Source organism: Coptis chinensis, chromosome 8, assembly GCF_015680905.1.
Source record: "Coptis chinensis isolate HL-2020 chromosome 8, ASM1568090v1, whole genome shotgun sequence".
NCBI classification, from domain to species: Eukaryota; Viridiplantae; Streptophyta; class Magnoliopsida; order Ranunculales; family Ranunculaceae; genus Coptis; species Coptis chinensis.
Genome location: NC_141463.1, coordinates 10,111,347 through 10,183,435, shown reverse-complemented (window position 1 = coordinate 10,183,435; position 72,089 = coordinate 10,111,347). Strand labels below are relative to the sequence as shown.

General features: G+C 36.3%; 2 protein-coding genes, 1 long non-coding RNA gene and 1 other non-coding gene across 11 annotated transcripts; 2 read left to right on the top strand and 2 right to left on the bottom strand.

Annotated features, from left to right (window-relative positions):
- Positions 1–12,741: 12,741 nt before the first annotated feature.
- Positions 12,742–13,077, top strand: LOC147479858 (uncharacterized). The gene has a single exon (XM_086578504.1). The coding sequence runs from the start codon at positions 12,742–12,744 to the stop codon at positions 13,075–13,077; it is 336 nt and encodes a 111-aa protein (XP_086434630.1).
- A 1,403-nt stretch (positions 13,078–14,480) lies between these two features.
- LOC147479857 (U5 spliceosomal RNA) lies at positions 14,481–14,595 on the top strand. The gene has a single exon (XR_015207067.1). It is a non-coding gene; the product is annotated as a U5 spliceosomal RNA (small nuclear RNA).
- Positions 14,596–43,700: 29,105 nt separating this feature from the next.
- LOC147479856 (uncharacterized) lies at positions 43,701–46,287 on the bottom strand. The gene is made up of 5 exons (XR_015205598.1): positions 45,724–46,287; positions 45,293–45,356; positions 45,090–45,192; positions 44,527–44,658; positions 43,701–44,019 (listed from the first exon to the last, which is right to left on the bottom strand). It is a non-coding gene; the product is annotated as an uncharacterized LOC147479856 (long non-coding RNA).
- A 1,649-nt stretch (positions 46,288–47,936) lies between these two features.
- On the bottom strand, positions 47,937–53,346 carry LOC147479855 (uncharacterized). 8 transcript variants are annotated; one of them, XR_015205593.1, is made up of 7 exons: positions 52,932–53,346; positions 52,309–52,653; positions 51,738–51,920; positions 51,139–51,474; positions 50,812–51,042; positions 48,327–50,482; positions 47,937–48,234 (listed from the first exon to the last, which is right to left on the bottom strand). XR_015205593.1 is itself a non-coding variant. In XM_086579876.1 (6 exons), the coding sequence occupies exons 4-6, from the start codon at positions 51,203–51,205 to the stop codon at positions 50,457–50,459; spliced, it is 324 nt and encodes a 107-aa protein (XP_086436002.1). In that variant the 5' UTR covers positions 51,206–51,481; positions 51,738–51,920; positions 52,309–52,653; positions 52,932–53,333; the 3' UTR covers positions 47,937–50,456. The 8 variants fall into 8 exon arrangements, 1 of the variants encoding a protein (XP_086436002.1); XR_015205592.1 differs by having other exon boundaries at positions 47,937–49,357; positions 50,387–50,482; XR_015205595.1 differs by having other exon boundaries at positions 47,937–49,357; positions 50,387–50,482; positions 50,926–51,042.
- Between the last annotated feature and the right edge of the window lie 18,743 nt (positions 53,347–72,089).

The window sequence follows — 72,089 nt, the reverse complement described above, 5'->3', positions numbered from 1 at the left end:
TACTCACTCTTCCACCCGGCAGAGGTAAAACTTCTAATAGTAGGTTTTAAATAAAGTTATTATGCCTACTTTATCGCTTTGCTTAAGAATAAACCGATTAAAAGCAGTTTTCACTCTTTTGCTTTTATTGTCCAAATTGAAGCTCATGGGGAACTTCTTTTCTACAAAATACATGAAGAATACTGTTGGTTCCTCAAGTTTGCCGGAGCAAATGAAAGTCCAATTTTATCCAATGGATGAACTTCCATGCTACACGGGTGACCTGGATGAACTGGAAGATAATAATTTGGATGATGTAGATGAAGATACTGAAAATGGAGGTCCCAACAGACTTGTAGGAGCAGCTGATATATCAGTGGGCAGCATACCAGGTTATAATCATAATAGTGTAAAGATGGTACATGACACACTGAATTTGGACAAAAATGATGCAGTAAGACAGACAAGAGATCCGTTCTCCCTAGATGGAGATCAGGCAGATGCTTGGGTTCAAAATAGAGACATCCTTGGGTTGACTTACAGAAGTAGGTTGTCCACCAGTGGACTTCATTATACTGAAATCAGCTCTACCAAATGACTTATCTACTGGTAGTCATGTCGATGGTAGACTCTACTATTCTCTTATTGATACCCCTGTGAAGACACCGTTATCCAGTAACTCAGGCTTCGTTAAGACAGTTGAGCCAGATAAAGTCGTAGATGTGCTATCACCAAATAAGTGTCAACAGACTCCATTATTTGCTGACAAAAATCAACCACCACCTGCTACGAGTCTTCTCACTACACCTAAGGTTGAGGTTATAGATATTCGGACACCATCTTCTGACTACATGATTAATTCATTCCATAGAAAGAAGAAAAGAAACGATTGGGTCAGTCAAAAGATCATTGACTTGACCAAGTCACCCGATTTTGTTCAATTATAGAATTTTGCGTGTGTACTACTATACTATTTCAATAATGGAAAGATGCTACTGGGAGTGATGACTGTAAGGACTTCCACTCAGTTTTTTCTTTTGTTATGATAATGTAAACTCCTTTTTCATATGTTAAATAATAATCATAATAATCCTTTTCTTGGTTTCAGTTGATGCACGTTGTAAGTTGAAACCTGCATGAAAGCTTTTGGTTTTTACTCTAAACATTTTTAAAGGAGGATGTCAGGATGACTACTGGGTTTGATCCACATTAATGGGAATGTTAAGCAAAATTTCTGTTGAGATGGACGCATGAGTTTCTCCATTTCCTCTTAAATTTATGGTTTTGTACTTCTTGCTACCCAACACAGTATTTAATTTGCACATTATTCCGCCTTTGTGAACCCCAGACTTGCTTGCTTCAAGGTGCCCATACGAACCTAGCACACATAAATTGTCATCTGCACCTCAAGGCTTGGTGTTCAAGGCAGAAGAAGAGTAAGTTTTTCTTTGGATTTCAAGTATGTCTACTTACAGTAACTGTACCAATTCAATTATTTTTTATAAATTCCAATTGTTGTATATGTTGGTTTTGATTTGTTCCACTGAGAAACACAAAGCCTACTTAAAGAGGCAAACCTGGGGAAATTTGATGGTTCAATCCCCTGCATTTGTTGCTTTGATCCACCTTTCGTAAGTGTTCGCAGCACTGTTGACTATTGTGTTTGAATGGGAGACAATTGATTGTAGTGGGGTATTCTAATTGATTTAGCCCCTTAAGATAATATTGGTAGGGTATTACTATTGTTTCTTCGTATAGATTTGTAGGGTACGTGAATTCACATTGTTAAAATGGTATGAATTTTGATTTAAATAGTTTAAATAGTATGCATGATTGTAGTTTTGATAAGATTCAATTCCGTCAGTTTTTCTTTGCTATGCTATTAATTTAGATTGGGCTATTTACATCAAATTTCGAATAATTTGCATATAATTATGTGAATGTATCTAATAGAGCTTTTTAATTAGGGTAGTTTGTTCTGATTTTGATTTGTTTTAGGGTTCATGGGTTACTTAGGAGTTAGTGTTTTGAAGTATACTGATGTACGTGGTTCATTGCTTTTTAATGCTGCTATTTATATATGTGATATTAGGAACCATGCACTTGAACAAAATTATTGTCTTCGCACAAATAAACACGTGTAAGTTGTATGAGGTAGGTAGCAGGCTATCGTTTATACATAGGCGTTTGTTGTTTTGAATGTTTTTATTCTAATTTGTAGTCACCATGGACCAAACTTCTCCCATGCATTTGATAAATGTGTTCATACTATTTTCTTTCTTTGGTCCTGATTTATTCATTTGTTTTATCAAGCATGTGAAGACTTTTATCTTGCAAATGGCGTGTCATCAAACACAGAGTCACTTCTTAGTGTTTTGTTGAAAATTTAATATTTAAACCACAATGTAGAGGCAAGAGACTTAATTGATCTCGATCTCATAATCAAATGGAAAACAAGTTCAGTTTTCAAGAAATAATAGGCTCGGTTATGTGGAGATCATGTGCCTGAGCAAGATTTGATTACATCTACATGTATTCCCAATAGGTTATAGTTTGGTTTCATCCTGTAATGATGATCCATGTGTCTTTATGGAACCTGGTTGAATTGGCGACTCCGTATAATTTGTACTTTGCCTTAAGTTATGTCCATGGATGTGTCAGTGAGTGGAGCTATATTTCAATGCTTTCATCAAATTTACTTATTTATGCTGTCGTTGGTTTCACCTTGGTAGATACGGATGGTAGAAACTTAAGCCAATCATGGTGGAGGTAGTTCTTATTAACTTTTTATACATGCTTACCTCCCAGGCAAGTAGACCCCCTTAATGTGGATATTGGTAATCAAAATCTCATACTGTTACGTCTCATGAAACACTGGCTATTAAAATCTAAATGTTCTTAATAATAGTACTTGATCGCCATGAATGTTTTATTGTCATATTGGTAATTACTAGATTTCTTAATAGCTTCCACAGGTTGACATGGGCTGGAGTTGGCTGGAAAAATAGATGGCAACTCGCCCACCATAAACAATATTAGTGGAAGATCAACTGCATGGGTATGAGGACCAAACTCTAGCCAGGCCAGGTACTAAAAAAAAATCATGTGATTTGGTGTTAATCTACTTTAATTTTAATTTTTATGTGTCTGGAAGGGTGTAGATTAAATGTTGATTCTTGGTTATCTCAACCTGCTTCATACAAGCATTTCTACTTGACTTGGCTGTATATTCTTTCAGTAGCGTATCTGATTAATACCCAAATTGAAAACATTGTTCATACAAGCATTTCTACAAGCATTTTATGTGTCTGAAAGGGTGTAGATTAAATGTTGATTCTTGGTTATCTCAACCTGCTTCATACAAGCATTTCTACTTGACTTGGCTGTATATTCTTTCAGTAGCGTATCTGATTAATACCCAAATTGAAAACATTGTTCCTGAATTTTATTACTAGAGCAATTCTAAGTAGGTGAGAGGACTATTCTCTATTAAACAGTCATAGGAAGAAGTTGAATAGAGAGTGCACCACATTTGGTCTATCATTACCTTTTTTTTGGATGGTTAATTACTGTTAAGTGACCCCTTTTTTCTCAAATCTGGACACATAAGCTTTTTTGGCCAAAAACAATCATTCGGCAAAAAAAACTAAATCCACACTTCTTTCTAAAAAAAAATGGGGTTTATTCAAGATGTCCCAAACAATGCATGGGTTTTATATGAGCCAGGCTTTACTGAATTATGGAATTGAAGATTTATATATTTCTCTCAACGTGCACGGTAAATCATTTTTTTTTGTATGCTGTTGAAAAACTATATGTACCATTTCTTTTAAAGCAAACAAAGGAATTGGTTTTACATGTTCTTAACCATATTGTGTATTTCAAAGGACATTCGTATGAGCCGTGATTCATGATAAGTTTTTGATTGGGTTGTTTTTTGAGCTACCAAGTAGAAGAATTGGAACACAGTGCCAACGTACATTAACTAGTGTGGTTGTTAGAATTTTTATATCAGTATATGGTCCCTGTGTTATCAACTCAAAAATAGTTTTGTTTGTGCTATTGTAGATTTGTAAATATTTATATTGATCTCTTATTGCTTTAGCTACATAGAACTATGGGAGGGTTGGTTCTGTTAGTACATACATAGTATATGGTCCCTGTGTTATCAACTCAAAAATAGTTTTGTTTGTGCTATTGTAGATTTGTAAATATTTATATTGATCTCTTATTGCTTTAGCTACATAGAACTATGGGAGGGTTGGTTCTGTTAGTACGTACATAGTAATGTTAGTCATTTATAGGATTAGAATATATTGGAGCACATTTTTTTAGTTTAAGTGCATAAATTTTCGAGCAATGTACAAAGGAGGTTATAGGATTTTGTTTATAGATATCGTGCTTTTACATCAATTTGTTGTTTATGAAACTTTAGGGTGTTTTATGTATTACCTTCGATATCGTTTTCTTTCATTCTAAGATAGTACCAACTTCTCCAAATTTTAACTAATTTATAATATGAAACTTGCAACAGGTCAGCCTTTCTGCGATGGCATGGGTTCACTTCAAGAGTAGAAAACTTGTTCGAGGGTAACCTTTACTTAAAGGTATGTTTTCCAATCTCTTTAATACTTTGTTACATAGAGATGATTAGATGGTTAAGGCTCAACTGAACTTCTTAAGATAGTAAATAGACCATTACCACTTGAAATCCACCAAAGGTTAGCTTGGAGGAGCTTTACAATGGAACATCCAAGAAGCTAACACTCTCACGAAATGTCATCTGCTCCAAGTGCAAGGGGTGAGTCCACGGTTCCATATGTAGCAAGGAAAGAATTCTATTCTTTATTATTATTTAACCTTTTGGTGTTAGTTGGGTGCATTCCTTAAATTATGCTTTTTTAGTTTTTTGATAGTGCAATGATGTGATGCATCCACCAAAGGTTAGCTTGGAGGAGCTTTACAATGGAACATCCAAGAAGCTAACACTCTCACGAAATGTCATCTGCTCCTAATGGTAGCCTACATCTACTCTTACATGGAAGCACCTTTTCAATAATTTTATGCTCCTTAATGTACATCCTTTAGCTGTTAGATATACTGACCAATCCTCCATAATAATGCCAGACTGCTATTATGATGATTAAATAGTATCACTTGATGGTAACATTGCCCAGTCTGTTATTTAACAATCTCAAGCCTGTACATGTTTGGAGCTATATTGTGATATTAGAACTTGGTTTGCGAGGAGTAGGCATAATTAGCAAAATTGAAACTCAGGCTAGCATGACAAATAAGCTATAATGTACGAATTTTTTGTTTAAAGAAATCGAAACTTATTCCTTTCAAATTTAGTGTAATGTTATGGAAGAAATTTAATTGCAATGTTGGAACGACTCATAGAGCAAGGTTGCAACTCTATTCAATCTGTTTGCACTAATACTTTGTGGTATACGTATTAATTAGTAAATTTCAAGCATTTTATGCTTCCTTCATTTCAGGAATGCTGTTTTTTATTTCAGGATATGATCTTTCATATAAAGCATTTGACACAATTGTGGAAGCAAATGGAAGAGTCACCCGCTGTTCATTCAAGCTACGAAAAAATGTACAAATCATCCAAATTTACCTAAAGCTAGCACTTTGTTGTAGAATTTGTTTTAATGAAGATCATTTAAATTGGCTGTTTTGGCAGATTCACGACTAATGATAGCAGAGGAATTCACATTAGCTTTATGCACTTGAGATTGTTGCTAAGGTTAGTTCCTTAATTGTAATTCCTTGCCTCTATTCAGTTCAACCATGCCATTTTTCTTTAAGAAAATTATATCTTTTTCCGTCTATTTCATTCACCTTTATGTTGATGTAAGATTAGAAGTAGCTTTTCCACGGTTCCATTCACAACATATTTTAAGTATTGATTAAAACTATCTATAATAGCAGTCCCTTTTCGAGCTCTATGAGGTTGTCCACGTCAGCAGGGGTATTACGTATTACGAAAAAAGTGGAGAAAAAAACTGCAACAGAAAAAGAAAGCTCTCCCAAAGGAAGCTTAGCCTCCGAAATTATCAAAATAACCCTTCGTACTAAAAACCACATCTCTTCCAAACCCTCTCTCTTCATCTTCCGAAATTCAACAAAAAACTCACATGTTTTAAACAATTTAATTCAATTACACCCATATTCTTCAAGGGAAGGAGAATCCTCAATTTTGCCAATGAGCTTCGCCCGAGAAGAAATCGAATCAAGGATTCGTCATTCTCTTTGAACTGTTTATTTTTGTAAGTTTAGCTCATCGATTGCTTTATTTTACTATTTTTTATTATTGTTTAAAGAATAATATCTCGAAACCTCACCAAAATAAAATAGTTAATCGTTTTTTTTTTTTTTTTTTTTTGTTTCTCCATTCTCTTTGAATTATTTTTTTGCGTTAGTTTGTCAATTGATTTTATCGTATTATTCTGTTCCAGTTGAGTACAAGGTCATGATGGTGGTAGACCAACATATCACTGATATTGTAGCTCAATCATGGTTCTGATTCCGAATCAAGGTACGACTATTTATTTCCTATGATAATCATTCACTTTTATTATATCTTTCCAATAGTTCGTCTATTCAATGTTACATGGTGGATTAAGTATGATAAATATACATGTATACGTGAATTAATACATGTTGTATTGTTGTTGGTGAAATTGGAATTGCGTGACAAACTGACAATGCTTTAATGGGGACCATGTTTTGGGCGAATGGGAGTGACATTACTTAAAGTAACTCAAGTGATATAGTGCTCCCCTTTTTGCCGCTTTAGGAAAAAATTTGGTTTGAAGAAATAAACTTATCTTTTCATCTTCATCTTCCACTCCATTTTGGGTAAAACCCTCCGCTGCTCACAGTGAGAGTTCCGAAATTGGAGTGATTATTTCCTTCTCTCGAGTGTGTTCTCAGCTGCCGTATAGAGTGACGTCTGAAGCCTTACCTCGCCAATATCGTTTTTTTCTCTGGTTCCAATTTCATATAAAATCCTTCACTGATCAACAGTGCAAGTTCTGAAATTTGGGGAGCTTTAACCTACTTCTAGGGTAAAATCCTACACTGATTCACGGTGTTAGTTCCAGGAAGTAAGGGTTTTAAAGCATTGGACTTCTATCCTCAAAACTCCCATGTTTCATTCCTTTATTGGGTAAAATCCTACATTGATCTACAGTGTAAGTTCCAAAAAGGTTTTAACATGGATCTCTATGAGTTTGAGAACCCAAGAAATCATAGCAAGGAAACACCACACCAAGATGAGCAACCAACAAAATATGACAAAGGTGATGATGACTCCGGAAAAGATGCTGCTGCTGACTCCGGGAATAATGCTGCTGATTCACAAGAAGGTATCACGAAAATCTCTTATGTGGAGGCTGCAAAACAAAATGTGAGACAACAGGTTGAATTTCAAGAACTCCCTGCTCCAGAAAAAATGGGAGAGTACCCAGCCATAACTATACCTGAAAAAGCCTATGAAAAAGGATTGCTTTATTGTAAGCATTGTCTGGTGGGAAGAATTGATCTTCAAAAAGTATCTTTGGATAGAGTTCGGGCAATTGCATCACAATCTTGGAATCCAACAGGGGAATGGCTCATTACGCCTATTGGAAAAGGTTTTCTCTTCTTAAGATTTTCGAATGATGAGGATCTTAACAGGGTCTGGACAAAAGGGTCTTGGGAGTTTGATAAAATTCCTATGAGAATCAGCCAATGGACTCCAAATTTCAATCCGGATAGCCAAAGACAATCTCATGGATTGGTGTGGATTAGATTGCCTGGCCTTGGCCAGGAATACTGGGAACCTGAAGCTCTGATGTCCATTGCTCGTGGAGTAGGATACCATATGCAAATCGATGAGAAAACACTCAACAGAGAGTATGGATATTACACAAATATTTTGGTGGATGTGGACCTTTCGGAACCGATACCAGATCAAATTTTTGTCAAAGCAAAGAATATCTCATTCTGGCAAACAGTGGAAGTGGGTAAGCTCCCGAAAATGTGCACGCACTGTAACATTATGGGGCACTTGGTTACGGAATGCAGAAAACTCAAAAGCGATATGCAGAATAACAAGGTCAAGAACAAAGAAAAGGAGGTAGTAGTGGACGCAACCCCTTCCCGGGATGACTTGGGGGAAATTTTTTTTAGAAGACAGGGAAGGAGAAGAAACACAGGTGAAACAAGTAAACAAAGGGAAACCATTTGGAGAGCAAAAGTCACAGAAACAACTAATGATGTCCGCATCCAGAATCGATTTGTTGGGCTGGAAGTTGATGAGGTCCACAATATTGAGGACCAGGATCATCAAGTAGCTGGCCAGGATGACCAGGATCATCAAGTAGCTGGCCAGGATGATATTCAGAAAGTTTATGATGGGAATGAGAGTCTGACTCAACAAAAAGACTTGGATGTAAACTCAGATAAGAGACTAGAAGCTCCAGTCCATGACGCTGTTACAGTCTATGACGCAGCTCCAGTTCATGATACTACCCTGAACTTGCTGGACAAAGGAACCGAAAGAAATGAAACTGACAAGTTTGTTGAGGTAGAGGAGGGTTTGCAACAAGAACATATAGAAGTGATGGACACACCAACATATTCAAGAGAGGAGAATTGCTTATCTCTAACCGGGGAATGACAATATCTCGAATCCATACTACTCCAGTTGGAATAGTTATTATGGACTCGAAGCGAAACAAGTTCTTCATCTATTAGTGAAAAAGAAGCAGGTGAGAGACTTGGAGGATAAACCTCCAGATGACTCTTCTCCTCAGTCCTCGAGATGGGCAGATGAAGCTGAGGATGAAACTGACGACCAAGTCATCTCAAAAAAAGGCAACTCCAAACCACAATGGCAGCTGCAGACCAGAGATTTACCCTCCACCGTGTCCGATCCGATCCCGATCTAGGACCGAAGTCGGCGAGAATAAGGTGATATTCACCATCTCCAAGAATAAACTCCCTCTGTTCATAATGAGGTGCTTTTTTTGGAACATAAGAGGTATAGCCAATGAACAATCTCAGATCAGGCTATCCAAACTCATCAAAAAATGGGATCCAGATATCGTGGGTATAGCAAAACCAAAGATACATCCCAAAGATATCCCCATCAGTTTTCTCCATACTTTGGGAATGAGTACAGTTTTTTTCTCAAATCCTGGAACTGATCCCAATCGAGTTCCCAATATCTGGCTCATATGGAAATCATCACGCCCAAATTTAACATGATTTATTTTTCAAATCAAAGACATCACGAAGGAGATTGAAAATGTTCTCATTTCTATTGTTCATGCGACCGCATGCGACTATTCATAGAAGGCAGCTATGGTTAGAACTATCCAATATTAATCCGCTTTATTCTTCCGTGGATGATAATGGGAGACTTTAATGCCTACTTGAGCATCTCGAAAAAGAAAGGAGGTAATAATCCATCTTCATCACCATGATGGATTTCGTGAACTTCATAAGTAACAATCAGTTGATGGAAGTCCAATGCAAAAGGATATCACTCACTTGGTGGAATAGACAAGTCGAGGTTTAAAATTCTGGCAAGCTCGATAGAATGTTATGCAATGCAGTCGGGGTTTCAATTTCTGGTGGAAATACCAAGTTCATAGCCCGAATCTGCTCACCATTCTCCGTTCGGGGAAATCTTATCATTCTGCAGCCCAAGAACAGGCCCTTTAAGTTCTTTAATATGTGGTGTACTCACCCTACCTTCAGGGATACTGTTTCAGAAAGTTGGCAGATACCAATTCAGGGAAATTCCATCTTTATTCTCACGCAGAAATTGAAAAGGTTGAAGGGTGTTTTGAAGGAGTGGAATAAAGACATTTTTTGCAATATCAAAGTCAAAGTGGAGGAGGAAACAAAGAAACTGGAACAGATGCAAGACCAATTTGAGAAGGGAAATGTGACAGAGGAATTCACTATGCACATGGTAGACCAAGAAAACCAAGTGGAGCTTCTGTTACAGCAGGAGCAAATGTTCTGGAAGCAGAAATCAAGAACAAAATGGGACAATGTCATTTTCATGCTATGGCAAATAGAAACAGAAGTAAGGATTTGATTACAGAAATGAAGAATGATGAGGGCATCACTCTAGATACGCAAGATGAAATTGGGAAGCATATAGTCAAGCATTATTCTGACAAATTCGGGAAGGTGGACCATATCATCGACTGGGAACTCATTCACAATATGCCTCAAGAGATGGCATCGGAGGATAATGATTTTCTTACCACTATCCCTTCAGCAGAAGAAGTGAAAGCGGCAGTATTTCACCTGAACCCAGACAGCTCTCCGGGACCGGATGGATTCTCAGGGTATTTCTTTCATCATTGTTGGGACATTGTAGGGTATGATCTAGCGCGAGCGATCAGATACTTTTTCATTAAATCTAGATTGCCCCTTGGCTTCAATGCCAACTTCATAGTTCTTATACAGAAAGAGAAAAACGCCAACCATCTGGGGAAATTTCGCCCTATATGCCTCTCAAACTTCATCTTCAAGGTAATCACCAAGATCCTTGCTACAAGGCTGAGTCCTATTGCAGAAAGAATTATCAGCAAGGAACAATATGGCTTCATTCCCAATAGAAATTCCTAACAAGCCATTGGACTAGCTTCGGAGCTAGTGAATGAACTACAAACTCCCAGGTATGGTGGAAGTATGGCTATCAAACTAGACATTTCTCAAGCCTTTGACACTATGGACTGGGACTTCCTTTGGGCAGTAATGCAGCATGTGGGATTCAAGGAGAGTTGGATCAGATGGTTACAAGCAATCTTTCATAGTAATACCATGTCCATCATGCTAAACGGAGGTCCGCAGGGATATTTCTCAGCAGAGAGAGGACTGAAGCAAGGCGATCCTCTTTCCCCTATTTTATTTGCTCTGGTGGAAGACTGTCTAAGCCGAAGCATCAGTAGATTGGTTCTTAATAAGAAAATTCAACACATGGTGATCAACTCCAAATATTGTAGTCCTTCCCATCTAATGTTCGCAGATGATATCTTCCTTTTCTGCAATGCAAGCATGTGGAGCATTAAGCAGCTTGTCAATCTTCTCCAGAGATACCAGGACACTTCAGGGCAACTCATAAACAAGGAAAAGTGTAAACTTTTTCTTAGTCCAATGAATACCAGGAGAAAGCTCTCGATTCAGGAGGTTATGGGCATAAAAGAGGGCATGCTACCAGAAAAATATCTCGGGGTTCCTTTAGTTATGGGCAGAGTGACTAAAGCTGCGCTAGCGCCATTAGTTGACAAGATCAGAAACAGAGCTGCTGGATGGGCGGGCAAAATGTTATCTTTCCAAGGGAGAGTTGTTTTGGCGCGACATGTTCTTAATAGCATTCCAGTCCACAACATGGCGATCTACAAATGGCCAACATCAGTGATCAAAGAATGCGAGACCATTATCAGAAATTTTATCTGGAGTGGCAACCCTGCGGATAGGAAATCTTTTACGGTATCCTGGGACAAATCATGTAAACCTCTGGAGGAAGGAGGACTGGGTCTGAGGAGGCTTAAAGACATCAATCTCTCAATGCTTATGAAGCAAGCATGGGGTGTGTTAACGGAGGAGAGTGACTGGGCTATTTTTATGAGAGGAAAATATACCAACAGATCAGGAACATGGACGGATTATAAGACTTCGACAGTTTGGAAGGGAATAAGCTGGGCTCTCAAAGAAATGACTAACCTACATGGATGGGTGGTAGGAAATGGTTTATCAGTAAACATTTGGAGAGAGAACTGGCTACATCACCAACCGATTTGCGATTTTTTTCAAGAGGAGAGGAGAGACATCAGGAAATACCAAGGCAGACTTCATGAGTTCATCCAAGGTAATTGGTGGGTGTTTTCCAGCAACTTTTCACAGGTGTTACATCTTCTTGGTATCGATCTCAACTTGCTGCAACAACCGGATTCTTCAAAAGAGGATGAGCGAATTTTGTTATCAGATGGCAAAGGTAAATTTTCGGTAACAGCAGCTCATGAGGATATCAGAAGAAAAGCGACTAAGCATAAGGGATGCCAATTCATATGGAGCTCGAAAATTTTACCCAAGACACAGGGCATAGCTTGGAAATTACTTCGGGGGGCATCGAGAACTGATGACAGGTTGAAAAAAAGGAAGACGCAGTTGGCCTCTAGATGTTGTGTGTGTAGGAAGGAAGAAGAAAGTCTCGATCATATCCTATATCATTGTGATTTGGCCAAGAGAGTCTGGAACCATGCTAGACATATTTTTAGCATCCAATCAAATTTGATTCCTTCAATGATATAATGCAACAGGGGAAGCACCACAGCTCTTTGATTTTAGACATGTGGAAAGCTTGCTCTATAACAAGTCTGGTAAGCTTATGGAAGAACAGGAATAAAGTTCTCTATGATCAGAAGACATCTAGTTTCTCTACCATTTGTTTCCGACCCGGAAGAGCCATCATCGAGCATACCATAAATCATCAGGTTCCATGAACAATTCGATGACAGATGTGAAAATCCTTCACATATTTAATCTCCAGCATAAACTTAGAAGGGCTCCCAAAATTTTGGAATGCTACTAGCTTCTCCCACCGCCGGGCACTATAAAAATAAATGTTGACGGAAGTTCCAGGGGAAACCCAGGCATGGCTGGTTGGGGTGTGATTCTCCGGGATCATACGGGGCATTTATTGGGAGCCGCAGAGGAGGTCTTGGGATAACAACAAACTATATGGCAGAAACCATTGCTATTATAGAAGGAATTCAGAGAGCACTGGATCGAGACTGGAGATATATATGGGTGGAATCAGATTCAACCTCAGTGGTTCATGCATTCCAGCAGGATAAAGTGCATTGGAGAGTAAGATCAAAATGGAAGCAACAAAGAGAGAAAGCAGCATGGATCAATATATCAGCTACATGGAGAGAAACAAATTTAGGAGCGGATAGTTATGCGAGGCATGGTGCTGCTTTACAAAATGGAGAATGTAAATGGTGGGATGATAAGCCTCCATTTGTGAGGAACTTAGAAAACCATTTTACTACTTATTTCCGGTTCATAAGCTAGCTTTTGGATGTAATAGGTGGGTTCACATATGATGAAACCCATACTATACAGGTCTCACACTTCATATTCTTTTTTCTTGTAACCTCATATTTTTTTGAATCAATTACCTTTTAGCAAAAAAAGACAATGCTTTAATAAGCCAAACCCCTGTGCTGAAAGTAGAATTACGTTACATGAAAAATGTATTGATTGCACAGGTGAGATCATGGAGCATACCACACTGTCGTGATAACAAATGTTTTATTTTCTTTGGTACTTTTTTCATTGATTATTCTCTTAGGATAGTACAGAAGAGGAGGTTTAACACTATACGTATCAGGGAGGGAATCAGGCCAGGGACTAAGGAGGCCCTAGAATTGAGGGACCATGATCTTAGCCATAAGCCTAGGTTCAAGAGAGCTCTAGAAGTACATAAACACTACTCGAAAGAGAATGCAGATGTACGGTTTTGTAGGAGACTTTTACTTCTTTTGTAAACACGTCATCAGGGGTATTACAAAAACTTAGGAGAAAAATCCTACGATAACTCAAAATGGAAATCCTTAAACCCAAAAAAACCCATGACTAAAAAGTAAAAACCCTACTTATTCAAATCCCACTCAGAAATCTATTACATCAAATCAAAACCCCACGCTAAGATTCCCCATCTCTACTTATTCATTGTTGATTAACACAAGATGTTTCTATTCGAGTTCAAATTGGACCAATGATTTTTATGAAGGTAATACAAAACTTAATGCCACCGTATCTAGCCTACTCGATTTTTGGTTTTGTAAGTCAAATTTTTACAGTTGAGAGTATTAAAATTCCTTTAATTTCAGAGCTAACGCTACATCTCCAATTGTTCCTACTCTTTTATTTCACACATAAAAGCTAGGATGCTACACATATAAACACAATTACACAAATAGTTAGTGAAGATGATGACATTTAAAAAACAAAATCAACAATATCTTTTGCAGGGAACTCCGAGGATTTAATTTCAATTAAATCTCAAGTAATTAAACTCTTGTGTGCGAATTTGTTTTATCAAACTCTGACCAAACAATCAGCCACTCTACCTCAATAACCCAACCATGTGTAGGAAAATTTGATGCAACTTTCAAGTCCAGTGCACTCTAGACTTGGATATTTCATTGGGGGGCAGTGTTTTGTGAATAGTCCACCGACACCTAAACCTATTGGGCTCCCACGACGACCCAAGCTTATTATGAGAACTTCATTTCAGGGTCTAAGACCAGGGTTGGGTCAGGTTATAGATTTCAACTCAACCTCACTGCTGCAAAATCAGGTACACGTTAAAGCTTTTAGTCCCATGCATATCAAGCAAATGAAACTATGAAAGGTTTGAGCCAAGAACCACTTATGTAAAGTTGCAGTCAAGAAAGGTCTAAACACAGGCAGTTGGCCGATGAGCATAGAGCAAACTATTCTTTCACCTTTTACTAAAGAATACCATGTGCTCATTGTATAAAGCAGAATACTCCTATTTTTTAAGGGATTTCCTTTCAGAATCCCACCAACTCAAGCTAAAATGTTGCTAATGGAGAAGTGTTTATATGCAACTTTCAGTACTTTGATGCTGCTAGTGTGTGATATCAATAGAATTACTTTGCAATTGTTTTATGAAAACTCATAAACTGCAGATAATGTGATAAACATGTGCGGGTACACAAACATTGTCTCACTGATAGTCGATCACCCCTCTTTGGGTCATGGACATTTTGGTTGTAATCAACTAAGTCGAATTAACCTCTCCTTAGTCCTTTTCTCACTTCATGAATTAGTCATGATCAACTAAGAGTCATGATCAATTGTATTGAGCAAAAAGAAAAAATTACAATTCATTTCTTGCATCATCCCCATGGATACGACATACAAAAAAGAAGTCCGTTGATAATAATGATTCTATCCATGGAGGAACCAACATTGAGTACGCCTAGATGAACCAAATAAACACACAAAAATACATGAATTGAGACAATGTGGACTAACAGTACAAACTAAGAAAAAAATTGTATAAGTAGGCCAACAACACTTACCATTATCAAAGACCAAGTGTGTGGTTAAGCTAAGTTCTTGAAGCAATGTTGATGATCAATTGACACTGGTTGAAGACATGAGAGAAAGAGAGATTTGTAGACCTTTCTAAGTCTACAAACCCATAAATCCATAATAAATAGTCAGAAACAACAACAGAGTGCTTAAGAAGGTACGACTTACGAGAATTCCATGAAATACAACAGACTTTATCTAGTATGTTCAATATTTACCTGAGTAAACCACTTATGAAATCTTGTAGCATTATCTGTCGGCTCACCATCGCCATATCTAAAATTTTAGGCAAAATCGTGTATGTGCACCTCAATTAGTAAATTAAAAATGACATTTGGAACGTTAAAAAAAAAGAGAATACAGTTTCATCAAAAAATTAGCACAATAAGGATTTAAGCTTACGTGGCCACCATGAAAAATGCCAACGTCTCTTTCTTTAATTTCTCCTCATATATATCATCATTAGCTGCATAATCATCCTAACGAAAATACGCATAATTAAAGAATGACACGGCAAACTTTTAACAGATTTGACATCCCATAGAGATAGACAAAATACATGTAAGACATACCAGGTCAACTACTTAGACAATTGTTTTTTCGTACCTAGCCTTAATCTCTTCTGCCAATGCCTGTCACAAAAAGTGATTCAACAACATATACATAGTATTATTCTTATTTTTTATGAGCAAACTTGGAAGTGATTGGTAATAGAGAATGAAGATGGTTGTGAACCTAAATCAAATATATCATTCTACTAACAATCATAACCTATACTAACATTCGCCATTGCCACCTCCATATTTTTGAAGAAAATAATAGGTCAAACAAAATTTTCAATTTGAGTCCACTATACAATATACTACTACGCCAGTAATAAAACATCCGAATTCCAAATTCAATTTACATACCAATTCAAATGTCATAAAATTCAACTACAACTGAATTATCAGATAACAAATGTAAACTGATAATTTAAAGCTTTATATACAACAATTGGGGTTTCCCTATTGTTGCTCAACAATCAAAGATTCCTATAAAAATTTACTACAATTCATTCTGGATTGCGAAATGAACATAACAAAATCCTCAAACTAATAATTCACAAAATAATAATAATAAAAAATATATAGCAATCCCCCATCATTCATTCAATCAAAATAGACACTAATTCTTCCAAATTTTCATCAAAATATAACTAAAATTGCATAAAAATCCAAACTTTATTCACAGTTAGACCAAAAACCCTTGACGACCAAAATTAATGGAGTGGTGTAGGTACAGACATATCCATTCTGCATCAATTCAGTAATGATAAACCAAGGGAAAGAATATTTGGATGGCAAACTTTACTGAATAAGTCAACATCATTCTGTAATTCCAGTTCAAAATTCAAAGGAAATTACATAAAGCAAATAAGCATTATGATAGATGCAAATGAGAAAAAAAAATTAAGTTTACCTCAGATTCCGTTGCTACATCCTGCCCACCACCATTCATTTTCAATTTGAATCCTATATCCAAAAAGCATTATTAAACAATTTCAATGGAAGTCTGACGTACTGAAGTCTCATCAAAATAGTGAAGTAGGCAAAAAATGAGATAAGTATATTTAAACCAAACAAGAGCTTACCCTGATCAATGGTATTGACGCTTTCACCAATTATGCTGATAATTCTTCGTTCACCACACCTCTTGAATTTAGTCCACGATAAAGGTTTTCCTTCTTTCTCTATGAAACATGTAGGGAGGATGGTCACTCTGCCAAGGGTGCATCTCAGTGACATGCTACGGAAACTCCATCATTGTTTAAACATGTCTAAATTACTCTGACAAATGATTAGAAGAATCTTATCCTTTTTTTGCTATAAATCATTGAGCTCAGTAATGGAGATTGTGTATACAATCTAATCATTGAGCTAGAGAGTGTGTGTTCCCTATTTTAATCTACAAATATTAGTATTCCCGTCCACAATAATGAATGGTTATTGGAACTATTTTTAATTCATTATTGTATTAAATTGTAATATCAGCACAATAATTGTTTTCATTAGCGTTCTATGTAGAGTAACTACACTAATAACAATCTACTAATAATAATGTATTTACAATATAATGAAAATCGTTTTCTGTGGAAACTATTGTTTTTAGCAATTTAGTTTTTTGTCTCATATTTTTTCGTAATTAGCTATAGGTGTTTATGAAAAGTTGGAAAATTTGTGAAACTCTAGATGGGATTGTTTCCTTCTTCATATCATATTTTTTTTTCGTAATTAGTAATAGAGTTTAGAAAAAACTGGAGTCTCTATGAGTGCTCCAATTGTCTGATCTTTCTATATTGGTCAAAGAGATTTACAAATATTGGAGACTCTGTGAAAGCTCAAACGTCCACTGGGTTGAGAAATATCCACCCTCAATATTGTAACTTACGATTATTTAGTAATTACTTTTTATTATTGTGTCGTCTAATTACACACTTCAATCTCCAAGCACAACTAATCTAATCATTTGCCGGAACGTAGATTAGTGTAGGGGTTACTGGAAATACCTGTAATTGAAATTGTAATTACAAATATTTTACGGATATTAGAAATATAAACGTATTAGAAATTGTAATATCGGCTTTCTAATAGTTTATAGAGTTTATTGTAGTAGGGTAATAGTGGTTATTAGATATATCCACAGTTCTTGAATGTAAAATAGCTAATATAATTAACGGGAACCCGTTAGTTTGATGCAGTTGCATCCACTTTCCAATTTTCTGTTAACTTTTCTTTGGGGTTAGTTTGATGCAGTTTGATGTTGTTTTCGATTACCTGTTAATTATTCTTTGAGGTTAGTTTGATGCATTTGTATCCAGTTTCCGAGTTCCCGTTAATTATTCTTTAAGGTTTGTTGAATGCATTTGCATCCAGTTTCCGATTGTCTGTCAATTATTCTTTGAGGTTAATTAGTTCAATGCACTTGTATCCAGTTCCTGGTTTCCCGTTAATTATTCTTTGAGGTTAGTTCATTGTAGTGTTACATCCAGTTTTCGATTTCCCGTTAATTATTCTATGAGGTTAGTTCATTGCAGTGTTGCATCCAGTTTTTGATTTACCATTAATTATTCTTTGAGGTTAGTTCATTACATTTGCATCCAATTTTCAATTTTCATCCCACTAATTATTTTTTGAGATTAGCTCAATGCATTTGTATCAAGTTTCTGATTTCCCGTTAATTATTCTTTGAGGTTAGTTCATTAGATTTGCATCCAATTTTCAATTTTCATCCCATTAATTATTTTTTGAGAATTGCTCAATGCATTTGTATCAAGTTTCTGATTTCCCGTTAATTATTCTTTGAGGTTAGTCGATGCATTTGCATCCAGTTTCCGATTTCCCATTAATTATCCTTCGAGGTTAGTTAGCTGGATTTGCATCCAGTTTCCGATATCATGTTAATTATTCTTTGGTTCAGTGCAGTTGCATCCAGCTTCTAATTTCCCGTTAATTATTCTTTGAGGTTAGTTAAATTAATTTGGATCCAATTTCCAATTTCACGTCAATTATTCTTTGAGGATAGTTTGATGCATTTGCATCCAATTTTTTATTTCCCGTTAATTATTTCTTTGAGGTTAGTTTATGCAGTTGCATCTAGTTTTTGATTTCCCGTTAATTATTCTTTGAGGTTAGTTTAATGCATTTTTATCTAGTTTTTGATTTCTCGTTAACTTTTCTTTGGCGTTAGTTCAATACAGGTGCATCTAGTTTCCAATTTTCCACTAATTATTCTTTGAGGTTAGCTCGATGCATTTGCATCAAATTTTCGATTTCCCATTAATTATTCTTTTAGGTTAGTTCAATGCAATGTTGCATCCAATTTCCGATTTCCAGTTAACTATTCTTTAAGGTTTCTTCAATGCATTTGCATCAAGTTTCCGATTTTCCATTAATATTCTTTGACGTTGGCTGGTTCAATGCATTTGCATCCAATTTTCCGATTTTACATTAATAACTCTTTGAGATTAGTTCGATGCATTTACATCCAGTCTCCTATTTTTAGTTACCCTTTAATTATTTTTTGAGGTTAGTTTATTGCAGTGTTGCATCCAGTCTCCGATTTCCCGTTAATTATTCTTTAAGGTTAGTTCGATGCACTCACATCCATTTCCCGGCTACCCATTAATTTTTCTTTGAGGTTTGTTCAATGCATGCAGTGTTGCATCCATTTTCCTATTTCCCGTTAATTATTCTGAGTTAGTTCAATGCAGTGTTGCATCCATTTTCTGATTTCTCTTTAATTATTCTTTGAGGTTAGTTCAATATTGTTGCATCGAACTTGCGATTTCTCATTATTATCCTATTTCCCGTTAATTATTCTTTGGGGTTGGTTCAATGCATTTGTGTTCAGTTTCTGATTTCCTGATAATTATCAAAGTTGCAGGTGTGTAATACCAACTTCTATTTATCATTATGTACAATCTTCAAAGTAGATAATAAGAATGTTCATCATTTGCTAATTCATGTTAGCACGTAAAGAGCATGAGCACTAATATGTTTATTGATTAAATGAACCTTTTTCAAAAAAAACTCAGATACTCCTCTTCATGGTTTAATATTTGAAAACCATCGGAGACAAATGTGGGATGTGGTCCGTGATAGAAGGCAAATAAATACTTAATTTACTAATAGTGCAATTACAAAAAAAGTCACTCTTAAAAACATGAAAATTTCAAAACAAACCTGTGATAAAAATTTCAATTTTGTTATACGAAAGAAATCTATTATTTAGAACCCCATCACAAATTAAAGTGAAGTAAAGCATAAGAAAGAGTCGAATTAACACTGAATCACAACATCACTCTATATTAGAAATGAATTCAGACTGCAACACTAACAAAAACAAAAAGTTGGATAAGTTGCCTCTAAATATATATTAGCTGCTCTGTATAGTCCATCATCAATAACTCGGGCATAGTCAAGCAAGATTGCAATGATAGCAATGAATTTCTGTAGATCTAGATATGGATCAGGTGCAATTTCCACTAGATAAGCATCAATTAGTCGTCCAACCTTCAGGACTGAGCCATGACTTGGAGAACCAAGACCTTCAAATTCATACCCAAAATGTGATGCTTTTTTAGATTCTTCATCTTCGATTTGTTGCAAAAGAAACCAAGTGCTAAGAAATCCTTCCTTTTGTAATTGTAAGTGGAACGAAAGTACCAATGAAGTAGCTTAAGGCTAACAAAAATATAGTAAAGCAACGCATGTGAAAGAAAATCAGCATTATATTATATTAATAGCACACCTGAATCTAAGAACATACAAAACAATCAGGTTAGAAAATCAATCAAACGTACCCAACTGGGTCGAAAAACGCAGTACCAACTGCTTTAACTTTAAGATACTTTAAACATTAACTTGTGAACGAAAAAATCGGGGAAACCGACTCCCACAAAATTTAAGAAATATCAAATATGAATTATGTTGTGTGCCTGAACTTCAATTTTAAGAAAATAAATCCATATGAGCATATTACTCAACTATTATGGTACATGCTCATGGAACCTTTTGGTTTCCCTCAAGTATGTATATATCATGTAGGTTTACATCATTTGCATGAACTCTAATACTACATTATTACAATATTTGGTTTTTTACATTCATAGGATTAACCGCAATTAGAAAGTAGAACTCCAATAACCAGTGGCTTTTGTTAGTTAGAATGTAATGCTGACAATTGATTGACAAATTGTCTATCATTTGGACACTATGATATCAATATGGGATCGTGTGTGGAAACTCCTGAAACATAGTTTGTAACTGACGAAGAAACAAAATTAAAGTTCCAACTGGAGAAGTGAGCTGCAATCGCAAAGCTCGTTCCCTTTCTCTGCGCGCACATTAAGCTAGTGCATATCGATTTGGTCGTTCAATAATGGAAGAGCAATTTACAGTCATGACTTCATGTGGCAGTGGATGTTAGTTTTGTTATTGGGAGTAATGTTGGAGTTACAATCATCTCTGCTCTCTGACGTCTTATTTGCGATTGTGGTGTTTTACTAAGACAAAGTCTGCTCCGAAATAGAATCCTGAAGAATCTATAGTGGCAGTAGATTTAAAACCAGTATGCTTTTATTTCACTTGAGTTGAAGTTATACAAAAGAAAACTAAGTCTGGATAGTGGGTAGACCTCAATTTGTGCTGCCCTTTGCGTTGGAATGTACTCTTGAACCATTTCTCGATTCACTACCGCTGGTGTTTCACAATCCATGTTTAACTTATGGATTAAATTTTAATCAATTTGGGTGATTGTTTGCATCAGCATACTAAAACCTGAGAACCTTAGATTATATGTTGAGACCAAAACAATAAGGATTAAATCATGAATGAACATTTAGTTTAGGAATCTTACCACCGCCCGGCCGAGCGTTTGTGTTACCTTAGAACTAAAACCCAATAAAGTTGTTATCTTTAAACTAAAAAACCAAGCAAGGGAAAACATCATATGATAAATCCATTCTGGCTTAACACAAAACATCCTTAAAAAACAACACTAACCTTGTATCTCTAATGCAAAACATCATCACAAAACAACACTGACCTTCGCTGAGGCAATCAATTTTTTTTCTTTCTCTATGTGTTCTTTCCCAAGGAAAACTGACCTGTCATTCTGGAAATGGAAGCAAGGCGTAACAGAAAATAGTTTTATAAAGTAATGAATGACACACCAACTATGACAAAAGCAGTTAGAGGAGAGAATCTCAACACAAAAAAGGTGTGGTTGGAATTTTTTTCTAACATTTCTTGATACACATGTGATTGAGGTAGGGACTATGGTGGGGTATTCAATTTGAATAGAGACACAGGAAAAAGTCCGACTTGTGTAAATAATTTTTCAAATAACTTTCATTGTCTGGAACAATACATTGTGTATAGAATGCACGAAATGTGGCTCAAAACAGAACCCTGTGCATTGAAAAGCGATGATATGTTTTTAGGTTTTTTTTGGTAGGAACATGATGTCCGTGGCTTTGATACGGATGGGAGTTGGTATATGCTTTGAACTGTGGAATAATTTCTTTATGCATTAGTAACTGTGGAATGATCTAACATTTGTTGCATAGTGTTTTCTTTATACATTAGTAACTGTGGCATGATCTGACATCTGTTGCACAGTACATGGAAATCATGCTGTGTTTTATTGTATAGATTTGTCTTTTTTTTTATATATTTTTTTATTATTGCGTGCCTTGCGCTTAAGGCACAAAAAGGGTGTTGCGCCTTAATGCCTTGACTACACTGGTTAGACCAAAAACACCAAATTTTTATTCTCAAAATTTCATTATGTTTGGAAAAGAAAGAGGTGGACATGAGAAACAAATTGTAATCCCCACTTTCATTTTTTTATAATAGAGAGAGAGTTAGGGAGATGGTTTATTACTTTTGTGTGTTGACCGGGATTCACTACCCACAAACTTAACTTTCTTTTTCCAGTTTTCACTCTCCACGTGTACAGTCCGCTTAAGAACATGACTGATACAAAGAGTATTTTATCGGTATACTTCCTCAGACATATATATAGTAGTGAGTGATAATCGTAAATTTGTTGTTATGTCTGCAAGACACAACATTAGACTTACACTTGTATCAATACTTTTAGGGGTGTGCATAAAACCGGCTGAACCGACAAAACCGATCGAATTGAACCGGTCAGTTTTGGGTCGGTTAAGTTTATAAGTCGGTTCAGTTCGGTTAAGTATATTTGAAAACTGATAGGGTCAGTTTGATCATCGGTTTAATTAGTCCCAAACCTGACCCAAACCGACTTGCTATATATATTTAATTGATTTAATTTAAAAATATGTAAAAACTGGTCGGTTAACATCGGTTAAACCGTAATCCAGTCAATTCGGTTCGGGTATCGGTTCGGTTATAAGAAAATATAAACCGATTGGGTCGGTTTGGTTGTCGGTTTAGACCCAAACCCGACCCGAACTGACCCATGCACACCCCTAAATATTTTGCTCACAAATTTATATTCTCGTATAACTTGAGCAATAATTCGTACCCATACCTAAACATTTGAGCATGTTATAACAATAGAGCTGAAATATTATCTTGGGAAACTTTGAGGTGAGAAAGATTTTTATAGAAACTTTTACACTATACGTGAATTCTTTTTACCCATTAATTAACTTACAAATTACGTAAACTCAACTTTTAAACACTTACACAAAAAGATTTAAGAGAGAGAGAAGTGTGGAGAGTTAAATCCACTTATGTTAAAAGCAACTACCATTTCTAATTAAAGACTTCTTCACTGCATTTCTAACCCTTCTTGGGTTCATAGACAAACCCAAAGATGATTCAAGTTTCGATCCCTAACACGATGAACTCATTTATGAGAACATGCACCATGTTAGCATGAGGAATTGAAGTGATATTTCATCGCCTAGTTTTACTCTACACCAACCGTCCAAAATTCAAGGCATGTTACTACTAGGGAGTAGCACACGTGACTAGCCCTAGTGTCACTTCGCTCGTGCGCGCTACTCTATCTTGCATTCTAGACTCCAAACTTAGTCGTACACTATCATTTTGTGCTAAGATGTAAATTAAAACTTGTTTTACTTAAGCAAATGACTCTTGTCCCCATAAATGGAACATGTTCCTCACATGAGCATCATTAATGCTCCACAAGGGAGGGTTTAACTCATGATCCAAGGAAATCAAATGGCTAAAAACTAAAAGAGAAGAAGAAGAAGAAGAAGGATATTTATTTTATTCTACTATGGAGAGGACTCCATTAATAACTTACAAGCTTTCTTTAAAAAAAAAAAAAAAAAACATGATATGATACGTATGAAAACTAACTATGAATGAAATGGAAAAATGAGTGCAAAACATGAGTGCTCTATCCATTCTCTAAAGAGTAAGTGAATGCTCTCTCCACTTCCAATTTTTCATTCCTTCTTTTGTGCAAATTGTATTTGATTCCACATTGGTGGGTAAAGGTGGACTTTTGCAACTTCACGTATTTACACAAAGCGCTCGCCGCACTGACCGTTTTAACAATTTACTTGTCGAATTTGGAGTCCAGAATTAGAAGATATGATCGTTAGAAGTTCTACAACTTTTTTGCACCGTTGTCCTGAGTTGACTCGGAAATGATCAGTGTTGAGTCCACGGGCTTTGTTATGGCCTTTTAAAACTTCAAATGGGCTGAGAGATAAGACTTTAGGTTCAAACACTATTCTGTATATCGTTTTTCATGCTAAAACGCAGGTTTGGCTAGAAGTTCGTCGTTAACTACTGAAACATGTGAAAGCACAAAAATAAAATTAATTTACTTTTATTAAACACTTAATAAGCAAAATGTACAAAGTACTATATATTTTTTTTTGCAATTTAAGTATTATACTTTTTTTTTGCATTGCAGTCATAGTTCGTGATTTTGAAATTATCAGAATTTCGAACGATTGAAAAAAGCTTAAACAATTAGCTTTACCCCCCAGTTCTTTCATCCAGAGGTTTACCCCCCCAAGAGCACACCACATCCAAGTCAACTGTTATCTTTTTGGTCAATGCATATAAAAAGACTTCATTGCCCTTTGCCCTTTTAATAGTTTTCTAGCTTTACCACCCCCCCCCCCCTTAACTTAGGCCAATTAGCTTTATCCCCAGGTTATTTCATCTAGAGGTTTACCCCCCAGAACTTAGGCCAATTAGCTTTACCCCCCTAGTTCTTTCATTTAGAGGTTTACCACCCCCCCAAGACCACAACACATCCAAGTCAATTGAGTTTGACTGTAATGTTTTGGTCAAGACAAATGAAAAGACTCTAATGCCCTTTTCTAGGTATAATTACATAAATACCTTGTGACTTTGGCAAATACAAAATTGGAATTCAAATCATCTATGGCACATGTCATGATCTTGTGAACTCTATCTGACAGCCATACACCACTCTAAGGGTGTGGATGTCATTTGATAAGGATTAGTATATAACAAAATATATGAAATATATAATTTATTTATTTATTGTATAAAATTATAAACTAATAATATAAAATTTTAATAACAAAATAATAATAATAAATGATAAATATATATATATATATATATATATATATATATATATATATATATATATATATATATTTATACTAGTTTTTATAGTGGTAAAATAAATTATTCAAAGCAAATAAAATTTTAATTAATTTTAATTTTTGGATCGGATATCCAATTCGGATATCCGAAATCGGATTCAGATAAATTTTTTAATATTCGTTGGATTCGGATACGGGTTCGGATATCGGTATAAATTTTCGGATTCGGATTCGGATATAGCCATATCCAAATCCGAACCTATCCGTTTGCACCCCTAGATGGTAGTGATGGTGTATAGCCGTCGGATATAGTTCACAAGACCGTGACATGTGTCCTAGATGATTTGAATTCTAATTTTGTATTTGCCAAAGTCACAGGGTATTTATGTAATTATACCTAGAAAAAGGTATTAGAGTCTTTTCATTTGTTTTGACCAAAAACATTACAGTCAAACTCAATTGACTTGGATGTGTTGTGTTCTTTGGGGGTGTGCTATACCTCTAAATGAAAGAACTAGGGGGGTAAAGCTAATTGGCCTAAGTTCTGGGGGGTAAACATCTAGATGAAAGAATTGGTGGGAGGGCTAATTGACCTAAGTTCTGGGGAGGTAAAGCTAGAAACTATTAAAAGGGCAAAGGGCAATGAAGTATTTTTATATGCATTGACCAAAAAGATAACAGTTGACTTGGATGTGGTGTGATCTGGGGGGGGGGAAATAATTTCCATCAGTATTCTGACCACTTTGTCGAAATTTGCAAGGTTCCAAATCTCATTTGAGCCGTTGATTCCACATCTTGGTCATCAATCTAACTACCAGACCTAATTGGAATTACTCTTTTTAAGTTATTTCTTCCACAAAACAATGGTGACTGGAAGAGGCACCACCACCATGGATAATCTTATTGTATCCTTATGAGGAAGATGGTGATGAATGGTAAGAATAGAATCGTGAGAGATCGATCACCTCTAGTTAGAGAAGGCAATGAAGATGGATTGAGAGTGAAAACAAGTTCATGAGATCACCTCTATTTATCATTACACACTTCTTCAATTTCATCTTCAATTACACACTTCTTCAATTTCATCTCTATCATTGATTTCTTTTTCAATTTCACAATCAGTAAATTTAGGATTCAAGAAATTGGGCTCCATACACTTTCTTTAGCGTGCTTTTTGTTTAGAGAAAGACCAATATTATCTTTTGATTCTACTCCAATTTTAACAACACGTCACTTTTTGGGTGTACTAACTGTTTTTAAAACTTCTTATTTATCCTTTTTACCCTCAAACTAACTGAGGGTAAAAAGTTCTTGACGTGCCTAAAGCCTATCATTGGCTTTTGTCATTAACCGCTAAAATCAGTGTGTGTTCCCTATTTTAATCTACAATATTGCATCATACGTTCAAGCACCCATTCGTAGGATGGATTTACTTAGAAAACACTATCACATGCTTTTTCTCACGTTTTTTATTTTCCTCTATTCTAAACACTCAAATGTAATTAAGAAAATAAAAGAATACTTGCATATTCTATAAAATATATTTGCTCAACAACTTGATTCTCCAACTGTTCACGAGATGTAATTCTTACCAAATGTTCGATGTTGCTACCACGGTATGGTCAAGGCACGTTAATGGGAACACAATATTTTTTCAAATCCCACGGTGTAGAACTTGAGATCTCTCATCTCTCTAAAAGCCTAAGCCTAAATAGCATTTGAGATATCTCTCTAAAAGCCTAAAGACTAATGTGTTTCCATTTTCAATGTGATTAAATATTGTAGACTACAAAAAAGCTTAACGGAAACTTCTAATTTGGATTTATGTTTTTATCGTAACATAAATAATTTTGTCTCTTTGATGATATATACCATATAGAGAATCATGCTTAATTTAATTTAATTTAATTTTTAATTTAATTTTTTAATGTCATGTTTGTAAAGACACTACATAAAAATCAATAGAAATTGGTATTACACCCAACCTTAGATAATTAAGGGGAAATCGAAAACTTGATACAAATGTTGAACTAATTATTAACGCACAATCGAAAATTGGTCTGGATGCAAATGCATTTACTAAACCACAAAGAATAATTAACGAGAAATCGAAAATTGGATGTAAGTGCATTGAATTAACCTCAACGAATAATTAACGAGAAATTGAAAACTCGATGCAAATACATCGAAACAAACTAACTTTGAAACATAATTAACACAAAATCGGTAGCTGGATACAAATGTATTGAACTAACCTCAAATAATAATTAATGGGAAATCAGAAACATGATGCAACTGCACTGAACTAATTAACCTTAGAGAATACTAAATTGCGGCGAATCGGTAACAGGATACAAATGCATTGAACTGCCATAAAAAAATTAATTAACAGGAAATCAGAAACTCGATGCAAATGCATTAAACTAACCTAAAAAAGAGTTAACATGAAATTGGGAACTAGATGCAACTGCATTCAACTAACCTCAGAATAATTAATGGAAAATCGAAAATTGGATGCAACTTAACTAACGTTATAAATTAATTAAGGGAAAATCAGAAACTGAGAGCAAATACATTGAACTAACCTCAATGAATAATTAACGAAAAATCGGAAACTGAATACAACTAAATCGAGCTAACCTCAAAGAATAATTAACTGAAAATAAGAATCTAGATGTAACTACATGAAACTAACATCAGAGATCGAATAATTAACATGAAATCGAAAACAGATGCAACTCTGTGAAACTAATTAACCTAAAAGGAAAATTAACGGGAAATCAAAATTTTAGATGCAAATGCATTAAACTTACCTCAATGAATAATTAATGGGAAATCGCAAAACGAAACAATCGAATCTAGAAGCAAATGTATTAAAGTAACCTCAAGGAATAAGAATGGGAAATCGAAAAATGGATGCAATTGCATTGAACTAACCTCAAAAAATAATTAACGGGAAATCGAAAATTTGATGCAAATGCATAAAACTAGCCTCAAAGAATAATTAACGCGAAATCAACAACTGGATGCAACTGTATCAAACTAACCTCATAGTATAATTAACGATATATCGGGAACTGGATGCAACGACATTGAACTAACCTCAAAGAATAATTAATGGGAAATCGGAAACTGGATGTAATTACTTAAAATTAACCTCAAAGAATAATTAATGGGAAATTAGGAACTGGATGCAAATGCATTGAACTAACCTAAAAAAAAAAAAAAAAAAAAAAAAAAAAAAAAAAAAAAAAAAAAACTCGGAAACTGGATACAACTACATGTAACTAACCTCAAAGAATAATTAACGGAAAATCGGGAACTGGATGCAAATGCATTGAACTAACCTAAAAAAAAATAAAAAAATAAAAAGGACTCAGAAACTGGATGCAACTACATGTAACTATAACCTCAAAGAATAATTAATGGAAAATCATAAATTATATGCAAATGCATTGAACTAACCTCATAGAATAAATAATTAACGGAAAATCAAAAACAGGATGCAAATGTATAGAACTAGCCTGCCTCAAAGAATAGTTAAAGTGAAATCTTAAACTAGACGCAAATGCATTGATCAAACTAACTTCAAAGAATAATTAACGAAAAATCTGAAACAGAATGCAAATGCATAGAACTAACCTCATAAAATATTTAACGGGAAATAAACAATTGGATGCAACTGTGTTGAGTTGACCTCATAGAATAAACAAGAACTCAGAAACTATTGAACTAATCGTACCTCAAAGAATAAATAACGAGAAATAAAAAACTACATGCAAATGCATGGAACTAGCCCCAAAGAATAATTAATGCGAAATTAATAAGTGGATACAATTGCATCATATCGAACTAACCTCATAATATAATTAACGAGAAATCGGAAACTGGATACAACAACATTGAACTAACCTAAAATAATTATTAATGGGAAACCAGAAATTGGATACAACTGCAAGGAACTAACCCCAAATAATAATTAACATGAAATTGGAAACTGGATGCAACTGCATGGAACTAACCTCAAAGAATAATTAATGGAAAATTGGAAATGGATGTAAATGCATCGAAATAACCTCAAAGAATAATTAACGTGAAATTAAAAATTGGATGTTGCTGCATAGATTTAACCTCAAAGAATAATTAATGGAAAATCGAAAATTGAATGCAAATGCATTGAACTAACCTCAAATAATAAATAACGGGAAATAAAAAAAACTATATGCAAGTGCATCGAGAACTAACCTCAAAGAATAATTAACGGAAAGTCGAAAACTGGGTGCAACTGTGTGGAACTAACATCAAAGAAGAATTAACATAAAATAGGGAACTGGTTGCAAATGCATTGAAATAACCTTAAAGAATATTTAACGGGAAATCGAAAATTGGATGGAACTGCATTGAATTAACCTCAGAGAATAATTCATGAAAAATTGGAAAGTGGATGCAAATTCATTGAACTAACCTCAAAACATAGTTATATATTATAGGAGTGGTAATGTCTCAACAACTAGTATTTTACAGTTAAAATGGTGTTTATTATATCATTTTTTATATGATTAAGAATGTCTTGCTATTTAAGTAGTTTCAATATAATCCTCGCCTCATTGGGCATTCTCACAAAAGTTTTTATCAAACTTCTATATTAATTGACAAAAAAAAAAAAAGTTTTTACGGAGTGTGGAATTTTCACGCTGCAAGAATTTTGGATGAGTGATCAATATATTATTCATATCTCATAGCTCAGCATAGTTGTTAATATTTATCATAATAATTTAATATATCGGCACCCGTTCGTAAGATGGGTTCCGTTATATTTTTATATAACCAATGATAGAGTAACCACTAATATTGAGGGTAAGTTCAAGCTAGAGAGTAATATTAGTAACCGCCGATATATTTGCCATTCATAGAACTTCGATTAAACTGCTTGGATTACAAGTATCTTTAAACGTAAACTGTTGCAACCATTTTCACAATTTTTTTTTATTTTTATAATTCTCGACTACTTGGTTAGATGCTGAAGGCGAACAATACAACTAATCTGACTTCATCAGCTGAACCCATTTGGGTTGCCTACGTACCCCCTTATCAAGGGATCAAGCTGCCCCGTAGTTCTCTCCTCTCTCCACTCTTTTCTATCTCACTCTTGGATTCTCCTCCTCTCTAGATGTCATCTCCTCCGGTTGTCTCCCTATTCTCCTCTCGTTGTCTCCTCATTCTGGCTCCTCTTCTCTAGGTTTCTCCTCCTCTTTCTCCTCCTCCCTGGATGTCGTCACCCTACTCATCTTCTCAAGATCTCTCCTCCTATTCCTCCTCCTCTCTGGCTGTCGTCTCCTTTGGCCGGCGTCTCCTCTAACCGTCGTCTCCTTTGGCCGCCGTTCCTATGGCCATCGTATCCTCCCTTCTCTGCTCTAGATATCTCCTCCTCTCTTCCTCCTCATCTCGGGACATCATCTCCCTACTCCTCCTCTCCCGTGTCATCCTCCTCCGCCGTCGTCTTCTCCCTTCTCTGCTATAGATATCTCCTCCTCTCTTCCTCCTCATCTCGGGACATCATCTCACTACTCCTCCTCCAATCTGGCCGTCATCTCCCCTGGCCTTCATCTTTTCCCTTCTCTGCTATAGATATCTCCTCCTCTCTTCTTTCTCATCTCGGGACATCATCTCCCTACTCCTCCTCCCCTCTCTGGCTGTCGTCTCCCTTCTCTTCGTCTCTAGATCTCCCCTCTTATTCCTCATCCTCTCTGGCTGTCATCTCATCTGGATGTCGTCTCTTTTGGCTGGCGTCTCCTCTGACCGTCGTCTCCTTTGGCCGTCGTTCCTATGGCCGTCGTCTCCTCCCTTCTCTACTCTAGATATCTCCTCCTTTCTTCCTCCTCATCTCGGGACATCATCTCCCTACTCCTCCTCTCTGGCCGTCGTCTCCTTTGGCCATCGTCTCCTCTGGCCGTCGTCTTCTCCCTTCTCTGCTATAGATATCTCCTCCTCTCTTCCTCCTTATCTCGAGACATCATCTCCCTACTCCTCCTCTCTGGCCGTCGTATCCTCTAGCCGTCGTCTTCTCCCTTCTCTGCTATAGATATCTCCTCCTCTCTTCCTCCTTATCTCGAGACATCATCTCTCTACTCCTCCTCTCTGGCCGTCGTCTCCTCTGGCCGTCGTCTTCTCCCTTCTCTACTATAGATATCTCCTCCTCTCTTCTTCTTTATCTCGGGACATCATCTCACTACTCCTCCTCCTCTCTGGCTGTCATATCCTCTGGCCGTCGTCTTCTCCCTTCTCTGCTATAGATATCTCCTCCCCTCTTCCTCCTTATCTCGAGACATCATCTCCCTACTCCTCCTCTCTGGCCGTCGAATCCTCTGGCCCTCGTCTCCTCTGGCCGTCGTCTTCTCCCTTCTCTGTTATAGATATCTCCTCCTCTCTTCCTCCTTATCTCAAGACATCATCTCCCTACTCCTCCTCTCTGGCCGTCGTCTCTCTTCTCCTCTTCTCTAGATCTCCCCTCCTCTTCCTCCTCCTCTCTGGCCGACGTCTCCATACTCCCCTTCTCTAGATTTCCCCTCCTCTTCCTCCTCCTCTCTGGCCGACATCTCCTCTGGCCGTCGTCTCCACCTACTCTGGTTGTCTCCTCCCTCCTCCTCCCCTCCACCTTTCTCTTTTCTCTCTCTGGTGCCTCTTTCCTCCATTTTTTCTTTTTTCCTTCTCCTCCTCTTTCTCCTCTCCAGTTCTCTTCCCCTCACTTTTATATCTCCTCCTTAGGTTTACCTCATGGGACCTAGTAGGGTCTTGGGCCTATTCTCTGGGCCCAATACCTACAAAGGCCCATCTTATGAAAATGGCTATTACATTTGCCCTCCTCGGGTTCCTGATTGATGACGACGGCGGACCCGAGAAGTCTCTGAACTTCATTGTCTCTCCCTCTGAACTCTAGATATCCGCAGTATCTTGAGACTGTCTGCAGTCTTCTTCTCCTCAGGACGTTCATTTCCATGTACTCTGCTACTGGATCATATGGCTGCAAGGTACTTAGTCCCTCTTTCTGCTATTAGATCTTCTTATAGAATTCACTACCATTCCTCGAAGTGTCTCTTTCCCGTGGCACTCTCTTCACCATCAATTATCATGTCCGTGAAGTGTCTCAATCCATCGGTTCTCGTTCATATACCTCATTAACGTATCCACGAAGGGTCTCATCCCCTTCGCTCTCACTCTTCAACTCAATACAATGCCCATGATGTGTCTCAACTTAACCCAGCTAGCACCTTTCACATAGAACTCCCTACCATGTCAGTGGAACGCCTCACCCCAGCCACCAGCTCTCCTTCTCGAAACTCACTACCATGTCCGCGGAGTGTCACACATCAGCCACCATCTCTCCTTTAGATAACTCACCACTATGTCCAGGATTAATGTCTCAGCCACCATAAGCTCTCATTCCGCGATTACTACTACTATCCGGCGAGTGTCTCCTCGACCACCATCTCTCCTTCATAAAACTTCGCCACTATGTCCTTGGCGGTGTTTCAGCCCGACCATTAACTTTCCTTCACATAACTTCGCTCTATGTCGTGGGGTGTCTCGCCTCGGCCACCATGCATCTCTCCCTCGGAAAACTCGCCACTATGTCCGGAGTGTCTCAGCCCCCGCATAAACTCTCCTTCCGGAACTTACTACTGTGTGGGTCTCAGTGCCTCGACCACCATGCATCTCTCCCTCGGAAAACTCGCCACTATGTCCGCAGAGTGTCTCACCCTTTCATAGAACTCAACATTGTATCTGCCAAGGCTCTCTTCCCCTTTGCACTTACTCATGGAGCACGATATCTCTTCCACAAAGGGCCTCATCCCCTCTATTTCTCTTTTGTCGAACTCAATAGTATCATTCCTTCTAGATATGTTGCTTGCTCCCAATTGCAATTTGGAACTCGGCTCGGCGGAGGGCTTATCCCCTATTTGTCTACGCTCTAGAATGGAGTCTGATGAGGGGCAACTCAGCTTGCCCCATGTTTGATTCGGATCTCATCTCCGCGGAGGGCTCATCCCCCCCGCTGTCTTTGCTCAGGAGTGGAGTCTGATGAGGGGCAACTCCGCTTGCCCCAAGGCTTGACTCGGATCTCATGTCCATATATCCTATCCCGCTCGAGGCTTGGACCGCGAGGGTTTGGGACAGCTGCCGCCCCCCACGCCAGCGTTGTTTGGACCGCGGTCCGCGGATCCTATCCCGCTTCGAAGCCGGATCGCCCGGTTCGGGACAGCTCGCCTTTGCCACACGTTGTTTGGACCGCGAGGGTCCACGGAGGCTCATCCCCGCACTCACTTTCGGGCGGTCGCGAACTATATCGAGGGATAGCTTCGTCTTGTCCCCACAGGGCGAGGCGCCATTTGTTGCAACCACTTTTCACAATTTTTTTTTTTTTATAATTCCTCCTCCTACTTGGTTAGATCTTTGAAGGCGAACAATACACCTAATCGACTTCATCGGTGAACCCATTTGGGTTGCCTACGTACCCCCTTATCGAGGGATCAAGCTGCCCCGTAGTTCTCTCCTCTCTCCACTCTTTTCTATCTCACTCTTGGATTCTCCTCCTCTCTAGATGTCATCTCCTCCGGTTGTCTCCCTATTCTCCTCTCGTTGTCTCCTCATTCTGGCTCCTCTTCTCTAGGTTTCTCCTCCTCTTTCTCCTCCTCCCTGGATGTCGTCACCCTACTCATCTTCTCAAGATCTCTCCTCCTATTCCTCCTCCTCTCTGGCTGTCGTCTCCTTTGGCCGGCGTCTCCTCTAACCGTCGTCTCCTTTGGCCGCCGTTCCTATGGCCGTCGTATCCTCCCTTCTCTGCTCTAGATATCTCCTCCTCTCTTCCTCATCTCGGGACATCATCTCCCTACTCCTCCTCTCTGGCCGTCGTCTTCTCCCTTCTCTGCTATAGATATCTCCTCCTCTCTTCCTCCTCATCTCGGGACATCATCTCACTACTCCTCCTCCTCTCTGGCCGTCTTATCATCTGGCCGTCATCTCCCCTGGCCTTCATCTTTTCCCTTCTCTGCTATAGATATCTCCTCCTCTCTTCTTTCTCATCTCGGGACATCATCTCCCTACTCCTCCTCCCCTCTCTGGCTGTCGTCTCCGCCTCTTCGTCTCTAGATCTCCCCTCTTATTCCTCATCCTCTCTCGCGTTGCTCTCTCATCTAGGCTATCCGTCTCTTTTTGGCCCGGCTCTCCTCGGCCGTCGTCTCCTTTGGCTGCCGTTCCTATGGCCGTCGTCTCCTCCCTTCTCTACTCTAGATATCTCCTCCTCTCTTCCTCCTCATCTTGGGACATCATCTCCCTACTCCTCCTCTCTGGCCGTCGTATCCTCTGGCCGTCGTCTCCTCTGGCCATCGTCTTCTCCCTTCTCTGCTATAGATACCTCTTCCTCTCTTCCTCCTTATCTCGAGACATCATCTCCCTACTCCTCCTCTCTGGCCGTCATCTCCTTTGGCCGTCGTCTCCTCTGGCCGTCGTTTTCTCCCTTCTCTGCTATAGATATCTCCTCCTCTCTTCCTCCTTATCTCGAGACATCATCTCCCTACTCCTCCTCTCTGGCCGTTGTCTCCTCTGGCCATCGTCTTCTCCCTTCTCTGCTATAGATATCTCCTCCTTATCTCGAGACATCATCTCCCTACTCCTCCTCTCTGGCCGTCGTCTCCTTTGGCCGTCGTCTCCTCTGGCCGTCGTCTTCTCCCTTCTCTACTATAGATATCTCCTCCTCTCTTCTTCCTTATCTCGGGACATCATCTCACTACTCCTCCTCCTCTCTGGCCGTCATATCCTCTGGCCGTCGTCTCCTCTGGCCGTCGTCTTCTCCCTTCTCTACTATAGATATCTCCTCCCCTCTTCCTCCTTATCTCGAGACATCATCTCCCTACTCCTCCTCTCTCGGCCGTATCCTCCTCTGGCGTCGGTTGCCAGTCTCTAGCCCCGTCGTCTCCTCTGGCCGTCGTCTTCTCCCTTCTCTGTTATAGATATCTCCTCCTCTCTTCCTCCTTATCTCAAGACATCATCTCCCTACTCCTCCTCTCTGGCCGACGTCTCCTCTGGCCGTCGTCTCCACCTACTCTGGTTGTCTCCTCCCTCCTCCTCCCCTCCACCTTTCTCTTTTTCTCTCTCTAGTGCCTCTTTCCTCCATTTATTCTTTTTTCCTTCTCCTCCTCTTTCTCCTCTCCAGTTCTCGTCCCCTCACTTTTATATCTCCTCCTTAGGTTTACCTCATGGGGCCTAGTAGGGTATTGGGCCTATTCTCTGGGCCCAATACCTACAAAGGCCCATCTTATGAAAATGGCTATTACATAAACTCTATTTGATTAGTGTATATTTCCACTACTAAATTAGATTAGTTGTTATAGGTATTTACTAAACGTAACTCTAGCTTGGAGATTATTTAGTAATTACAAAGTTTTTCAAATGCTTTCATTGTAGCGGTTCGCCATCAGCGGATTTTAGCGGTTTCAGTTTGGGTTTTACTATTTGTGGTTTTATCGGTTTCGGTTCTCAACGGTTTTAATATGAGAATAATAGCCATTTGAGAACTTGAAAATATTGAGATTTCGAATTATATTTTCTTTCTTGCCGTTATATAAATTATTCTAAAAAATATTTGCTACTATACAGAGTCTATAAGATATGAATACTATATTGATTGCTCATTCAAATTTCTTGTAATGTGAAAACTCTACTCTCCATAAAAAGAAAAAACTCATCAATGAAAACTTCATAGGTAATTATATACATGATGCCATAGTATCATTTTTTTTTTTGGTATAATTCTGAAACTTCAAAATTGCCAAAGTGTTAACCTATAACATTTGAAAAAAAGCACCAACTTGTGATCAAGCATAATGATGAATTGTTGCAACCCCTACCAAATTACATGTCCAAAAACTACAGATACATTTTGATCAAACGAAAAGAGACTAATGCCATTTCAAATGCAGAACGCCCAAAAATATTGTTGATATACAAAAGAGCGACTTTGTATCCTATTTAAATATTGGCTTAAGAAAAATTGTAATAGAATAAACAAACAATGAAGAACCAATTTCATTAGAGGAAAAAATGAGCAAGGACAGGATAACAATAGAAGAACTAATAATAGTCTGATTCTTTTATTCACAAACGTTTTGATAGTAATGAGGTTTTTATGCAAATAAATACACTAGAAGCCCAATCCATTGAGTGAAAATTATTTTTTTTCTTCGAAATATTCGTTAGTTTAAAGATGATCTACATCCAGTTTCTGATTTCTCATTAACCATTCATTAAGGTTAGTTCCTATTCTTTGAGGTTTGTTTGATGCATTTGCACGCAGTTTCCGATTTTCTGTTAATTATTCGTTGGGGTTAGTTCGATACAGTTGCGTCAAGTTTTTTATTTTCCGTTATTTATTCTTTGATGTTAGCTCAATGCATTTGCATCCATTTTCCAATTTTCCTTTAATTTAAATATTATTTGAGATTAGTTCGATATACTTGCATCCACTTTCCACTTTTCCATTTCTCGTTACTTATTCTTTGAGGTTTGTTTCATGCAGTTGCATCTAATTTATGATTTCATGTTAATTATGCTTTAAGGTATTAGTTTCCGATTTTCTGTTAATTATTCTTTAAGATTAGTCTGCTGTTGTATTTGTATTAAGTTTCTAATTTCTTGTTAATTATTATTTAAGGTTAGTTCAATTCATTTGTCCAGTTTAATGTTTCCTTAATTATTCTTTGAGGTTAGTTCAATTCATTTGCATGCAGTTGCATTTAGTTTCCAATTTCCTGTTTATTATTCTTTAAGGTTAGTTCAATGTATTTGGATCCAGTTTTCAATTTTTCTTTAAATATTCTTTGATGTTAATACATTTACATCAAGTGTTCAATTTCATGTTAATTATTATTCTTTGAGGTTTGTTCAATGTAGTTGAATCGAGTTTCTGATTTCCCGTGAGTTATTATTTGAGGTTAGTTCAATACATTTGGATCCAATTCCAATTTCCCGTTAATTATTCTTTGATGTTAATGCATTTGCATCTAGTTTCCGATTTTGCATTAATTATTATTTGAGGTTAGTTCAATTCATTTGCATCCAGTTTCTGATTTATCGTTTATTATTCTTTGAGGTTAGTTTAATGTATTTGGATTCAGTTTTCAATTTTCCGTTAATTATTCTTTGATGTTAGTTCAATGTAATTGGAACCAGTTTCCGATTCCCTATTAATTATTATTTGAGTTTAGTTCAATGTAGTTGCATCCAGTTTTGGTTTTCAATTGGGTTTTTTGTCATTTTTTATGAGACTTTTTTTTTTAATCTTTCCATTTGTAAGTAAATGGAGCATTGAGAGCATAAAAAACGCATCACGGCATTAAGATTTCCAAGGTTTAATCAAGGATAAGCTCAAGAACGCACTACGTGTTGTATTTGGTTTGGTATTGCTATTGTGCATTATTTCGAGACGCGTGACACTATTCTTGAAGAGCATATTTATCAAGAATATATTTGCTTCTCACTTTCGAGCAATTAACAATTAATTTTTCTATGTTCTTGTCGGCATATGTTTTATTTAGCTTGGGCAAGAGTTGTACAGGACCATTTAAATGTAAGAGTACGTGTAAGACCGGTTGTCATTGCTATGGCTTATGGGGATCCTAATTTTCATCAGGCATTTACGGTCGAAGCCTTAACCCAAAACATGAGGTGCTTTGGCCCAGTTGCACACGTATAAAGAACAGCCTCTCATAATGAATTCGGCTCGGCATGCAAAGAAGGTGCATAGCTGGAATGCAATTCAACAATAGTATTACTACTGCTGACACCAATTTTAATTTGTGAGTGTTTATTGGTGTACAAACTGAACCAATTTAGCTTCAATTGTTCATTATTCACAATAGAAGTTGATGAAACAAACATACACATATGGTGCATTGGTGCGGATACCTTATTCTTAATAACTTCATATGAGCAATAGTCTTCCACAGTTACACTACATTTTTGCGAATTAGTTAGTCAGAAATTAATTGGGTACCCAATAGCCATCACAAACAACACCAGTAAATTTGCCCACTTCACATTAGTATCAGGAGAGATGTCATAACACTGCAAAGAGCCTGAATCCCAAAAATTGTCCTCACCTGCCCAACAACGAAGAAGGTCCCAACATATTCATTCTCCAAAAGCCTATTAAGTGGGTGAAAATCTTTTGTCATAAATAAGACCTGCCCCAATTAGACTAAACAAAAGGACATTAAAAGTACAATCAAAATCAAATTATTAGATCTTCCCATAGAAATATTATTTTAGCAACACACTAATTTGGATGACAGACAAAAAGAGGACGAAGAAACTAACGTGTTTGATCAACTTGAGAAAATATGCTTCTATTGGTAAATTAAATAGCAGTGGTTCACAGCATAAGATAACAACTTCCTCTTTGATGCGAAAAAATACAAAAACACAAAGAAAACACACTAAAAAAAATCAGATAACTTGATTTTAGCATGTACATCTATAGACTTCATTTCATCTAGAGCGGCACGTATGTCCATCTCAAATTATGGACAGGACCTTGGTGGATTCGAACCACCATCTCTTGGGATGTATTTCACATCCAAGTGCTCTTCCATTGAGCTAAAGAACCACTTTAAGATGCTAATTTGCAAGATAACCAAGTTAAAAAGGTAATACACAATAAATATTTATTGAGCAGACTGTACCTTCGATCTCTCCTGGAGAAAAGACATCTTACATTCTTACCTTCTGCTAATAATTTGTATGTTGCTTTACCTGAAGAGTAGTATATATATATATATATATATATATATATATATATATATATACCTCTTTGACAGAGCACAGAGCATCACTATGTTTTTTTTTAAAAAGATATAAACATCCTATAGTTTCAAGATGGACACATCTTTAATATGCTGGATGGACACATAATTTATTTGTACCAACCAGTAGCACCAATTTTTTTTAAAAAAGCGTGAAAACTATAACAAATAATAAAATTGCCTACTACTAAAAAAAGTACATGCACTGAGCCACACCCCCGCTATGCATTTTGAGCTCACGAAAAAGGGAGGTGCCTGTTTCAACATTAAAGGATAAAGCCAATGAGCCATAGAACAATAGGTACTTAGAGGAAAGATATACAAAACTGAATAGAATAAGAAAATATAGAAAATTGTAAGTATAAAACAAAACATAAGGCAATTTATCAGACATCATATCCTTGCTTCGGTGAACCACCATGAATAAAAAGAAGAAAGCAGTCTAACTTGACATTTACCTGCCCATACAATAGAATCAAGCTGTAATTTGTGGTCAAATTCATATTGCTCATCAACATGAGAGAAAAAGGTCCAAAAAAATTAAGAAAAAAAAAAAAAAAAACACTTGTACTTAGTCCCAATTAGTCCCAGTTGTTCATGAAGGGTGTCAGTGTTCAATTCTGATTCATGCAGATATATAAGTTGATATAATATTTCTTGACACCCAATCTCTTATGAACTTCATTGCACAATTCTGTTCCTTTAAAGATCATCAGGTGTACTGCACCAAATATTTTACCCTGTGGACAATGTGTCTAAATTCCTAATGTAATAGTACTTCCAAGGATTTTAGAAAAACCAAAAAACTGTGTTTGCAATGATAAAAGGGAGCTATTTTTTTTTCTATACCTTTCGCTCCTCCAAATAAAGTACCCAAGCAATCTCTTTTTATATAGACTTCAACCACTCACTTTCCGTCCATCATCTCCATCCTTACTGTCTTCCTCAACTTATGTTTTTGTCTCCCTCCACCAAAAGAATTGTTTGACCCACATATGGTCACAGATTAAAATGATTTTGTTATTTGTTAATCTCACATACAGCTATATCATGTTCCTAATATACTTACCTCTAAATAAATCCTTAATATCAATTAAAATTTTGAGTCTGTGCGAACGAAAGTTGTTAAAATAATTTACATCCTTTGCTTGAGGGATCAAACACAAAAAAACAGAAGTCTATTGGAGCAGAATAGCTCAAGGAACATTGAGTGAGAAATAACACACTCAAGCATATTAAGCAATAATGTAGTAGCTAGCCTACCTACATTCTTCAAATTAAAATTATTATGTTAAATAATGACATACCATGGTCACAGATTAAAATGATTTTGTTATTTATTAATCTCACATACAATCATGTTCCTAATATACTTATCTCTGAATAAATCCTTAATATCAATTAAAATTTTGAGTTTGTGTGAACGAAAGTTGTTAAAATAATTTACATCCTTTGCTTGAGGGATCAAACACAAAAAAATAGAAGTTTATTGGAGCAGAATAGCTCAAGGAACATTGAGTGAGAAATAATACACTCAAGCATATTAAGCAATAATGTAGTAGCTAGCCTACCTACATTCTTCAAATTAAAATTATTATGTTAAATAATGACATACCTGGTACAACTTTGCTTGATTCTTCCTTTTCGTTAGCAGCAACCATGAACCTCTGCCCCTTATATGTCACCATATCCGGCACTTTCGGCGAGTACAAATCCCCGTCAGGCAAACTAATATAACATCCAATACCATCACCTTCCACATATCATATCCTTGAAAAAAAAAGAGTGATGATATAAAGAAATTCACATTAGATTACATTGGTAACTAAAAGAGATGGGAGTGAAATACCAACAACAAATCCAAAGATAAAACCCCAAACTCTCTCTTAGGATTAGGGATTATAATAGAGTCTATCTTAGGATTCTTAAAACCAATCCTACAAAAATCCTCGCTAAAAATACTTGTAAATTGGGTTTTACACTGTGTTTTTTCTATTTCTTCGGTTATTTATCGCAAAATTCTTAAAACCAATCCTACAAAAATCCTCGCTGAAGATATCTTTCTATTTCTTAAGTTATTTATCGCGAAAAACCACAACCCTCGGATTGTTTTCCCAACTCCTAAGTTTTAAGCCTCTTACATAACATTAAACGATTTAATAATCCATCGTCTGTGTATTAGTAATTATAAACCCTTATAATTATTAGAGCTTTTAATAAGCACTTATATGGTTATACCAAATGTAGCCACTCATATTTATGCAGCCATATCCTCATTTCCAAATTCCAATCACAATTTACCACAACTTTTTTTAGCAACGACATGAACAAATCAATTAAAGGTAGAATACAAATAATTCGATCAAATTTCTAAACGAAATATTTCAACAGTATAGAAGTGACATCATGCTCAATGACAAAGAGTATTTAATCAAGCAGATTCTAGTATAATAACCAAAACAGCCATTGGAAGAGAAAATATAGCCGCAATACTCAAAACAAACTCGATCATATTCCAATGCTTGAGCAATTGATGAATTGACATGGGTTGAGCTATATTATGTATATAGATAAAGATATAAAGAACCCCGTAAAAAAATGGTTACATCAACCTTGAAGGCTACAATGTTTTTAATCTTATGACCAATTCATATTTAATAGAGAAGGGTAAACATAGTAGTAATGTAAAAAAAAAGGTTGAAGCCATAATAATGCCAGTCTCACACAGGATGCAACAGAAACTGCCAATTATTAGTTCTTATTATGGACTATTGAACTTTAATCCAATGTGAACAAAGAAAAAAAAAACTTAAAGTGAGTGAACACCAAAATCAAACTAAATCCCGCGTCTTAAAGGCAGTAAAAGAAAAAGGATAGACACACCTCAATCAATTGTATTCACGACAAAGCAAAGCTACGACTGTGGATCCCATATACAGTTCCACTGCCTTCTCTCCAAGTGTAATAGACTCCCAGTCCTAAGGAGAAGAAAGTTGCCCGAGAAAAAATCCGCTGATAATTCTTTTTTTTTTGTAAATTGTATTGTTTAAGTATGTTACTAACTATACATAAAACGATCTAAATTGATGCAGCCAATACTATATACAAAACGAATGGCAGACGGAGGGGTAAGGCTAACACCATACTGTAAAGGGATTGTCACCAAAATAACTATTGTATTTTCTTTAGTCTGTAATTTAATTAATGTATTCAACCTCACCAATACGTGCACATAATGAAAAATAGAAGAGAATCAGTAGAAACCATTTCTATAGAATTGGACTGTGTTAATGGTTAAATACATTTGACTGTGATTGGGATCACTAAAAAACAAAAAATAATAATAATAAATACAATATTTCAACCCATAATCTATTTCGTAAAACAGAATTACACTACGTTAATTATTTAAAAGTCTTGGGCCGCATTGAAAAGTTTGTATATAAGTTGATTTTTCGAACAAAAACATATGCATATGCTTGAATTTAATAGCAATCCATACACAATTACACAAATGCTTAATAAAATCAAGGATTTTTCTTTAGGCATGTAAGTAAGAAAAATCAAACGATTGAAGAAAATTGAAGATGTACCTAATGAGTCATGAATGCACCTGTCCTATCAACACTTGTCCAGGAAGGCCTCTACTCCTTTATGTTCCTACCACTGAAACAGTGCTAGGGGAAGTTCTAGCTCAACATGACAATACTCGTAAAAAAATATCAATGAGTTTGTACTGAACTTCATCAATCGATTTCCAGCCCTTAAATTTCTGACAGATATATCTCACACATAATGAAGAAATATAGTAGTGCAAGCATAGCCTTGTTATAGTTGATGCATACGGCATAAAGCCTATTAGGTGCAACCATAAAAGGAAAAAAGATGTATAAATCCATAAATCCCATCATAGAAAGAAGATTTGTTTGCATCTAGGTAACCCATATGCTAACAAAAAAAGCAATTACCGGTTTCGTTTGAATGGTTAGAAAAGGCACTCAAGTAGTACATAGAGCTAGGTACCATTTTATATTATCTTTTGTGATCAGTACAAACTCATGAAAATTGCATCATCTGTGGGGATTGAACCCACGACATGTGGTTAAAACCACACGCTCTACCACTGAGTTAAGAAGGCAAAAAGTATACTTTAGAGAAATGATCGAAACTTCGCATTCATTTCAAAGTGTGGCATATAAGAAATATTTTCAGTTCACAAAATTATATAAGAGATTGTGCCTTTCACTACACCATAACAGGCTATTTGCAACGGCAAAAAAGCGTTGCTAATAATTTTCGCAACGCTTTTTAAGCGTTGCAAATATGGCGTGGGTAAAGTGTTGGAAAATTTTGCAACGGTTAATAAGCGTTGCAAACAGAAATTTCCATTGCTTTTTAACCGTTACAATAATGATTTGTAACGCTTTTTAAGTGTTAGTAATTAGTTAAAAATATTACCAACGGTTCTTAACCGTTGCAAAATTGTTAGTTAATTTTTTAAAAAAATTAATTTAAGTTGTTTGTAACGGTTATAAACCGTTGCTGATTGGTTGCTAATAAAAAATAATAATTTCTTATATTTTGTAGCGAGCCCAGCTAAACCAACAAAAAATGAATGGCATCCACAATTTTGTGTCACTGAATACCCATAAAAATGAAAAATTAAATAACCACATGTTAAGAATAGATATGCAAATTCAGACAGGCAAATTAAAACGCCATATTTAGCAAATAATAAAACCTCTGAACCAATTATCAAACCCTCCAAAGGTTCTCCCATTTATTTCTTCAAAAAGAATTGCCCATCAGTACAGACTACCCTTGAATCCCATAATGGTACCCCACCCAATCAAGCACTTCCTATTCTCCAATGATACCCCAAAGAACTGAAATCCACTTCTATTCCCATCTGATGTATGTATTTGTTTTTGTCAACTGGAAAAAAAAATACCAAAAGAGAGAAAATAAAAATAATTGGAATCTGCTTATAATGTATTTCCATTCACACAAAGTGCTTATAAGAATAAAATGTATGTTTTAGCCCCTAACCAGAGATTTGCATCTTCTAGATTATCATATCTAAAATGATTCTTAACCTAGGAGCCCTACATTTACTATTACATGGCAAATAAAGAGTTCCAACCCATTCATATCCCAAAATTGATTCTTACATGACTGTTCACTATTGTGTGTAAATTGGGAATAGGCTGCACCACCAAACTACTACAGCACATACACACTATTTGGTCACAATGGCAAATGATTGGTATACTGACTATGGCTAAATATAGACAACAAAGAACAGCCAAAAGAACCCATTTAAAGTTTGTTAAGCAGCAAGGCCTAAATTTTATATATTGAAAAGAAAATCTTATGAACATTTTGGGCTTTGAGCCACCACAAGTCCACGACTTTGTACAAGCAAACGAAAGAAAGGCATACCTTAGAAGGACTTTGATTAAATATTAAGTCCTTCAATAATGACTTGTTGAGATCAATAGCAGTGGGAGGGCGATCATTTCCATTTGCATAATTAAATATCTCGAGCTGTCTCATCGGATCATTTGAATTTGCCTGTAAAACAAATTGAATACAAAAGTCACTAATAACAATGATATTGTGGTTCCACATCCATAAATACCTTAACATAAAACTATGTTGGACATATCATAGTAAGTCAAAAACCTCAGAGTTATAAGACATTACCCTTGTAGTCCTGAAAAACATAACTAAATGAATGACCCAAAGACCAAAATTACCGATAACCTCGACATATTAGTATACTACTACAAGAAAATACAAAAAGTAAACAAACATTTAACTATAATCACCCCCTTGGACTTTTAAATAGGATATCAATGTTGTCAATGTGAGTTTTTTTCCAAATGGGAACGTAACAAACCAGCATAAATTCAGTGATTAATAGATTCACAAGCATTAGTAAATAAAGCAATGTAACTAAATTTCCAAGGTCTAATATGAAAGTCAAATGAAAAGAAGCATACATATCATCCGAGCTGTGTTGCATCCCACCATCACTAAAGCAATTGGAAAGCCATTCCTCAGAGGACTGATCCAACCCACCATTACTAGAAGAAGACCTATCTCCTAATATAGACCAAATAATTAGGACAAAGCTTAGCAAGTGTTTACATCATCCCTGCATTTCTTGCACTATAATGGAGAAGATTTAGGAGAAAAAACAAACCATAACATCCCGAGTCCCACTGTGTATTTTCAGGTGAAACCTCTTCCATGTAGTCCTCTTTGTCCTACATAAGTAAAACCGGATACATATGAAAATAGTAAGTGAAGATGTTCCATCACAGAGAATGGTACTCTTTTGGGGCTACTAACAACAAGCAATCATTACAAAGTACCGACTGATATATCGAGTAATGGCAATTCAACCCCCCGCCCCCCAGAATGACATTCAAAAGAACCCTAAACAAAAAAATTGAAAATTTGTACACATGAATATGCCAAGTCAACTATCCACAACCATTATAGGCGCATATAAGAGAACTGCATATGTTGCACAAACTGCATTATAAGTATTTTATAAATACATACTCATATACATGACAATCATTACACGACAAGAAAACTGTCCTCATAATAATGGTGGAATATACAAACCTTTGATTTTTCAAACTCAAATTGGGTGTTTTCATCGCAAAGTAGAGAATCGGTAGATAGAGGGCTAAACTGTAGCATTCACCTCCGCTTTACTTGAGATGAATATTCTTTATACTCTACCACTTCTTTGTTTGAGTTTTGACGAATAACTAACCTTGAAGTATATGGTATCATGATAAAAACATTTTTTTTGTACGTTTATTGGTTTTTACACTTATTTCCTTAAGTCCGAGGTTCACAGTCCGAAGTCCGAAGACCAAAGTCCAAAGTCCAAAGTCCATATTAGTCGTACGTTTTAGTCAAGTTACCTTACTCACGTGGGTTTGGTAGGATAGGTCGAGTAAGGGATCGTCCAAACCTTAGGGCTCGGAAAAGGTTCACAACTGGAATTACAACTTTTGGTGAGTAGGATTTTAGGTTTTTTAGTTAGTTTAATTAAATTAACGATAATGCACTTAATGTAAATTACTACGGTGATTTTGATGTAGGTAAACAAAGATAGAGAAACAGGGAGAGAGTTAATCATACTCATGCAAGAATCATTTTTCAACAGTTTATATTACACATCACTACATCTCTAATTGCCTCGTGTTCTGGAGACGACGCCGAAGTATCGATCCCTGGCAAGATGCCCACATCTCTCGAAAGCATCATCACTTTAGCATAAGGAGTTGAACTAATATTTCATCTCGAAATATCATTTCAGCTCCTTGCTTCCACCACATCACCGGACAAATTGGAGAGTCGTCTAATACCACATAGAGTCGCCATGGTGAGACATTTTAGTCGCGCGACGCGAGACCGTTTCGAGCATCGAGACTCAAATTTGTATAGTCTCCGGCCATTTTGGAACCGGATGTCTAATTTATGCCTAATTCCTAAGTAGTGATCCTAGAATATTAAATAGTCAATCCGATTCTCACACGAAGCAAAGATAACCCTCCTGGGGAATTAGCTTCATGGTCATTGAAGGAATAATAAAATTTGTTGTATACATTAAGTAAATATATACGGACGGGGAATTAAACTAGAAAAGAAATGATCATTATTAAGGGTAAAATGACTTACAATTTTTAAACCTAGCTTGAATAAAAATGACAGAGAATGTAAGTCTTTGAAATAAAACTAACTATCCGCTAAACCAAGCTACAACATGAAAATCTTTGGAGAAGAATATATATAAGTCCCCCTTCGTTATATATAGGTTGGATGGGCCGGAGAAGAATTAATTGGCTTTTGTTTGTTTGCTAATTGAGTCGTTCAAAACTTTGAGAATTGAAGTTTTGTTTTTACCTATTTGTTTTGTCTTTTACCTTATTAAGGTTTCGCCTTTTAGCCAATTTCATTTCAAACCATCCGCTTTTGAATTGGTGCGTGTCTTCCATATTATGAGGTGGCACCAATTTAAAACCATCACTTGCCACCGCCTCTATGCTCGACTTCGTCATGCCTTTTGGGCCCGCAGAAGTGGGTCGTCCATTAGTGTGTCCAAGTGGTGGCTGATTTTGGCGTTTTACAACTTTACGTTTTTGCGTAGAAGTTCGCTCTCCCGGTCGCTATGGCAGAACTTCACTAGCCAACGCGGCATCTAGATTTATCGGATGGAACCGGAAGTTTGATGCTTTTTATATGCTGGACCCGTTATGCACCGGTTTTGTTCTTTTTAAACTTCGCTCTAGTCGGGGCTTTGTTGGGCTTCACTTGGGGGTTGAGTGGGAAACTTCAAATATTCCAAAGATTCCCGCATTTCCGATCGTGTTTTATCATTATATTGGTGTTAAGCTCGAAACCTGCAAAAGTATGAAAAATACAATTATTACATGATTATTAAAAACACATAATCGACCAAAATGTTATGTCTCTCGGGGTTTAATATTACGGTTTTGGGTGCTTATCATATCACCGCCGCGAAAACAGACAAACAAGAAAAAAATAAGACGTCAATCGATATGAAAAACAAAAGAAGATTGTTGCTAAGTTCAAGTAAAAAATGTTTTACAAAAAATTAATGACTAATATTATTTTACCAAGAAGTTTAGAATGATCAATTGAGTGTGCTACTTGGATCGGTTTATCCTTTACATTACTGCAAAAAAGAAACTACTAAAGATAAATAAGTTTGGAACTTCAAGTCTCTAGAGTTCAACACATGATTGCAAATACATCTTGATATATTTGGAAGGCTCTACTGCTGAAGGCATTACGTGCAATAAGAGATAGAAGATCAACAAATGTATTTTACTTGTAAGCAGACTGAAGACACATGAGCAAGCCAACTCGTAATGCAAGTCAGCTGAACAAGTTGCTTCCTGAATCTTGTAAGCTCAAAGTTATTAGTTTAAAGCAGTTGCAACTCGTAATGCAAGCTACTTAAAGTTATCTGTACAACTTAGGATCCACTCAAAGTTAATTTTGAAAGATTCTGGTGAAGACACCTACAGCTGCTTTAAACTTAATAGATTGCCAAGTTACCCACCAAGGTATCCACCAATGTCAAGTCCACTAAGCTGACTGGTTTCGGAAGAGATGAGGTATAAGTTCAAATTATCGGCAAAAAGAGATGAAAGGCACACTCGAAAACACAGAGAGGGCTTATAAATTACATGTATATAATAGAAGACCCAAAACACGATATTCCTTTCCATGGCTCCTCACAAGTATCACCTCCATTTGATTTCCACCCTATTAGCTGTGAAGGGTAATTCAAAGTCTTGTACAGATCTTGAATACCAAGAATCGCAAAGACGTTCACGTAGAAATAAATTTTACGGAATTTCAAAAACATCTTTTGTCATTCTAAGTGTATAACATAACAATACAATAGTTCCGTAATAGCTAACATTTTAACCGAAACTAAAAAAAAATGCACATTTTCGTCATTTTCATTTAGAAGATAAAATGGTTAATTCCCAATTACATTCCCAGTTCCAGAAATTCAATCCACAAGTCTAACTGTAAATATCAACCTAAAGCTTTAATAGAATGCATAATATCAACCATTCTATATGGCTAACAGTTTTCAATACAATACATAATAAACATATTGACACCTTACCTAGCCGATGCAGCTCTTTGTTCATGAAAATCAAAAGTATAAACATGACCCGGTCGGGAAACAAACTCTAGCCAAAGAAGTAGTAAGTGAACCACTACCAAATCCAGTTCAAGAACTACACAACCAGAACAATTTCAAGAAGGAAACCACAAAACTAATATCGAAAGAATGTACAAAATCGGTGTCCTATGACTTAAAACCAATGTCCACAACTCGTGTGTTGGAGCTAATAAGTAAATAAATCCACCTTTGTTACTTAACACTTTGGACCCATATGATTTCCTATCCAAATACCATGTTTAAATACCCTGAACTTGTTTTGTAACTCTGAACCATCACTTACTTTAATTGCTTTAATTGTATCGTGACATTCGTATACCATAATTAGATCCCCATTCGCTATCTTACATTTGGGATGATATCTTTCTCGTGTCGCCTATAGATAACATTATTTACCACATGAAAACAAAACCCAATCAACTTAAAAATACTAACTTTTATCTAACAATAGGGAGTAAAAAAGATGGGTTACCTGATAAAGATGACAGAGATTGAGGAAAAGTGATTAGTAGTTAGGTGCTGATCCAAATCGAAGTTGTATCAACCCAACAAAACAGTGAAAACGAAAAACAATTAATTGAGAGAGATGAAAAATAATTAATTCAGAGAAATAAAAAAAAAAACGACTTACCCCTAGTTTTTATTGAGCCGTAGCGGCAGTGAGAGGGAGTGGAAGAGAGAGGAGAGGGTAGCGGCAGTGAAAGGAGAGGAGAGAGAGGTTATGTTTTATGTTTCGACGAAATAATGAGCGCGATTTTATTTTGTTTCCCTCTTTTGCCCAAAATTTCAAGTTTCTAACACTTAACTTACGGTTTACTCTAATTTGAAAGCGTTAGCAATTAATTCTTGAAATTCCTCCGAATTAAATCAATACTTATCAACATTCGCAACGCTTATATAGCGTAGGCAACTTACCAACGCTAAAAAAGTGTTACAAATAAAAAAAAGTGCGTGTTGCAAATAGCCTGTTATGGTGTAGTGTTTGGTGCACCTATAATGTTGAAGCAAAATTGTACAACAAATTAGTTGCTACCAATATATATATATCAAAATTGCTATTTAAAACTCGGACGGAAGAACATAAACAAATGAATACATAATAATGTTGTTACCACTATATATATATCAAAATAGATATCAAGTAAAATTATATGCTTACTCCTCGTATATTAAGTACATAAAACAACATGTGTACTCCTCAAATATTAACTAAAACCATAAGCTATAATAATGTTGTTACCATTGTATATATATCAAAATAGATATCAAGTAAAATGATATGCTTACTCCTCGTATATTAAGTATGTAAAACAACATGCGTACTCCTCAAATATTAACCAAAACCATAAGCTGAACAATTCAATGTTCAGCTTAACCAAACACAAAACTGGTTACTGCAATAGAATGCTAAAACAGAAAAAATTACATATTCATTAGCCTGAATTAGGCTGGTGAAAAAATATAAACACATGAAAAAAAACTTTAAGTATTTAATTGTCTAAAAGAAACAGTATTTAATTGTCTAAAAGAAACAATAACACAACTTACCAATTTTAGGCCCTCTCTAACCCCTCTCTTATTGACAACGGCTCGGATTAAACCGTTGAAAGTGTGGCTATCAGGTTCCAAACCGAGTTTTCGCATCTGCATAAATTGGAACCTCAATTTAATGAACCATAAGATGTAAAGTCATGTAAACCATAGAAAAGGCACTGCAAGTGGTAATCCTAATTTAACATCAACCACTGCATGGGAAACTGCATAAGAAATTTAAAGTGTCAATGCGGGATCTATAAATTGTGGATGGAGGTGCTAATAGAGTTGAAGAAGAATATGTTTACTGGCACATGGAAACAGATTGGCAGTAAAGCATTGATGGTCTAATCCCAACTGCACATGTAGGAGTAAATATAATGCCTAGAATGTAGATGACAATAAAATAAAAAATGGCAAACATGTTAAAGAGCATGTACCTGCCTCCAGGAACAGCTGCTCAACCAGCTTACAGTTTCTAGCTTGTGCGTATGCCTGGATCACATCATTGAAAGATAATCTCAAAATTTTCATAGCATGCATCACATCAATACCATTGTTTAGTATGTCGGAGGTTCCATGCGCAAGTTCTCTGCGAAGGTCGCGAAGGTCACGAAGCTTTTGTTCCTTATTAGTGATAGTAAACAACGCCGAACTTCTACAGCCCGTGCCTGATGCAACAGAGATCCTATTAGGATATTTGACAAAGCCATAAAGCGCTTTATCTATATTTCTAAATAAATCCACGTGGTGTTCTCTAAAATCACCTTCTACTGCTCTTGTCATAGCACCCAAAACAGGTGAAGGATGCAGAGAGAGTTCGTTCTCCTCCATGCTAGATCCCTTAAAGGCAAAATCGATAGTTGGAGGTATAGGAATATCCAATCTTGAAGATTGGAAACTTCCTTTGACAGGTCTCTCAATAGAGGCATTTCCTTGAAAAACCAGAACCACTGCAGGTTGCAAAGCTTTAAGTGCAGTTACGAGGTCTCCCAATCTTGCAAACGACCTAATGAATTCCTGAAGAGACCTAATATTGGGGCAGTAGTACTTGGCATACTACTTCCATATTTCCTGAACTGCAGAGAGGCTTTCCTGCAAAACTGCAAGCTGCAAAAGAGACTTATAAACATCAACCCAGAAAGACTGAAAACCAAAGAGCAGATATTGGAGAAATAAATAATTAACAAAACACAAATTACAAAAAAAAAATCAAACAAACAAAAACAACAAAAATGAAAAGCAAAACGTAACAAAAAATATGATAAAGTAACACAAACAAAAAAAACACCAAATTCGGGATATTTGGCTTTCAATGTCATGCTACACTATCACAGGACTCACTGCTCTACATACTGTTACAAACCTTGAGAAGTGCCAGGTACGTGCTTTTAGATTTTCCCACCAATCGGTTTTCCATTAGATCCAAACAAGAATTGGCATGAACCATGCTTCCCATCTGGGCACATCCATTCAAGAAAATGTTGTACATGGATAGGTCCGGAGCGCTGTGAGGGATACTCCCAAGAAAAGACAGCCAATTTAGTGCCTGAAAACATGGATAAACAGTATTACGGTAGTTGATATAGATCAGTTGCAATTTATCCAGACCAATAAGTGAATAACAAAACTCACAAGATGAGACTGCTCACAAGTTTTATTTGTAATGCTCTCCCATGCATCTCATTTGACAAAATGACACCGAAATAGAAGTACTGAAGTAGACTTATATGCTTAAGAGAGGCAAATGAAGCACAAAGATATCCTCCAATGTTCAAAAATAAAATAAAATAAAAGTCTAGGAGAAACGGACTACAAGAAACTTTTTAGACAAACATACACTACTTGGATAATTATTATACTGTCTTAAATTAAGTATCTTTTGAACCATTATGATAAGCACTCGTGAAGAACATAAAAGTTTATAGGAAGCTTACCTCCTCGAGGTAACCGCCTTTGGTGAGTGCTTGGATAATGGACCTGTAGCATCTTGTGTCCATTTCTATCTCTTTCTCTTCCATAATTTTCCAAGTCTCCATAAAAAACCAAGTATCGGGAGAGGTTATGTTGCACAGTAATTAAGTATATGAATAAAGTCATCAGGTTTTAAAAGTTGATTACTGCAGGTGAATGCCGTAAGAAAGTTGAAAGCTCGGTCTCGATCCCCCACTTGAAGAGCACTGACAATTTCAGACTGCAAACAACTTGTAATTGATTTGGTGGTATAATGCAAATGGTATCTCTGGAATGTATTTGTAATCGAACGAATCGATTTTCTTGACCTGTTTTAATCATAATAATATCATTCATTCATTAATACAACTTCACACAGTGAATGAAATTAAACTAACCATTTATTTTTAACAAATCAAACTTAACAAACAAAAAACCTATAAGAAACGATCACACAAATTCAACCATGCACAGAGCTTTGTTGAATATCCGAAATTCAATCAGTAAATCAGTTTGTTTGATATACATGAGCAAACCAAAATTTCTCAAAGTAATTAATACATCAACCAACGCTTGAAATAGCAAAGACAAAGTAAACCTCACCAACCTGTTAATTCGAGCATCACGCCTGCACCCAAAAGGAGAGTGAAGAAGTAGCCCGCAGCAGGATGGAAAAACTCAATATGTAGCAGATTGCAAAGTGTATTGTAGGTATTTTAGCTAATAAGTTTTGCTACATAATGCGTATGTAACAGAATACACGTTGTGGGTGCTTCTAAAATTTTTTGTTCACCTTTTGATTTGTTTAATATGATCCCTATAACATGGAGTTGTTTTTCATTATATGTTGAGCGGATAATTTTCTTGTGAAACTCAGGTAACGTACCGTGAGCTTGGGAGAAAACAAAAACTAAAATTGAAAAAGGAAGCTAGAGAGATAAGTTCTTCATATTATGTCATTTTATTAAATTTTAAGTATTTTGTTGCATTGGCAGTCTACCTAGAAATAATATGTCACTTGTCCACTGCACAATTATTTTTCCTTATTTATTACCACTTGTGAGACCTTGATTACTCCTTTTTTTTTTTTGTCTATTCGAGTTTTTGGCTTATGTAGCTTACATTTTCTTTCTTCTCAAATGTGCTTTAACCATAATTAGACCAATTGATGATTGATGAGTAGTATCCGCTACACACATGCCCATTCTTTGTTCGCTTGGTGTATATGGGCATTTGTGTACAAGTTTGATATGGGTCTGCAATATCCTGAAATGCAGCAGCCCTACTGAACTTATCATCTGTTACTAGCTACACCTCACCTATCTTTGTTCAAGCCACGGTATGCAAAGTTACCACCCCTTTTTGTTTTATTTTATACTTTCTAAACCTAGGGTTAGGGTTTAGGTATATGAGAAACGAGATTTCTTTGTTTTACTCTATGTAGGCCATTCCATAACCTGTTTTTACTCTAAAACTTAATGTGTTATTTTTACTTGTTGCAGTATAAAGAAGACAAGAGTATCACTCATTTGGGATATGATTAGTGGTTGACTGGAAAGACCAAGCCATTTGATGAAGTGGCCGGGTGTATGACAAATTGACAACATGAAAAGAACTGAAGCTTGTTTTATAGTATATATAATTTTTTCCCCTTTTGTTCATCCTTGTACCAAGTTATTTATTGATTCAATGACGATATTTTGTAGCAAAGAAATATTTGATTTAATAGAAAATGTGAGATTTTTTATGTTAGAATTCTTCTTTGAAGTAATTTATAATTTTATATATGAATACTCTAGGGGAAAAAAATAAAAAATACAAATACAAACAAACAAACATTTTGCCACGACCGTGGCAATAAATACTTTTGGCAACCACCGTGCCTATGACAAAAAGAAATTCATTTATTTTGACAATTAAACTAATTCAAATAAAAAACAATGTCTTGCCATGACATGACCGTGGCTAAATGTTCATTCTCTTGCAGCGGTGGTAAAAGTTGTGGCAACAAACTTCTTTCCACACCTTTTTTTTGCCTTGAGCGAGACAAAAAGTTTTTTCGTGACAAAACACATGTTTCCACGAATTTTAGACTTTTTGCCACCACAACTGCCCGCAGCAAAAAATCATATTTTTAGTAGTGGCAATTGCATACAGTTTTTGAATTCCCATGAATTATTCTTTGAGGTTAGTTCAATGTATTTGCATGCAGTTAGTTTCTGATTTCATATTAATTATCCAAAGTAGTGTATAATACCAATTTTTATTGATCATTATGTAATGTCCTTGCAGATATGACATAAAAGTAATTATATATGATACATTATATAGGATCATCAAAGATTATCAAGTTTTTGATTTCCCATTAGTTAATTATTATTTAAGGATAGTTATTCAATGCATTTACATCCAGTTTCCAATTTTCCGTTAATTATTCTTTGAAGTTAGTTCGATGCATTTGCATCTAGTTTCTGATTTCCCAGTTAATTATTCTTTGAGATCAAATCTAGTTTCCGATTTCCTATTAATTATTCTTTGAGGTTAGTTCAATGCATTTACATCCAGTTTCTGATTTTTCATTAATTATTTTATGAGGTTAGTTCAATGAAAGTTGCATCCGGTTTTCGATTTCTCCCGCTAATTATTTTTTTAGGCTAGTTCAATGCAGTTACATCCAGTTTCCCATTTCTTATTAATTATTCTTTGAGGCTTCCGATTTCTCGTTAATTATTTTTTAAGGTTAGTTCGATGCAGTTGCATTCACTTTCCAATTTCATGTTAACTATTCGTTGAGGTTATTTTTATACAGTTGCGTCCAGTTACCGATTTTCTGTTAACTATTTTTTAAGGTTACTTCAATGCATTTGCATCCAGTTTCCAATTTCACATTAATTATTCTTTGAGTTTAGTTCAATGCATTTGCATCCAGTTTTTGATTTCGCGTTAATTAGTCTTTGAGGATAGCTTAATGTTGTTGCATCCAGTTTCCGATTTCTCGTTAATTATTCTTTGAAGTTAGTTTCATGCATTTGCATTTAGTGTCCTATTTTCCGTTAATTATTTTTTTGAGCTTAGTTCAATGTAGTTGCATCTAGTTTTCGATTTCTCGATAATTATTTTCAAAGGCTAGTTCAATGTTTTTGCATCCCGGTGCCGATTTCCTTTTAATTATTCTTTTACATTAATTCGATGCATTTGCATCCAATTTTCGATTTCCCGTTAGTTCTTCTTTGAGGCCAATTCAATGTAGTTGCATTTAGTTTTCGATTTCCCATTAATTATTCTTTGAGATTAGATCAATGTATGTATTTGCATCCAGTTTCAAACTTCTCGTTAATTATTCTTTGAGGTTAGTTTAATGCATTTGTATCAAGTTTCTGATTTTCCATTCATTATTATTTGAGGTTAGCTCAATACATTTGCATTTGCATCCCATTTCCGATTTTTTGTTAATTATTATTTGAGATTAGTTAAATGCATTTGCCTCCAGTTGTTGATTTCTCGTTAATTATTCTTTGAGGTTAGCTCGATGCATTTGCATCAAGTTTCCGATTATTTCAGGTTAGCTCAACACATTTGCATCCAATTTCTAATTTTTCATTAATTATTCTATGGGGTTACTTCAATGCAGTTGCATCCGGTTTCCGATTTCCTGTTATATCTAATTTTTTAAAGGTTAGTTCAATGCATTTGCCTCCAGTTTCTAATTTTTCAATTAATAATTCTTTGAGGTTAGTTCGATGCATTTGTATTTAGGTTTTTTTATTTCTCGTTAATTATTCTCCGAGGTTAAGTTTTCGATTTCCCGTTAATCATTTTTTGAAGTTAGTTCGATGCATTTGCATCTATTTTTCGATTTCTTTTTAATTATTCTTTGAGGTTACTTCCATGCAGTTGCGTCCAATTTTTTATTTTATGTAATTATTTTTTTTAGGTTAGTTCAAAGCATTTGCATTCAGTTTCCGATTTCTCGTTAAATATTTTTTAGGTTAGTTTAATGCATTATCATCTAGTTTCCGATTTCCCGTTAATTATTATTTGAGATTGGTTTAATGCATTTGCGTCCAAATTATAATTTCCTATTAATTATTCTTTGAGGTTAGTTCTATGCAGTTTCTGATTTCCCGTTAATTATTCTTTGTGGTTGGTTCAATGCATTTGCATCATGTTTTCGGTTTCCCATTAATTATTCTTTGAGGTTGGTTCATTGCATTTGCATCCTGTTTTTAGTTTCTAGTTAATTATTCTTTGAGGTTAGTTCGATGCAGTTACATCCATCTAGCTAGTTTTCAATTTCCCGTTAATTATTCTTTGAGGTTAGTTCAATGCAGTTTATTCAAGTTTCCAATTTTTTGCTAATTATTTTTTAGGTTAGTTTGATGTTGCATCCAGTTTCTGATTTCCCGTTAATTATAATTTGAGGTTAGTTTAATGCAGTTGCATACAACTTCCGATTTCCTGTTAATTATTATTTAGGAATAGTTCAGTAATGCCCGCAGTTGCAAACTATTTTTGATTTCATGTTAATTATTCTTTAAGGGAATTGAGGCTAGTTCAATGTGTTTGCATGCAATTGCATCCAATTTCTAATTTCCCGCTTATTATTCTTTTAGGCTAGTTTAATACATTTGCATCCAGTTTTTGATTTCTTGTTAATTATTCTTTTGCATCCATTTTTCGATTTTCCATTAATTATTCTTTGAGGTTAGTTCAATTCATTTGCATCCAATTTTCAATTTTCAATTTCTAGTTAATTATTCATTGTGGTTAGTTCGATGCATTTGCATCCAGTTTCTGATTTCCCGCTAATTATTCTTTGAGGTTAGTTCGATGCATTTGCATTCAGTTTCCGATTTTATGTTAATTACTTTTTGAGGTTTGCTATATAATAAATCCATCAAATAGCAATGGTGAATTTTGAATGCTCTTGGTAAAATCTAGACCAATTGAGACAGAGTACATAGATCATGAGTTTACGTTAGAATACAACTCAAATATTGGTACGGTAAAATAGTGGAGTCAACTTTAAAGCAAGGGAAATCCCAATTTCATTTTGGGTTTTGAATGCGCAATAGTAACACAGTGCTCATAGATAAAAATTGCTTCGTGGCCCTCCTTCTCAAGCAACTTTACATTGAGATTTACTCTGTCGCCAATCTTAGTAACCGTGGCATCTTTCTTAATGAGTCCCCTGTGAACAAAATAAGTAGTAATAACTTCTTCTTTGTGTTATCTTGATTTTGATGGATTTTTCATTCACCTACATCATGTTTAAAAGTTTAATATAAGTATACAACATACATCTTACCCCCATACTTAAAACTCGCCTCAAGTAAACTGATTTCCTTTTTCTTTTTGCCTCCTTCCATTTCCTATTAAACTGAACTATATGGAGTTTACACTCTAGATATAGTAGTGCATATGAAAATAGAAATTGAGAATTAGTCACATGTTAGCGTCTAACAAACCCTACCTATACACTTATCCATAACCTATATTTCTTTTGGTCCTACATCTCATTTGTGGTATGCGTGTCCCTTGTAGACCAATTTCCTAAAACATAAACCTACATATATGTTTTAAGAGTGTTTACTACCACAATGTTTTTTTTTCTCTAGTGATTATTTACTGCTAAGTACTTTATAGATTCTACATAATTACCTAACTGGTCTATAATGCATCCAACTATCTATTTAATAAAAGAGCTCAAGAATATGTAACGATCCAAATTGTGATTAAGCATCAACTTTCTAAGCAAGTTGATTGAAAATTGCTGGCAAAAAATGACATTGGATAAAAATTGAGATTGATGTATAAACTATCAGCCAGAATCATCAAAACATGTTAAGAGTTAGCAACACATTTACAATTTCAGGTTCCACTACCTCTTTTAATAACTTGTAACTTTAAAGCACGTAAGAAGCAGAAGTCACTCTACTGCTCCCATAAGCTTAGTTTGATTTGAAGTGTCACAACGTCAGAAAAGAAGTCACTCTACTGCTCCCATAAGCGTAGTTTGATTTGAAGTGTCACAACGTCAGAAAAGAAGGTAACCATCCAAAATTTGCAATTACAAACAATAATCATAGTCCTATATACAATTTGATAATGGAAAGCTTCACCATCTATCAAGTTCTCCGAAGACACAAACACATGAAGAAGTTTGAGCTGTATACGATCTGATCTGATATCTTAACCAAACTTGCTAAATTTTGTTTATTTTTATTTTTTACTATTTCGGTATTGAATTATGATGAAAGTATACTTACTCCTCTTGGTGAGGTTTAAGGGAACTTGGTAATAGGGAGAATAATGATGGAAGTATATTGACTTCTCTTGGTGAGGTTAAAGAGAACTTGGTAATAGGGAGAAGCTTTCCTTTCTAGTTTGATACAACGCAAGGTTTTTCCTAAATTTTGTAATTAGTTAAGTGTTGTGAAAATATTAGAGTCTATGTGAAGGCTCTAAAAAATAGAGCCAAGAGGGTATAGCTATAATATATATCTATTAAGTATTAAGTATAACCATCCACCAAATGGTTGAAGCCCCTCCAAGCTTGCATAATTTACGTATATAGGTTTTATCACTTGGTTGTTTTGGGCTGACGGATTTTGTTATTGATTTCTCTCGATCTATATCAAGTTACCAACCTGTGTTTAAGAGTTATATTCATGTGCTTCATACTTTGTTGGATGAAATCGAGCTTTATTTTGGCTTTTAGCTCAAATTACATCCAAAGCTAAGATGAAACTCAGGTGGATGGTTAAAACTTCCGTGTGATGGGTTGGATTTGGAGTCAACTTAATAGCAACCCATCTATACATCTAGCTTGGGCCCAAGATGAGCCTATAAAAATTGTAAAGTAAATCTAACACAAAATACAAATTTCTTATACAACCCATATTGTAGCGTTCATGGACATGTACTAAATTTGGTTACTCTATCAATAAGTAAATCAGTGTTTCAATGAAATTTCTAATTATTACAATATTAGAAATTGGTATTAAAGTCAATTTCTAATAGCGGTCAACTGGGTTTGGACTTTGGAGTTTGACCTAGAATACAGTATTAGAGCATCACCAATGCAGGCCCAGCTCTAACTGTGAAACTGGTATACTGGATCACCAATGTGAAGCTGGTATACTGGATTTTACCGGGATGAAAGTTTGATTAGGTAATATTAATAGAGTGCTGTATTGGGCGCCACCAGAATTACATTGGGCAGCCTCCGCCCAAGCCCAAATCGCAAAGCCCAATACACCCCCCCACTTCCATCGCCAAACCGGAAAAACCTCCCTTAACCGGTCATCTTTCTCACAAGAAACCCTTCAACCCTAACAAAAAACCAAAACAATCCAATATTATTGAACCAATCCAATCATGATTTAATCTAATCATGAAACAATCCAATCACGCGAAACGCGAAACAATCCAATTCTGCTGAAATTTAATCCAATCGCGACCCAATCAAATCCAACATTCGAGCTTTTGCAATTTCGCCATTGAAGCTTTTGCAAGTTAAGAGAGCGGTGAAAGCTTGAAATTTCGTCATTTCCAGTTGTTTGATTCTTGCATTGATTCATTTCCAGTCTGAAGGTACGAACTGAAATTTATTGGATTGTGGTTTGTTCCTGATTAATGTTTTTAATGACCCATCTCGATTTGTGTTATGAAGTTTAATTGCATTGGCTATATATACTATTTTGGAAACATCCCATGTGCTTGAGGTGTTTGGTTTTGTCGTTGGTGTTCCTTTGTGTGTTTGAGATGTTGTGTCTTCGCAGTTGGTGCTCCTTTGTATGTTTAGCCATGAAACTGTACCTTTTGGTTGTACATTGCTTTTTTGTTACACAATATGATTGTCACTATTGAAGGATATCGACCCTTCAAATCTGAATTTATAGATAACCCATTCAACCGTAATTTTTTTTAAACCAGTGTTTTGAGAGAGTTTATAAGCAAGGAGGCATTCAATATTGAATGACTATCGTAGGCTCGTGAGCCATGACTGTAACACAACATAGGCGCATTCAAAACGGTAAGCACCCCCATCGCCTTAACCGGTCGAGGGACCTTTCCTCTTTGGGGTTATGAGAGATACATAGCCACCGCTACCGCTAGAGATGACATTTTGAAGTATTTGGTGATGTTAGATATTCGGTGATGTTAGATATATGTTGTATGTACACTGGTGATGTTAGATGCATAGCCCACCTTGTGTGGCATGTTCGTTAAGGTCAGACCAACTTTGATGTTTCGAGATGCAAGCTATCCTACCTCTTTATGGTTGTTGTAATTTGAGAGCATGTATTAGTATCCTTAGGGTTGTACAGTGTCTTATGATGTGGGGCTTAAGGATATGGTTAGAACGAACATTGACAATGACAAGTCAATGAGCAAACGGGGCCAAAAACCCCACTAAGAACAGGTAATACAGATGCAAGTGTACTTGTGTTTAAACTGAGTGTTTGATTTGGTTCAGTTATCATTTTGATTTACTTGTGTTTGAACTGAGTGTTAAACTAGTGTTGTTATTTTTAGATAAAGTTTGTGATGAATCTTATTATATTGGATGGCTATCGTTTTGGTAAAAAGTTTTTTACCACATTTCTTTTAGTTAACTATTTTAATATATATGTTTACTAGATTATTGGTAGTTTGGGTAGCAAAGTAAGCTACCATCAAGGATGGTAGTGAAGCCATAATGGTTTAAGTGGTTCATATTAGCTATTTCCATTGCCCAGAAGTTAAGTTGTAAGAGTGAATTATATGGCTCTGAAACTTGATATGTTGTTGCATTTCGTGGTCATCTACAAATTTCTTTGAAAGTTATGACCCATGTTAACTGGAATGAAGATTAGGAAGAACTGAGCAGTTCAACTTTAGACTTAAGTGTGTTCATTTATTAATTTCTTAGAGTGGTTTGAGTGTTTAGTAATGAACCCTATTCTGTAAGTGTTGTGAATTGTGTTTCCCGGGATGGTGATTTAGGAAGAACTGAGCAGTCCAACTTGAGAGATAAGGCTGATAGACCTCGAGCGGGTGTTCATTTAGAAAATTTTTAGTGTGTTTCGAGTGTTTACTATTTTATTTTGTGAGGGATCATTGAGATGAAATCTTATTTACAATAGTTATGGCAAGAGGACCTTGAGCTTGTGTGTGCAAGGATAAATTTGCCCTGTTATTATGGTTTCACTGATAAATTTGTCTTTTGCATTGGTTCTTTACCGAAGAGGAGAAGTGGGTCGGCTTATTTCTTTGGTGATTAGACTAGATTTAGGGTAGTGGGGGGAAACGATTATCTTCTGTGCAAAATAAGGAAAGAATAAATTGAGTCCCTTCATTGTACTTCACCATATGTCCACTTAGATGTTAAGAGCCTAACTGTGAACTCGCCAAGTTTTGTCAGTAGTTCATATGTTTTGGTATAAGACTCCACTTGGTTCTTATCATCATGTCCTCCACTCGCGGAACACAAAGAACTTTCCTAATGTGTGCATGGTCATCTTGATTAAGAAAATGAAAAAGTGAGAACAGCTGACAAAACTTTAATTTGATGAGTTATGGGAATGTGATGTTTGTCTTGTTCATCTTTATATAGTATGAGAAAATGAGCTCGAATTTCCTATATATTTTCTTCGAGAAACTGAAAAAGAGAATCAATGCATTGAAAGTGAACAACAAAAGATTTTTTTAAGGGTACAAAGTGTACTAAGTGTCGATTGTGTGAACTAAAGTGTACTAGGTTTTAGTTCCATAGATATCAGATCTCTCAGAAAATTGTCGATTCGAGAGGGTGTACAAAGTGTCTTGGTAACCAATAATGGAACATCGATAAAACACAGATTTATCTGCAGTGACTACAAGAGCTTAATCGCTTGACCCTTTGATGGACCGGCAAGATTGACAAAGGATATGTCTCGAGCAATAAAGCCATCACCGCCAGCACCTAAGTAGAACATATACACAATAAGCTAGTTAACAATATGGAAAATTAATACTAAACTGAATGAATATTTGTCAATACTGCTTAGGTATTCAATCAAACTAGTTATATTCTACTTAGGTGGAAAATATCAAACTTGATTAACTAGTTAACAATGTGGAGTTAACAATCAAACTTGTCAATAAGCTAGTTAACAATCAAACTATGGCAACGAACTCATCAGTAATTCATAAATGAATATTTGTCTTGTCAAGTATTCAAGTTGTCATATTAGCATTCTTATATGATGATGATTGAACAGGGATTAAGTCGGTCTGTCCAAAACTTGAAGGATCCTTTGAAACACAAAGAACGCTGGATAGGATTTACCTACTTTTTTTAATAATGTGGAGTGTTTAGAGGGTCGCGCGTCTAGTTTTCGGACAGGCAGTGATCTAATTCTTGTTCATGGTTCATGATGAAAAATATCATAACATGAAAAATCTAATGTGGAGTGTTTAGAGGGTCGTTTGAGTGTATTGCGAGTTGCGAGTATGTATACAACTTTGTTACCTGTTTGAGCTGTGTCACCGTGCACACTAGCGGGGCACAATCATTCAATTGGTCCACTTGGGCAAGTCAATTTGAAAGAGGCTATAATCTGACAGTAAAATTGCATTGACTGTGTGATTGAAGGCAAATATAAACGCAAGTGCTAGTAGCCAACATCCCGATTGGGACACAATAATATAGTTGTATACTTGTATTTGTTGACCAAATGGTGATTCACAAGTTTCAAGTCTTAATCCAATCTAGAATTTAGGAGTAGCAGATGGCCTGTGGGTCTGAACCTCTGATCAAGTGGCTTGACAATGTAGACTAACAATCATAGAGGACAGCCCAGGAAAGCATTATGAAAAAAAAAGTCAATACTTAAGTAAACCTCGTCAACCATAATTTAAGGCCAACACTCTAATCGGTTTGATTATCTCTCAAATTTGGCTTAAGAAGGTGATTGGCCCATGATTGATATGATATGGAGGCTTAACCACGAGGTTTATTAAAATTCATGGATGATATATCGTATATATATTCTTTAATTAGTTCGGGAGTATCTTCGTATAAACTAAAGTTGGTTAAAAAGGTATAACAAGAGAGAATATTCTTTTCGACGAATTGGATAGAAATAGGAGTCCAACAATCCCAATCGCTAACTCTTAGTCTTAACTTCAATCCAACAAAGTATCTACTCCTAACTCTTAGTCTCGGCCCAACAGGTTTGAGAAGAACAACTTCTATCTAAAACACGCACTCCATTCATTTTGGTATGTATCAAGCCTTCATTATGAAATAATACAATATACAACATGCCCCCAAAACCCCCATTTCGGAACATCTGTAGTTTTAGGATAATATACCAAAAATATAGGCAATCGAATCGTTGCACTAAAAATCCTAGAACTTTTATTCTATTGCTCCTCCAAGATATCCTTGAATGAAATATCTCCACAGAACTAACTAGTTGTTTATTGATAAATGATATATCATCGCTATTCTATTTTCTATTCCCTAATCTATAGAAATTCATGTCTAGCTCATTGTCATCTTTTCTTTTCCGTATTGTCGCTATCACTCTTTTTCATACTCTACTTTGTTGGACTACAACCTATATTTTGTGAGATAAATTGATGGAACACGATGACGGTTCACAACCAATCGAAGATTTCTTGTATAAACTAACAAACGAGAAACCAAAATCATTTTCACTTGATGAACTTAAGAGATTTACGCCAAATCTCGAAAGAATGTAGGTGCTAGTGGGTTTGGAGACGCCTCACACAGTTAATTCCCTAATGGTGTCAAAATAGCGTTGAAGGTACTAAAAGACAACAATAACACAAAGGAAATTATGAGGAAACAATTCAAGTCGAAGTGGGCACCATGGGCAAAACTTCCCATCAAAACCTGATCAAACTATATGGGTATTGCTTTGATACCAACATGAAAGCACTTGTTTACGAATACGTGGAAAACGGATCATTCGATAAAATTTTGTTCAAGAATCACCTTAACATAGAATGGGGGAAGTTGTATGAGATTGCAATTCAGATTGCAATTGGGCTCTCTTTTCTGCATGAGCATTGTGAGCCACCAATAATTCACTACAACGTAAAGCTTGATAATGTGCTTATTGACGTAAAGACTAAGAGTTAGGAGTAGTGCTCATCTTTCATACCTAGTATTTTCCTTTAGGGCCTGATGTTATAAGAGAAGATACTTTTACCATTTTATGATTAGTGTTTCTGTACATTCTTTTACTCACCTTTCATACTGCTTATGTTCTTGAGTCTTGACTAATGAGTAATGACCTTGATCACATGCAGCTTTTACGAGTACTTGCTTAAGGTCTGGATACAGGGGAACAAAACTAAAGCGGTAAAGCATTATAGGTGAGAAGCTTTCTTTGGTTTTCAAACTTACTGAATGTATGTTATCAAGGTGGTTTTTTTGGGTGGTTTCCCCTATGCTTGACGAGGGACGAGTCAAGTTCATTTTGTTGTAGAGAGTCCAGCTTATTTTGTTGTAATACTTGATGTACATAAAATGACGGTTCATACGTAAAACAGCCTTGTATATATATACATTTTGCAATCGTCGTAAAAGTTAGGTTATATGTACATATGGTTGTTGGAAGGATGTCATTATTGATTTCCGTGTTATGACAAAGTTTAAGTATACAAAATGTTGACCAAACAAAGGAAACTCGCCCAAAAATTCGATAGAATTTGATAGCGAAACGCTCATTCTATTTCTTCATATATACTTGGAGTTATCATAGCAAGCTTATAAGTTTATTAGTTTTAATGACTGGGATGATCTCTTTTTTCTAGTGGTTTTCTTTGTACATTGTTTATTTAAATATGGTTTACTAATACTTGTTTTATTTTTCTTTGTAGCGATGGGTCCTCGATCAAAGAATGTGAAGAATGTAGCAATAAAACTACATTCAAGGGTGTTAAGAAATTGTTTGGTGGCGGTTCCTCTAGCGGTGATGCAGTTGGAAGAAAAAGACATAGGGGCGAGACGGCTTAACGGCATCGGTAGGCGTAGGGGACCATTTGGAAAAGAGGTTCCCGAGGTTGATTCGTTTAGTGAAGATAGTGTAGATAGTGATACTAATGTAGGTTTAGATGTAGGTTTAGACAAAGGGAAGAGTATAGTAGAAGAGGAGAGTGAGGAGAGTGAGGAAGAGAGTGAGGAGGAGAGTGAGGAGGAGGATGAGCAGGATGATGATGTTGAAGAATATGTGGTAGAAGACGCATCACCAGCTGGAAGAAGCACCTCCGTATTGGATTTCGTGAAGAAAATCCAATGATGATTTGAAGTTTCAAAGAGGTGTGTATGGGGGAGGCCCGTATGAGTCAGAGTTGTTGTATGACTATGCGGTGCATGTCGCTCGCGATGTTTGGGAGAGAAGGGTAATATTTTGTTTTTCTTGTGTACTTTGATTTTCTTTTTTACAAAATCTTTTGTTTCCGTTCATATATATCTAATGCGTGCTCGGTTGTTTCGTGAGGATCGCGGGGCGTTGAAGTGTGTTTCACACTTAGCTGGGGTTATCCCAATGGAATTTCAAAAATGAATGTGAAAGGTCTCCTCAGATTTGCCGCGCAGGTTGAGAATGACTGGGTTGTTTGATCTCGTGGAAGGTTATCACGAGCATATGGATCCACCATTGATCTCTCAAGCGTTTGTGGAGATGGCATCCGGAGACCAACACCTTCCATATGCCGGTTGGGGAGATGATCGCGGACTTTGGACGATGTTGTCCAAATCTATGGAGTCACAGCTAGAGGAAGAAGCGGTGCAAGGGGACAAAGAGCTGAATTTACAACAATCGATAAATCTCTTACGCCTTGGTCCGGGGCTCCCTATTGATTTGATTAGGGGAGATGGAAGCTAGCAAGTTCACTTCAAAAAGTAGGCTAGAATTCATCCGGAAGCATTTTGCTAACAAGATTCATGATAGCCCTATATGTGACGTCATTGAATGTGGTAGAGAAGGCCTCGAAGTTTCGAGGATGTTCAACCCGGATCGTTAGAGCTTTTATTCTGTTTTTCTTTGGATGTGCCGTTTTTACTGACAAGTCTGGGACTGGAGTGCCTATATGTTATCTGAGGCCGTTGTTGAAATTCAGTGAGATAGAAGAGTATGCATGGGGTGCAGCAATTTTGGCGTTTTTATATAGAGGTCTCGGGGCTGCCACATGTGCGAAGGTGAAAGGGGTTACAGGCTATATGACTCTTCTACAGGTAAAACTTGAGTATTTTAGAGTTTATTTTTTTTAATGTTAATTTTATTACTCTATCAATATGTTAACTATTTGTGTATATCTAGGCATGGATCTATGAGTATTTTCCGGTATTCATGACAGTCCCAAACTTCAACTATATCTCGTCTCAGCCGCGTGCTCACAGACACATCCCAGTCGCTCCACACTATTACGACACAACGTATGCATTGCAGTTTTATCGAGCGATAATTGATGATTTGAATGAGTTCAATGTAAGTATTAAATTCAATGACAATTTGGTATTTAAGTTTCTTTATATTTATTTTTTAGTAATTGATCATTAGAGTTAATGACACATTTGATTTTGTTTCAGTTGTTTGGCATCCCTACAAAAATATCGAGATACAAACCCGATCGATGACATTGCATTTTGAGGGGATTGCTATGTTTTTCAACATTGTCGAGCTTTTACTGTCGCAAGGGTGGTGCGTCGGTTAGTCACGTGCAACTTGTACCTAAAGATCCTCCAATGCCAAATTGAGAACAAGAACCGTGGCGTGACGCGGGTATGAGGTGAGCTGACCAATATTGGGCCACTTTTATCGAGTCGTGGCGTAATCAACGTGATTCAACTCTGCAAACCGGGACCTATTTCGCCTTATCCATGGGAGTGTCATCAAAACTACATGACTTGGTATGCGAGGAATTCTCATGTAGTTTTGGTGAACCCCGAGCTTCTTCCTATTCATCCCTCCCCGAGACACGCCTAACCGTTCACCGATTGTAAGTATTGTGATTTTTAATTGAGTTTTCTCTAATTGTGATTTTTGCATTCGATTGGTAACTTATCTTGATTTTTCTTTTTTAAATGAATCCGGCGTCATCGATGAAACCAAATGCTTTGCTAGAGGTCTGCAATTGGCTGGGAATGATATGCCGGAGGAAGCAAGGTCCTCCTTCAACAGGCGCATAACTTGACTAGGTGTAAGTACATCGTGGGTGGCTTATAGTTGATTTGTTTCAGTTTAGGGTTTGTAACTTTGTAATTTAGTTTGATAGATGTAATTTGTTTCAGTTTAGGGTTTGTAATTTTGTTAACTTCGAATGAATTGATGGATATGATGTTTGCATGAATGTTTGAATGGAATTTAATGTTTAGGGTTTAGGGTTTAGGGTTTAATGTTTGAATGTAATTTGTTTCAGTTTAGGGTTTTGATCTGAATGTTTGAATGGATATGATGTTTGCATGAATGTTTGATATCTGATGTTTGAATGGAAAAGTGGAATTTGATGAATGAGAGTGTTTGATATTTGATGTTTAAATGGAAAAGTGGAATTTGATGAATATGAAAGTGTTGTAAAAACAAAACGAATTTTGAAAATTTTTCTTCCAAATCCCCAGTCAAGATCGTTTGGCATAAAGGCCAAACGACCTCGCCAATCATTTTCCTTTATACCAAACGACCACGGCAGATCGGTCGCTTTTAATCTCAAATCGACCCATGCATCGTTTGGTCTAAAGGCCAACGACATGACCACATCGTTTGGTCTAAAGGCCAAACGACATGACCACATCGTTTTCCCTTTAGACCAAACGATCTGGCTGGGTCGTTTTGTATTAAAGCCAAACGACTTCACCGTGTAGTTTCGGTCATTATTGACAACATATGAACGTTATTTCAAATCACTTCGATTAGCGGTCCGAATCAACTAGTCGATCACCGATTGCCATCCTAATCAACTTAGTCGATCATTCGATTTCAAAATCACTCGATTGACGTCTGAATCAACTTAGTCGATCGCTCTATTTCCAAATCACTCGATTGCCGTCCGAATCAACTTAATCGATCACTCGATTTCCAAATCAAATCAAATAAAAGCCCTAACATTATTTCCAAATAACAATAAAATAAAATAAAATTACATTTGTTCCAAATTACATCAAAATATCAAATTACATCAATATATCACTTAGTCGATCGCTCGATTTCAAAATCACTCGATTGCTGTCCGAATCAACTTAGTCGATTACTCGATTTCCAAATCAAATCAAATAAAAGCCCTAACATTATTTCCAAATAACAATAAAATAAAATAAAATTACATTTGTTCCAAATTACATCAAAATATCAAATTACATCAATATATCACTTAGTCGATCGCCGATTTCAAAATCACTCGATTGTCGAATCAACTTAGTCGATTACTTTCGATTTCCAAATCAAATCAAATAAAAGCCCTAACATTATTTCCAAATAACAATAAAATAAAATAAAATTACATTTGTTCCAAATTACATCAAAATATCAAATTACATCAATATATCACTTAGTCGATCGCTCGATTTCAAAATCACTCGATTGTCGTCCGAATCAACTTAGTCGATTACTCGATTTCCAAATCAAATCAAATAAAAGCCCTAACATTGATAACATAAAAATCAAATCAAATTACACTTGTTCCAAATTACATCAAAATACAAATTACATCAAAATATCATATCGACAACATACAAACAACTTAGTCGATAACATGTACTGTTGGGTCTTCAACGAGCTCATTTTCCCATATTAAATTGGGAATGTTCAATGCCATAAATTGCAATTGCCTTCTTGTCAAGGCCAAATTCCAACTTTCAAGAATATCATATCGAGCTCTAAGCCATTGACATTCGAGGAAACCGGACAATCTTCAACAAGTTCAACATTGACAAAATGATTTCCACCAACATGTGCGCTACTACCAACACTTGGGTCACTCTCTCGAGGATTTTCTTGGGTTCTCGGCATGAGAAGGAAGCACCGACGAGCTCCTAAATGCATAAGGACAACATTAAATCTTGAAGCAAATAAGTATCCAAAGAAAAGGCATGCTCATCCACTTATTTAAGGGGGTGCGTAACCTTCTTCATGTAGGATTTCCTTCATCGAATAAAAACCTCACTTTGATTGTACAAAGTACAATAAAGGGGAGGTTGTCAATAAGCTCTTCGCATAACTCCCTTCTCATCTGTGGCCATTCTTCTTGACTTCTTCCTAATGCAATGCAGAAAGCTCTATAACCGCAGTTGCCATCGCCAATGTGGTCATGGACTCTAACAATGTATTTATGCATTTCTTCAGAATATCCAACCCGTAATCCTTAGGACCCCTCAGATTTCCAAAGTCTAAGCCATCTCTCACATTTCGGTAGGTGTGACCGTTTTGGGAGAAGGCTTATTTAGTGGTGTGGTTGTTTTGGTGTTTTGGGGAGAAGGTTTATTTCTTGGTGTGGTTGTTTTGGTGTTTTGGAGAAGGCTTATTTGTTGGTGTGGTGTGGATGTTTTGGGTTGGTAGTTTTGGAGAAGACTTCTTTCTTGGTGTAGTGTGGGTGTTTTGGGTGGGCGTAATGTTTGGTTGTGGACGAGACCCACTTTCATGGTCACGTTGAGAATGTTCAAAATGAGATGGATCTCGCTTTGAAGAGTTATCATCTCCGGTTTGAAGCTTTCTGGCTGCAGCTACCTTTTCGGCCGACCTTTGGTTTTTGCTTCCTCACAAGGCGGTACTAGCCATGTACTTTTCATTCGTACGGCAATCTCCATAAGCTTCCTAATCATAACCCTCGCTCTTCTTCGAAAACCATTGCAAACCTATTCATGAACAAGTCCATGAAGGTGCAACATCGGGACCAACACCCAATCGACACATTGGGAGAAGCACAATGTTTTCCAAAAGGGGTCGATAGCGGTCAAAGGGATGGACCGCTCTTGCTCTTCAAACTCAATTAATTCATGAGCACATGGCGGTCCATGGCTCGTCGCAAATAAAGACAACACCTTATCTCTCCATCTTTAACACGCTTTTTACGGGTATCTATTTCTTCAAATAACAAGTCTAAACACTTGCGTGAGACAAGGCCTCGAGTTCACGAAAACAAAGGAATCCGGTGGTGGTCTTGAGTTACAATCATACTTCTCTCGGTAGCTCTAATCTCGGACATCTCGTCTCTAGAATCGGGTGGATTAAAGCTAAACATACTCAAAAATCATGATGGCGGTTGCATTTCCTAGTACACGCTTTCACGAGCATGAGACCCTTCAACTCTATTGTGCGTTGTACTCCCAAAAGTGAATGTGTTGGTCAGTCAACAACATACGAATCGATCCCCTCGTGAGGAAACCAAGTCTCTCGAAATAACAAACAAAATTGAGTACTTTCCACCCCGTAATATTTTTCCAAATCATCCCATCTACGTTTGGAAAATAACCTCTCGTCTTCGATTTGACTACGGTGTTCCACGAACCGGGCCTTCTACAAGTTCTGTAGTTGGAAAAATATCGTAACATTTTGAAAGGGCGACGTAGCGATATGCCATCTACATAGATGTTTGTGTGCGTTAGGAAAAACTCTCGGGCGGCTCATCGTATTAAGTCCCCTCGGACACGATCCGAGATGGGCTTATGTCACCAAGCAAGCCACTAAAATGATCACGGGGGCCACTCATAGTCGACATTTGTTGTTTTGGTGAAGTAGCACACCGCGGTGAAAGATTTCCAAGTTGAAGTCACCCCAACAAACTGTACGAAAGGCCACCGATACCTGTTAGTTTTGTAGGTAGCGTCTAACATGAAAACTATTGGAAAAGTCCGAGCCAACTTAACACCTTCTGGATGGGCCCATAACAATCCCGTTATCTCCTCGGTATTCTCATCATGTCTCAACTCCTCAAAATAATATTCTTTTGCTAACAACTCACGCAATCTCTGTAATTGTGTGAGACCGTTCATATCCAATTTCCTCACCTTCTGCCTTGCAGTGTAGACTTGGGATATACTAGAGATGTTATCATGATACCTATTCTTGATGGAATCCAATATTTGTTTAGGTTTTATTCCACACTTACTCATCTCTGACAAATACTCGAACTCTGGAACGGTTAGTCGAGTAGCAAATGCATGTCCTTCAAGCGGTCTTTTGCCAATGGATGGTTGTGAACACCATTAAGAATCGACAATTTTCCAACTATCGATAGTGCCGCGTTGGAAAATACCTTTTAACTTAAATGGACATCCCGATTTCTTGGTTCCCCGACCTTCTCTTATTAGCCTTCTCTTAGCGCTTCCTTCTTCTTGTGTGTGACCGATACACACCCGAAAGCACTCGCAAGCCAAATTCAATCTTGCTTTACTCGGGTTTCCTTTGGCACACTCAGACTTTTCAATGACCACAACAACATTAACTTGTCTTCCTCTAGCGGTTTGCCCAATCGATTGCCTCGCGCTTCGTGTATGAAAGACCTAAACACATAAAAAACAACAACTATTATTAATACACTAATAAAATTATATTTAGAAAATTTTAAAAAAAAAATGAAATCAATGCCTACTCAATCATACCTCTTCTGTAGTAAAAATTTCTGTTGTATCACTTAAAATCGGTTGACAATCCACATCATTCGAGTTTGCGAAGATCGGTTCCCGATAGCGGCAAAAGAATTCTACATATAGAAGAATAAAACAAGAGCCTCAAACAATTTGCATTTAGTTTCAAAATCGACCCGACCA

What these genes read in the sequence shown, in the direction of transcription:
- LOC147479858 (XM_086578504.1), top strand. Translation starts at nt 12,742, where the DNA reads ATGGCAGAAACCATTGCTATTATAGAAGGAATTCAGAGAGCACTGGAT.
- LOC147479855 (XM_086579876.1), bottom strand. Translation starts at nt 51,205, where the DNA reads ATGGAGGAGAACGAACTCTCTCTGCATCCTTCACCTGTTTTGGGTGCT. An exon ending in TATGACAAGAGCAGTAGAAG is followed by an intron (nt 51,043 to 51,138) that starts GTGATTTTAGAG and finishes CTGTTGCATCAG; the next exon opens with GCACGGGCTGTAGAAGTTCG. An exon ending in GCAGCTGTTCCTGGAGGCAG is followed by an intron (nt 50,483 to 50,811) that starts GTACATGCTCTT and finishes CAATTTATGCAG; the next exon opens with ATGCGAAAACTCGGTTTGGA.